Source organism: Magnolia sinica, chromosome 4 (genome assembly GCF_029962835.1).
Source record: "Magnolia sinica isolate HGM2019 chromosome 4, MsV1, whole genome shotgun sequence".
In the NCBI taxonomy this organism is placed as follows: Eukaryota; Viridiplantae; Streptophyta; class Magnoliopsida; order Magnoliales; family Magnoliaceae; genus Magnolia; species Magnolia sinica.
The window spans coordinates 95898348-95970436 of NC_080576.1; the positions used below are offsets into that span (position 1 = coordinate 95898348).

The window sequence follows — 72089 nt, forward strand, 5'->3', positions numbered from 1 at the left end:
CATTCCATAAAATGATACGAAGGAATGGGTGGACGGCACATATGAAACACATACATCACGGTGGGGCCCACGGAGCACCGACCACTAGCCATTGGCTAGTGGCAGGGGGGATAGCCAATCCCTTTTAATGGCCCAGTAGACAGAGTCCTGCCACGTGTAGGGTCAGGGGATGGCGCTGCTATAATACGGTTGTGTCGGCTCTATTTCTCCACGTCGAGGGACACTGTAAGTTTGAAAGTCTACTCACCTCACACGTGCAAACGATTCACACGTTTCAAAATCAGAGCCCATGTCTAAAACACCGGCCCTCTGTGATATCACGTGGGCCTATAAAAAAACATGAGCAATCATCCATTCACACGTTTCAAAAACAGAGAACTTGACAGACGGCTCAAATTCTGTATACATGTGAGGGCACTTTCAAGTGATGCACAGGGTGAGTGATCTGGACCGTTCAGTATGGCACATGGATAGCCCGCATTATCCACCAAATGGACGATTAGATCAGATGGCCTGCAGCAAAAAGTACATTGATTGGACAGCGAGATTTTGTTGCGCCCATCAAACTGTGGGGCCCACCGACAGAAGAGTTAGCGTCATCACGCACGTGGCAACATGGGTGGCAGAGGTGGGTCCGCTTGCACACATCACATGATTCCCTCGTCGTTTGGTTGATGTGATGACGATCAAAAAGCTAGTTCTCCAAGTTATTGATCACCTGCGTGTGGGGGTGATCCAGTCCGCTCATCAGGTGGGGCCCACCGTGTAGGTATGACGTCATCATCACAGACTTTTATAAGATATTTGGGGTTGGTCCCGTACGTGATCAAAGTCAACTCATCAGGTTGGTCACACTTCCTAACCGTCCATTTTTGCATTCATAACGTGTGGCCGTCTGCTTGAGTGGGCCAGCCTGATTCCTGGTTAGTATCATAGGAGCAGATTAGCTGTTACCCTTATCATGTGGGGCCTACGTTGATGGATTTTTTTCATGTCCATACCTCCCATCCGTTTTTTCAGCTCATTTAAGGCTGTTAGCTAAAAAATTAATTACATCAAAAATCTCAGGTGGACCACACCATTAGAAAAAGTGGTGAATGAATATTAAAAGCTAATCTTTGTTTTTTCCCTTCATCCAATTCCATTTGACCCAATCAACGGGTTGGATGACAAATACACATTATGGATCTGTTTATGGTAAGCCTTAGGAGTTTTTAATGGTGAGCGTTCAAAAATCATTGTTTATTGTTGTGTGGTCCACCTGAGACTTGTATGAGTTATGCCACGTTGGCATAGCGCTCACTGTCTGACATGAATCGGACGTGGATTAAATGAGTACGAGATAATAGCTCAGTGGATGCGTCTCTCATGGGCCCACCTCAATATATGTGGTGTATATTTCACTGTCCATCCATTTTGACAGCTAATCTTAGCTAACAACGGTGCAAAAAACAGAACTGATATAAATCAGAAGTAGACGACACCATGGAAACATTGATCATTAAAAACTTCATGGGTCCACCGTAATCTTTATTTTACATCCAAACCTATTGATAAGGTCCCACAGACCTAGATGATAGGTGGACGGCGTGGATAAAACACATACATTACAATAGGCCCCATATGATTCTGCAACCAAGGAGGTTGGTTGTGGCAGGGTAACCGCAATCCGCATCCACGCGAATCGCCCTTGCATAAACAGTTGCAAGAAACAAAATAAACGCTAAATGGTGAAGAGATGCATCGCAGCTCAAGTGCCAATGTAACAAAATTGTGAGAGATCTGAACCAGTAATGGGATGGGGCTCGAAGTTAACATTCTCTATACCAGAATTTAGGATAGCATCTTTATCAAATGTTCCAAACGTGTATATTGAATATAAGCACGTGAGAGGATACTCACCTCTCATTCTTTCATCGCGCGAATTACCGGAGTATTCCCTAGAAACGCTAAAACGGAATAATGAAAACGCAACCGAAAATGAAGAGGCTTACTAGACCAGAGCCGACTATCACAATGTTAAGAGATGATCGCAGCCCAAGTGCCAATGTGGCTTGGTATGCAGGTTATTCACCTGCGTTACCGGATTGTTAAAAACATGATATTCTTAAATTACATATTTTTAATATCTATAAAATAAGGAAAGAAATCGAAGATATTAATAATAGGTTAAAGTTAGTGTTATCACATTGTCCTTAAAGTGTTATTCAACCTTTTTTAAAATAATTGAGATTCTGGTAGATCGCAGAGAAATATCTTATAAGATACAACAAGCCTGTGTGTAGTTCTGCATTCAACAAGTATGAAGAAACTACTGATAGAACTTTGTTTACAAAGTTTGCTCGCTAGCAGATTAAAAATCTTTAAGAAAAATCTCAAATCAAAGAGAAATTCAGAAAAGAAGTTGTTGGCTTAAACCATTACATTAGTTTGTTTCTTGAGTACTTGTTTGTTAAGGTTAATATTCAACCTTGTTGGCGTAATCAAAGAACTCTTGAGATTTACTGGTTCATATGAGAGAGCGGTTAGATTGGTTTGTGATTGTAAAATGAACAATTCAAGCTCTGTTTATATAGGCTAAGGTAGCTGAAAGTTTTGGTCCAAGGTCATAACTTCAAATGACCGTTTTTTACTGTTGGTGAGAAACTAGCTGTTATTTGGTAGTTTCTGACTGTTTTGCATATGAGAAAACCAGCTGCATGCTAGCCGTTTAGAAACATTGGCTAACCGTTTATGACTGTTGGGCTAGCCACTTCCAACAGTTTCTGCATTCTCCGATTTATTACCATATGAGCAATTACACCAGTCTTTTTAAACGGCTAGTTTTAACCCCTATATAAGGCAGACAAGTCTCTCTCAGACCTCTTGCAGACAGCAGTCCAGCCACTTGATCCATATCTTTTAGCCACTGTCACACCGTGACTCGTACATGTCTCGCGCCGGTTCTTGTAAGGTCAATAGGGAGTGACCAATCTAGAACACGATGCGCATGTGTGAAGTGCACCACTAGCTCATCTACAGTCACACTGCCTCACATGCCCATGCCCACACCCTCACACCGAGCCCGAGACTAAGACCGTTCCCATGCGCGCGCGCGCGTGTGTTCTAGTGTGAAGCACTAAAACACGCAAGTTTTGGTACTCCACAGATTCACCAAGCAAATAGTAAGGTATTTAACACCCTACTTATTAAGAAAAAATTTTCTTCACTCCTTTCCAATATGGGATTATTCCCAAAACATAAAAAATTGAGTTTTTACAAACCTCTTTTATATATAATTATATATAATTTTTTTATTAAAAATATTTTTTAATCAAAACATTTTTCATAACAATGCCCTACTTGATATCTAGACTTTCCATTATAAGTGTCATTGTATGCTCTAACTAATGTGTCTTCACTATCACAATATAGTGAAACAACTAGTATAGTCTTAACACAGAAAGGGATTTCTAAGAACCACACTTATAGCCAAGGTCTCAAGCGCTCATCCATCCGATGTGATACTAAGTCAAGGCTCTGACCAACTATTAGCGATATTTTCGAATAGTGGTGATATTTTCGAACAACCCACAAGTTGAACCCCGACCAAACAATGAACCCTCGCTTGGACAACAGCCCGGTTAACCAGGGCATTAGAATTCCCCCACCTTCAAGGCAGAGCCGCCCTTGGCTCTGATACCATTTATAACAACCCAGCCCTCACTGTCAGCGATATTTTTGAACAACCCATAAGTTGAACCCTCGCCCGAACATTCAACCCTCGCTCGGACAATAGCCCGATTAACCAGGGCATTAGAATCCCCCAACTTTAGGGCAGAGCCGCCCTCAGCTCTGATACCAAATTAACGACCCAACCCTCACTGCACCCATATTGTCTACTTTGGACCTAACCAACTATTAGCGATATTTTCGAACAATCCACAAGTTAAACCCTTACTCGGACACTGAACCATCGCTCGGACAACAGCTCAGTTAACCAGGGATTCCATTACCAAACCATGCCCGAGAGACAATGGCAAACAACAGGATTTACTAATCCCATAATCTCAAAGCAGGAGAATTGTGAAGATTAGGAAGGATTCCATCACCCTACCATACCCAAGGGATGATGGTGAACAAAAGGACTTGTTAATTTCATAATCTCAAATCAGGAAAAGAAGATACTCAAAGCTATTTCAAATATACTGTAATTTGAGTCACAAGAAACCATTAAAAACTGAAAGTATTCCTTAAATATGAAATTAGAATCCATGAAGTTCAACATAAACATGAATCAAAGCAATAAAAACATCATATTATGCTACAAGCTTCACCTCTTAGCCCTAGCTAAGAGGTTTAGCCAACCATAGACATGATTGGACCAAAGTCTCTTAAGAAAAACTTGAAAACAACTAAGGAAGAAGAAGAAGAACTCTTAGCGAGAGCTTCTCCACCCTTTTGGTCCATTCCTTAAACCCTAGAAGATGCTTAGGAACATCTTAGGGAGTCTAATTTATAGTTGTAGAATTTCAACTTTCGCACCTAGTTGGAAAACTCTATAAACCGCCTCAAATTTGCTAAAATAAACTTCACTCTGCATAGTTTCTCAAAATAGACTTCATTCTGCGCAATTTAACAAAATAACCTAGAGTTTCAGAATATGCTTTTTCAGGATGATTTCAAGATTCCTTTTCTTCACATCAAATCTTTGATTCTTTTCATTCCTCACTTGGTTTTCTTAAATCATTAGTATGGAAAATCTTCAATCTTAGTCTCCTAAGATCCATCCCTTACCTTGGTTATTCTTGAGCATCAAATTCATGCTTTTAGCTCCCTTTTCAATCCAAACTTTTAAATTTACCTTGCAACACAAACATGAGTAAAATAGAATATTAAGCATTATCATGTTCATAAAATCAAGATATAAATGAGGATAATATACAATATTCGACCCTCAACATAATCCCCAACCCGCATTTTGCTAATCCTGGGCAAAACATGTGAAAAATATTTCGAGAACCATAGGATAATTTTTATAAGCTTAAGTGGTTTTAAAAAAACCAATCCAGATAATATAATTCTGAAATATATCAATATTGTGCATTACCTTCTCATAAACTCTAGCACTCGGTAAGTTTCATAATCAAGTTCAAAGCACTATATCCTCCAATTAAAACAATTACAAAAATTAAGTTCCATGGGTGTATAATAAAGTCTAGACTTATCACAATTAAAGGTTCAATTCGTCACTTTCATGATAATATTGATAATTAAAAGAGCATTCAAGACAACCAAAACGTAAACCGAAACTTGCCTTACAGTTCATATTTTAGTTCCCTCTTTTATTCCTCCAGCTTTTGATTTTTTTCATCGATGGCTTTCACGCTATGTCAACCTTTTTAAAGATCTTTAATAGGTAGCCCTTTTCGACGACGACTATTTTTTTAGTTAGGTATTTTCTTTTTCTTTTCAATTCTTCCAATTGAATATGATGGACAAATTCTCCATGTTGGTTCCTTCCATGCTTAATAATCATCAAGTTAACAATTCAATATCAAACTGGCACTTTAATGTGTAAGCTAGCTGTGACATATGAAATCATGACTCAATCAATGTTTAAAACTTCTAATCGAGGATCGATGACTTAACTTAATTTTGAGATCTCCCAAGTGATTAAAATCCAAGAGACATAAGGCATCAACATTAAGCATTTTGTAATTCTAATTTTTCAAAAAAAAATTCAATTTTCTGCAATTTTTGCTCAAATACTAAGAAAACACTGATTAGCTTGTCTAATCCACATCCCCAACCTAAAATCTACATTGTCCTCAATGTAAAAGAAATAAGCATTTAATGTAAAAGAGGCACTGAAAAGAAAAGGGAAGTGATAGAAAGATAATATCTGAAGAAGAAATTTTTGAGACTTTGCCAATGATCTCAGTGTAAAGATGGGTTAGCACAAAAGACTCAACAGACAATAAGCATACTATCCAAAATAGTGGAAAGCAAATTATCCTAAAACAGTGAAAAATAAACTATCATAATCCTAAATTCTTTGAAAGTAGAAAAACCTAACTAGGAAAACAGAGGAAATCTACTCAGTCATGCCGCGAGGTTCCTCTTCCGGCCAATATCTTAATAAATTTCTCAGTAGGTTTCTTAACAAGATCATCCAAAATCCCTTTTTACAATAGGCTTGGATGTCCTATAGCATGAATTTTCAGAGAAATTTTTGAACCTCAGCATAAAGTTTCCTTTTAATCTCCTGAGGTGTCCAAAGTACATATAATTCACCTGAGATAGATAAAGTTTAAGAATTAGCGTAACATGGTGAATCAGAGACTACAAGTAGATAAAATTCAGAGAAATTCTCAATAGGTGATGTAGTCTTAACATATTCCGAAGTTTCAGACTTCGGTTCAACTTTCAGCTCCTCCTCCCTTAATGGTAAACATTCACAATCTGTGGAATAAGGGGCTTCAGAATAAAGGTTCTCTCGATCAGTAACAACCACCAAGGTATTATTTTACAAGGCATCCATTATTTCTTTTATCATGAGATCATTTGAATTTGCAAAATATACCAAGAGATATTTCAGAGAGGTGAGATAATCAGTTGAGAGTGGCTTATTTCACATTGAGGTCTGTGATGATATACCCAATGATTCCTTTGTCTTCTCTTAGAATAGAGGAAAACATGATCTCTTAATCTTCACCTTGGTGAGAATCAATTGTCACCAGATACTTCTCGCCCTTCCTTGCATAGACAGATTGTGAATCAGTAGGCCCATTGATGTGAAGACTCTGTTCATTATTACTACTCAGTAGAGGCATTATATTGTCAAGTGTTGACGGCTCAAAAAGTGACCTTAACTGAATGGTTTCAAATTTCAGAGTCATCTTGGGCAACTTGTCCATCTCCTTAATCATATTATAATCTAAATCAGGGGAGTGGTTTACACACGCCTCAAAAAAGTCATGCGGTTCACTTGGAAGGGACTCTTCCTCTACATGTAAATCAAACGTGTCAGATGTATGGAGTAGATCATTATGGTCGACAATTTCCTGTATCTCGTGATCACTTTCCTGAATCATGATTGAAATCGATTCCAGTGAATCTTGGGCTGTAAACTATTGATTCTCACCCCATTACTTATCATCTTTCAATTCAGTACAATTCACAACTGGAATGAGATCACTTTCCTCACACTGTTTTCCTAGGTTGAGTTGAGGCTTGAATAAACTAGCATCTTCCTCCTCATTGAAGTCAAGTATGTCATATGACTAGAGCGTGTCAGTATCATTATATTTGAAGGACATTCATGTCTCTTGATCATTCCTTTGGACAATCATCGAGATCGACTCTTCGAGAAATTGAGTCGTATGCTTGCTAACACAATCCAACTCTTCATTCTCAATTTCAGTATTCACCATAAGCGAGTTAGGATCACTTTCCTCACATTGTGTTTCTTAATTGGATTGAGATTGTGATAACCTAGCCTCTTCAACTTTTTCAAGGTGCAATTCAATAGTTTTCAATGATTTCATCATGCTTACGATAAGTTGGTTGAACTGTTCTTAATAGTCCGTGAAATTCAAACGTGAATCCTCTTGGATCGTTTCTGGTTGGATTTCAAAGGTATGAGATCCAAGAGAATGGTCACTATAATCAATTGTTGGTTCATCTCTCCGATGTTGATGTCCCCACTGATCATAGTCATACGGGTCATAGGTGGGAGAGTTTAATAGTTGTTGGTACATATTATCACCCATAATATAATCTCTCATTGTTTTCTTCTTGTCTGATGGGTGATAATAGTTTTCACTCCCAAAATTATGATAACCCCAACAATCACGTACTGTTTTCTTAATCTGCAGGGTGTAATTATTCTCCTGCCTATGGTTGCATAAAGACTTCTTAACCGGTGGAGCATTGTATTCTGGTTGGTTCTTGATGATGGTTTCAAAGAAAATTTGAGACATAGGTTATTTCCTAACATAATCATCTGATAACCCTTCACAATTTCTCACATTCTCTAAAACTATCTCAATACACTGACGTTCCCACTCTTGCATATACATGGTGAAACCCTAATACAGAACCTAATCCTAAAATAGAATAAAAGAAAATTCATACAGCATTATGGAAAGTAAATAGAGGAGAAATTAAGAGTACCAGTTTGGAGAGTTTTATATTAGGATCCTATAGAATAGAAAACAATGTTAGTATTTAAAAATAAATCAAAAAAAATCCTAACCTAAAAACAAATTAGTTTCCTAAAAAAAAAAAAAAGTTTCTATAAACAAACTAGGAAAGTTTCTAAATTTAAAAATATAAAGAAAAGTTAGTTTCTAAAAAATAATAATAATAAGAAAGTTTCTAAATCTGAAAATAGAAAGAAAAAGAATTAGAAAGAAGTTACCAACTTAGAAGTTTCTTATTTTGGTATTCTATATAAAAAAAAAAGGGAAAGTGAATTAGTTTCTAAAAAAGAACTAAGAAAGTAACTTACTTTCTAAAATTTTTAAAAAAAAATGGAAAGTTTCTAAAAATAGAAAGTAAGTTAGTTTCTAAAAATAGAAAAGGAAAGGAAATTAGTTTCTAAAAACGGATTAGGAAAGTTTCTAAAAAATAAAAAATTAGTTTCTAAAAACAAATTATGAAAGTTTTTACCCTAGAATTAGAAAGTAAATTAATTTCTTTAAAAAAAAAAAAAAAAAAGGAAAGTTTCTAAACCTATAAATAAAAAAGATAAGTTAGTTTCTAAAATAATTCTGAAAAAACTCTAACCTAAAAATAGAAAGTAGAAAAATCTTAATCTTAACCTAATTCTAAAACTGATAAATCCAGAAAACGCAACCGTCATTCCCCATCAACGACGCCAAAAACTTGTTCACAACCTCAAGTGTAGGGTCACGATGTAGTAATAATCTCGGTAACACCGAGGTTAAATTCACAGGGACTGATCTTGTGCATTTCTGAAATTAACTAGAAGTAGAACTATAAAAAGATGTAAAACTAATTCTAAAGTGATTGAAAGAGTAATTGTGAATTAAGTAATTAAAACTAAGAATTTAAAGGTGAAAACTAAGGTGTAAGGATCCACTTATAGTGATCAGGGAGCCCTCTTGCTTGATTCAAGTAACACAACTATAATTGGAGTCATATTCTATCCAATTGGAAAATATATCAATAAAACCAAATCTGAACTTCCATTGACCTAATTCTCATTGAAGGAGAACTATGATAATTGGTAAGGATTCCATCACCAAACCATGCCCGGGAGACAATGGCAAACAACAAGATTTACCAATCCCATAATCTCAAAGCAGGAGAATTGTGAGGATTGGGAAGGATTCCATTACCCTACCATGCCCAAGGGACGATGGTGAACAACAGGACTTACTAATTTTATAATCTCAAATCAGGAAAAGAAGATACTCAAAGCTATCGCAGATCTACTGTAATTTGAGTCACAATAAATCATTAAAAACTAAAAGTATTCCTTAAATATTAAATTAGAATCCATGGAGTTCAATGTAAACATGAATCAAAGCAATAGAAACATCATATCATGCTACAAGCTTCACCTTTTAGCCCTAACTAAGAGTTTTAGCCAACCATAAACGTGATTGGACCAAAGTCTTTTAAGAAAAATATGAAAACAACTAAGGAAGAATAAGAAGAACTCTTGGCGACAGTTTCTCCACCCTTTTGTTCCACTTCTTAAACACTAGAATATGTTTAGGAACATCCTTGTGGAACTCCAACTTTCGCACCTAGTTGGAAAACTCTAGAAATCGTCTCAAATTTATGCAGTTTGTAAAAATAGACTTCACTCTGCGCAGTTTTCTAAAATAGACTTCACTCTGCACAATTTCACAAAATGACCTAGAGTTTTAGAATATACTTTTTCAAGACGATTTCAAGATTCATTTTCTTCACTTCAAATCTTTGATTCTCTTCATTCCTCACTTGGTTTTCTTGGATCTTTGGTATATGAATTCTTCAATCTTGGTCTCATAAGATCCATCGCTTGCCTTGGTGATTCTTGAGCATCAAATCCATACTTTTAGCACCATTTTTCAATAATGCTCATAAATTCACCTTGCAACACAAACATTAGTAAAATAGAACATTAAGCATTATCATGTTCATAAAACCAAGATATAAATGGGGAATAATATGTAATATTTGACACTTAACATTACACATTTGGACTTCTTAACCATTGATCACATCCTCATAAGTTTTAAAGGTTGACCTGTCATAGCAGACATTACTGTGGCAGTCGTATCGTACCACCAACTGGGGACTTTGCCTTGGATCATATTAACATCAGTGATCATGGCAACTATATCATCATCCACTACATTTTCTTTCTTTGATTTGCGAAATCAGCAAACTCGAGCATAATGCATGATTTTTCCACAAACATAGCAATGATCTTTAAACTTTTCGTTCTTCTTCTGTATTTTCTTGAATTTTCCTTTATTGGGTTTCAGGGAATCATCTTTTTCGGGATTCTTGTTTTGGGTGCTTTCTACTATATGTAGTTTGGACGAGGAATTCCCATTCTCGGCTTTCTTATTGCGCTTGTGTGATTCTTCCTCAATTCGTAAATATTTTTGGATCAGTTTCAACGTGTAGTCATCGGTCTTATGCAATAACTTCTTCCTATAGTCTTTCCATATTAGGGGCAATTTTGTGATAATATACCCGACTTTGAATGATTCAAAAGGATCAATTTTAATGGCCTTACTTTTATTTACAATTAGTTGCAATTCTTGAATTTAGGACAGCAGTTGTTTATTAATTACCATATTAAAGTTGAAGTACTTGGATATTAGGAACTTGTTGGTACCTTCTTCTTCGATCTTGTATTTAAACTTCACGGCAGTCCATTTTTATTTTTTTTTTACATATGATATTTGCATGTATAGATCATACAGCCGGTCAGAAAGCGTGTTAGTATGTGTCTACAACATAGTAGTTTATCTTCAGCTCGTTTGTTACGTGCAGCAATCTATTCAGGTGTGTCCTCGTCGGTTGTCTCAGGTAGCAACTGAAGATTCGGATCGAATATGTAGTAAATCTCCAATGTCATCAGGGGAAACTTTATCTTGTCTTACAACCTTGTAAAGTTAATTCCATCGAACTAATCAAGACAAATCAGATCATGTTTCATCTATTTAATGGAGAATACGCCTTCAGTTTCTATAAGAATAACGTTTTAAGATTGTTAAAAACCCGATATTTTCAAATTATAGATTTATAATTTCTATAAAATAAGGAAAGAAACCGAAAATGTTAAGGACAGGTTGAAGCACGTGTGATCACGTTGTCCTTAAAGTGTTATTTGTCTCTTCTCAAAATAATTGAGACTACTGACAGATTGCAGGTAAATAGCTACTAGGATACGTCGAGCCTGTGTGGTTTTACATTTAGCAAACACAAAGAAACCACTAATGAAACTGTGTAAACAGTTTGGTAGCATATTAAAAAACTTAAAGAAAATCTCAAATCAAGGAGAAATTCAAAAAAGAATTGTTGGCTTAGACCACTTTACTGGTCTATTTGTTGAGGACTTGTTAGTTAAGGTTCCTATTATACCTTGCCGGCTTGATTAGAGAACTCTTGAGCTTTATTGGTTCATATGGAGAGTGATTTGAGTGGTTTGTGATGGTAAAATAAACCATCTAAGCTTTGTTGTTTATATAATTTATGGTAGCTGGACGTTTTGGTCCAGAGTTGAAATAGGTGAGCTCTCAGTCTTAGAGAAGGGGTGAATAGGACTATGCCAATATAAAAATTAATAAACTGAAAGATTAAATAAATCAGAACTAATTAGAGATCTCAATTGTAATAGTATTGAGAAATTAATTCAAACCTTGTTTAAAGGACAACCTTACACCAAAAACAGATGTTTTAAGTAGGACAACCTGATTTCTTGAATGCAGTAAGTATTAAGATCGCAAACTAAAACAAGAGGCAAATGAAGAAAGCTATGTATTACAAGCATTCACCACATGTACATGAAAAATTATAATCATTCAATACATATACATCACATACATCATTCACCACAAAATACTAGGAGTTATAATGGTTCGGTGTGTACACCAACTGTTCTTAAACAGCCACACTTACTCCACTCCCAATAATCACAACCCACTTGATATTGGCGTTCACTAATAATTAAGGTTTTCTCAGGTCCACCTTAAAACCTATACTATTGTGTTTTCAAATGGGCTATCACAATCAAAACCCCACGCTAAGATTTTCTAGCTATCTCAGTCAAAACCAATATAGAGATTTTCTGGATATCTCAAGAAACCAAAAATAAATAAAGAATACTTATCTTCTTTTGAAGATGCTCTTTGATGTAGCCCGTAAAATCGCTTCGCTTGATATATAGATGTTCAATGTCCAATAAACATAATCAAGGGTTCTAGGTTCTAAATAGATTTTAAATTAACTCAAACTTTGGGCTATTTGTTTGAATTCCTTAGATCTCACAAAGTAAAGTATAAACTCCCTTCAAAATATAAGATTCATAAAATAGAGATCAAGGAATTACACAAATAAAAAGCTATTAAAAGATCTAAAATTACTGAGCTATAGCTTGAAAATGACAGGGACTTTTCTCTCTTAAAGTGAAGGCTTTTTGTGGTTTTTATAAATGAATTCGGAGTGAGAAAAGACCTCTATTTATAGGCTGAAAATCGGTTCCTTCGACTGGTCTAAGGTCAATCAACCAAATTTTAAATTTTAGGCGTGATCGGATAAAACCGTCCTTCGACTGGTCGAGGGGCCTGCTCGACTGGTCCAACAATGCCTTCAACTAGTCGAGTAAGCATAAATTCAGTTGCTGGAGTTCGAGTCGAGCTCCCTTCGACTGGTCGAGAATGTGTCCACGACTGGTCGAGCACCCTGCTCGACTAGTCGAGGAACTACTAAAAAAATCCAATTTTTGAGTTTGAATCTTAGATTGGTTGAACCAGAGCCTGGACTAGTCGAACTTAGGCTTGGACTAATCGAACCAAAGCCTAAACAAAGTATAAAAACCCGTGAATGATTAGCATATGAAAGGACCTAAGTCTAAGGTCTTTACAGGGTCAATTTTACCTGAAATTATTGGACATTGAAGTATATACCTTGAAATTACTACTTAAATCTTCAGTAGCGTTCAGTGGATCTTCTGCTTGAAGTAGACTTATAGTTGTAGCTTGATCTTGAACTTGAAGCGAAGTATAACTCAACCTTGAAATAACCATCTTCATGTCTTGACATTCCAACTTCATGTGTTGATCTTGAAGGTAAACTTTCTATCTTGATTCACTCAAAGGTACACTTTCCATCACATGAATAAGTCACACTATAAGCTATTTTGTCTCATCGAAATTTGACAAATAAGAGTGCTTTATACAGCACAGCACTTGCAAGAGTCATAACTCTAAATGACCGTTTCTGACTATTGGTGAGAAACTAGCCGTAATTTGGCAGTTTCTGACCATTTTGCATGTGATAAAACCAACTACATACTAGCCATTTAAACTCAGTGGCTAGTCATTTATGACTATTGGGTAGCCACATGCAGGAGTTTCTACATGGTCTGATTTATTACTGCATGAGCAGTTACACCAGTCCCCTTAAACAGCTAGTTTTAGCCCCTATATAAGGCAGACAGGTCTCTCTCATACCTATTACCTAAAGCACTCCAGCCACCTGACTCGTATCTCTTAACCACTATCGCACCGATTTGCGTAAGGTCGCGATGGAGCGACTCATGTGTGACACAATACACACGTGCGCCACTAATGCCTCTCTAGTAACAGTACTTCATATGCCCACGCCTTCGCACCGATGCTAAGATCGTGCCCGAGACCGTGCAAGTCTCGATACTCAACGGATTCACCAAGCAAATAGTAATATACTCAGTATCTACTTACTAAGATAAAATTTTCTTCTCTCCCTTTTTGACAAGAGACTATATCCGAAACGCAAAAAATTGAATTTTTACAAACTCTTTTATATATTTATATATAGTTTTTTTATTGAAAATATTTTTTAATCAAAATATTTCCATAACAGTGGTGACCCTGTCCGCTCATCAGGTGGGGCCCACCGTGTAGGTAAGCCGTCATCGTCACAGACTTTTACCAATATTGGGGTTGGTCCCGTGATCAAAGTCAACTCATCAGGTTGGCCACACCTGCGGGCGGCCATTTTGTTTCCTAACCGTTCATTTTTGCATGCATCACGTGTGGCCAACTGATTGAGTAGACGAGCCTGATTTCGGGCTATAATCATGGGAGCCGATTAGCTGTTGTCTATGTGTAACAGCTCTGCGGGTGTTAACCTTTCCTTGTGGACCACCTTGATTTATTTGTTTCGCATCCACACCTCCCGTCCATTTTTTCAGCTTATTTAAGGAAGTCATCCCATCTGTTTCTTCAGCTCATTTAAGTAAGTTATTCCCAAAATTAAGCATATCTAAATCTTAGGTGGATCACACAATTAGAAAAAGTGATAAATGACCATTAAAAGCTTTTTATGGGACAGATCAAAATAATGTGTATTTTCCATTCACTCAACTCTATTTGACCTAATCAATAGATTGGATGACAAATAAACATTACGGATCTGCTTACGGTTATCTTAGGAAAGTTTTTAACGGTGAGTGTTCAATCATCACTGTTTCCTGTGGTGTGGTTCACCTTACATTTGTATGTGATTAATTTTTGAAATATAGCCTTAAAATGAGTTAGAAAAACGAATGAACGGAGTAGATATACAACATATCATCAAGGTGTGACAAACGGTAAGGGTAACACCCACTAAGCTGTTACCCGGTAACATCTAATCCTGGATTCGATGAATATGCATAATATCTCAGTAGATGTGTCTCTGAACGTGGGGCCCACTTCAATGTATGTACTATGCATCTATTCCGTCCATCCATTTTGACAGCTAATTTTAGCTAACGGTACAAAAAACAGAGGTGATAAAATTATAAATTGGACCACACAATAGGAAACAGTGATCATTGAACTCCTCCGAACATTAAAAACTTCCTAAGGTACACCGTAATGTTTATTTTAAAACCAAATCTGTTTATAAGATCATACATCATGAAGGGTGGACGGCGGGGATAAAACACATACATCGCGGTGGACCCCACATAGTTCTGCAAACACGCAAGTCGGTTGTGGCAGGGTCACCGCACAATCCGCGTCCACGTGAATCGTCCTTGCATAATCAGTTGCACGAGAACAAAATATACGCCAAAGCCTTTTATGGTGAAGAGATACATCGCAGCCCAAGTGCCAACGTGGCAAACTCGTGAGAGATCTGAACCATTAATGTGATGGGCCTCGAAGTTAAAATTCTCTATACCAAAATCTAGGCTAGCACTCTATTCAAATGTTCCACACGTGTATATTGAATATAGGCACGTGAGAGGATATCCACCTCTCACTTTCTCGTCGCGCGACTCGCCGCAGTAATCCCCAAGTGATACGTAACATACGTTTATGGAGAGAATTGTTAGAATACAGGTGATACGTCCGGGCATTAGCCATTGTACCGAACTAGCTTTCAATGACCCAAACCGTTTTATTATGGGCCCCACATTTGATGGCCATCCCTCGATTGTTAAAGTAGACCGTCCGTATGCAACTAAAAAGAGCTAAATCATCAAATGGTTATAATCTTTCAATACAAGTACCCTTTTGTTAATTTTTATATCCCATTTTCAACTTACATGTTGAGGCCCATCATATGAACGGTTTGGATCATTGAAATATGACACAATATCCAAAGGTTAAAAGTTCTCACGTATCCTACTACACTACAAGACAACGTCCCGACCAAGGAAGAATCAGCAGCTACATGATACTCAGCTTGCGAACGGCGCTTAATACGCCGGCACTCATAAAATGCACGTGATATATATTAACTCACCGTCTCCGGGTCACAATCCCAAGATTTGATTGGTTGAATGATTCTAACCTCTCGTGGACACTTGTTTGTGGAAATAGGACGATTGGATATTTTCCATTTCTAACCGTCCAGTAAATGTTCTCCAACAAGCAGGGTCTGATGTTCGTTGATCCAGAACATGAGTCTGTTGTATCCCACGATGGATGGACAATATCCCAAAAGAAAAACAAACTAAAATGTCCTAGCCGTCAGATTTTGGACACTTTCTAACTGATGGTGAAATATTGTTGTATTTCTCTTTGTAACGGTCCACTTACAAAACACAAATCAAAATTTTAGAATATTTATATTGATATTTTTATTTGGTAATGGTCCATATACAGTGGACCCAAATAGATAAATGGTATGGATTACTCATACATTCTTCCAGTTGTAAGAACTGAAGACCCAAGTAACAAAATAGGCGAGCCGCATATCATACGATTCCCGAGTCTGATAATCAGATAGGGGGCCGTGCTGCTGTTGTCGGAACGAATAGGGGTATTTTGGTCATTTACGAGTCCGTTGTGGTGCGGTCACGAGACGCAGATAACCATAGAATTCAACGGTCACGGGTATTTTCTGTGTTCGGCCATCTTCTTCTTCATACAGTGTACACGGCATACCGTGTACACGCAACCACATTTGCTCCGGTGTAACACGTGTGCAATATCCAAACCGTCCATCAGGTGTGTCAGACCATGTCAGATGTTTCGTACTTATAAACGGACGGTAATCGGCTCCAACATCTGTTTTAGGCACTGCTAAATAACAAAGTCTGTGGGGCCCACCATGCTTTAAGTGTGAAGTTTACTCTGTCCATCAGGTTTTATTCTCTGTGATAGAATCCGATGATGAAAATCAGCTAAATCGAAAGCTCAGATGGGCCACACCATGGATCGATGGGGGTATGGATGCTGACCATAGGTTTGTGTATGATGTTGCTATGGTGTGCATCTTTCATCGAACTTTTTTTTTTTGTTTTTTGAAAGCTTGTTAGTACATACACGGTGTTCATACTTCACTGTTAGCATGGTGGAATCGATACCAAGACCTCACCGTTGAAACGAGGTATCTTTTACTCAGGCTGCCGCTTGAACTATGGATCTGGGTGTATCTTTCATCGAACCTGTTAATCACGTGTAATTCTGAGATGCAGCGAAGATAAAACAGTCATGTGATAATTTAAAAAAAAAAAAAAAAAAAAAAAAATCACAGGTGGGCCCCACGGCATCAATTTAATGGTTTTGAGAAAAAAATTGTGGGCGCAGCTGATGGATCCACCGAGTGGTGGATCACTGTCTGTGGGGTCCATTTTGCCGAATATATCTTACATCCACGCCATCCATCTGCTTCTCCCTATCATTTTAGGGCATGGGCCAGAAAATTCAGCTGATCCAAATCTCATGTGGACCGCGGAACAGGAAACAGTGGTGATTAAATGACCACCATTAAAAACTACCTGGGGCCATCAGAATGTTTATTTTCCATCCAACCTATTGGTAAGATTACAAAGATCTAGATGAAGGGGCCACAAAAATATCAGCTTGATCCAAAACTTTTGTGGCTCCCAATAAATGTTTAATAGCAATCACTACTGTTCCTTTGGTGTGATCCAAATCAGATTTGGATATGCTGCATTTTCTGTTTCGTGCTTTAAAATGAGCTGACAAAACAGATGAACGGTGTGGATGTAAGACACATTCGTCAAGATAGGCCCCACGCCCAATTTTGCATCCTTTCATTGGTGTGGCCCACATGACTTTTTAATCCGGCTTTTCTTCTATTCGCCCGGTCTAAATCACTGTTCTCACCGGGCCCCACAGCTTAGTTGTCGTGGACGACTTCAGTACAAAATAAATTTGGTCCACTCTGAAAATGGGCCACGATCTTAGAAACAGGTGGACGGCGTGGAAAACTTCGGCATGGTTTTTTCAGGCAATACAGTCTTTTCAAAAAAATAATAATAAAATTGGACAACCTGATACTTGGTCCTGTCCATCTACGTATTGATACCTTCTCATGCATAGATTGGATCATGCACGTGTACCGTGCTGCCGCGACTGTAGCGAGTATATCACAGTTCCCTTGTGAAGGAAATTGGATTGCGTACGGAGTTACTTAGTACGCTATCATCGTACTGCGTAAACTCAGTTGGGCCCACCTTGAATGTAAGTGAACTATCCACACTGTCCAACCGTTTTCCCATTTAATTTAATGGGTTGAGCCCAAAATTGAAGCATATCCAAAGATCAAGTGGATCATACCACTGAAAACAGTGGGGATAATGATTTCCACCGTTGAAACCTTTCTAGGCCCCACGGTTATGTTTGACCTGTTAATAAGATCATACAGTAATGGATGAAGGGAAAACACAAATATAAGCTTGATCCCAAATTTCCATGGGCCCCATGAGTTTTTCAACGGTAGACGTTCAATTCAGTTATTTCCTTAGGTGTGGTTCATCTGAACATTGGATATGATTCACTTCTCAGCTCAAGACCTAAAATTATATAGTAAAATGGATGGACGGAGGAGAAAAATTACATAAATTATGGTAGAACTCACAGATTTACTCAGTACGCTATGGTCAGCATCCTAGCTCACTACGCAATCCACTTGCAAATCCTACCTGTAGAGCATGTGTTCATTAAAGAGGTAGCGAAAGTAATAATAAAAATAAAAGCAGTTAGCTGCCCATAATGTACGCGAATATTGCTCACTGACCCTGTCCACATGGCTACTGGACGGTGCTTTGTGGGCCCACCATGATGTATATATTTCATCCATGCTTATCATTCATTTTGGATCATTATTTCAAGTTTATAATGACTGTTTCACTTCATTGCGACAGTGAAGCCAATTTAGTGATAGTTTACAGCAATGCATATAATGAAAAGTTTAGACACATAAGTTTAAGATATGATTATATAAGTTAATTGATTCAGGATGTAATCATTGTGATCTCATTTGTAAAATCAAGTAATAATTTGACTAATCCCTTTACTAAATGGATGGGGTTGAAACTCTTTAATCAAAATTATAGAAACCTAACACAAAATTAGAAAATCTTTAAAAATTGGGTTCAATAGTTAATAACAAATTACTAATACATGAAAAGTTTCAGTACTAAATCTAAAAATAACATCATTTAAGACGGTAAGTTCTGGTCATTATAAGAAGAGTGTTAAGTCGTAGAACTCTTAATAAAATCTAGCAAAATAAAATAAGTATTTTAATTAACGGAAATACCAGAAGGATTTCTATATGAACGTATAGGTGGTACCGCTTCTCATGAGAGTTAACGTTTTCTTGGAATCGTTCATGAAACAGGGTAAGCATAAGGTCATTAAAAGTGTTAAGTGAATAAAATAGGATAAGCATATGGTCATTAAAAGTGCTAAGCGAGTAATATAAAGGAGCTCACATAACGCAGTAGTTATTATGTGTATAGTATTTTCAATTATATTATGTACGAATAACTGGTTTAAAGTTGCGGCAACCAAGAATTTCGACAAAACTTTAAAATACTTACACTAAGGAAATATTCAAATCGTAAGATATCTTTTTCTATGCATAATAATTGTTCTTTATCTCTGACAGAATTTTACTATTGTTTTATATATATATATATAAACCAGTTAGGGATTGTTGAAATTTAATTTTTGAAAATAAAAAATTTTCGAAAAATTTTCAGAATTTTCATTTTACCAACAAAACGATTTTGAAAATTTTCAAATAAAAATATGCAATTTATGCTTTTGTCCCATATCGAAAATTTTAAAAAAAAAACTTGTGGTTTATAAATGAAAGTGTGTGTAGTATTCTTACTTGGAGTTTTAGATATTGAAATCCTCAGTTTGCGTGTTCTAGTGCGTAACACTAGAACGCACATGCACACTCGAGCATGGGCGTAAGCGTTGCAGTGTGGCTATAGTAGTGCTAGTTGGCGCACTTTACACTTCACACATGCATATCATGTCGCAAAATGGTCGCTCCCTCGCGACCTTACGCGAACCGTCGCGAGACAGTGCGAGTAGTTTGATATGAGCCTGGGTTTGAGGGGTTTAAAATGAGCCAGGGTTTTATAGGATAAAGAGAATGATTAGATTATTAATTCGAAACAGTCAGCCATTTTTTAAAATGGCTAGCAGCCTTAAAAGCCACAACAGTCCGAAAACGGACGGGCTATGATGATCCAACGGTTAGATCTATAGATCTGACGACTAGAAACAGTTCAAATTAATGATCAACTGTTAGAAACGTTTTTCAAACGTTATGAACCATTGATGGTAACCTAGTAACGGTTCATTCCCTGGTACCTATATAAACTGGACCATTCCAGTCCAAATCTCAATCAACTCCAACAATCTCTCATCATTTATCAAATCCTCCAAAAAACCTTTCCATCAAAGAATACTGCAAATACGTCCACTGTTTGAGTCATTTAGAATATCAGTTGCATTGAATTGTTCCTAAGTAGACCCTTCGTGATTGTTGCACTTAGGATATAGATAGGCGTGTCTTATCCTAGAAGCAACTCGCCTGTAACCCATCAGCAATTGATGAGGGGGCGTATCACACTTTAAATAATGTAATTATTACATGATTCAGCCCAGTGAAACAAAAAATAATTTATTTTATTTTATTTTTATTTTCAATATTCCCAACATATTCTCTAAATTGTGGCCCACCTAAGTGTTAGGTCATCATGTTTTCGAGATATCACGGTGAACATGAGGCATGGTACCTGATGGACGTGGCAGACCTTAGGGTTTAGGGTGTAGTTGGGCTGGTGAAATTCAAACCAAAACTAGCTTGCCAAGGTCAGAACTAAGTGAAGCACACGCAAAAAGAACAAATTCAAAAAAAATGATTTGTCAAACTGAGATTGTCTCTTATCTCATTATTTGTGGGGCCCAGTTCTGAAGTCCACCGTCTGAGATCATCTCTCCTATCTTATTATTCGTGGGGTCCACTTCTCAAGTCCACCGTCTGAGATCATCTCTCCCTTCACTCTTGCTAACCCAATTGACACGCAACACGTGCTAACCTGGCATGTGTCACCATCTGTGGAAACTTTGGATAAACCTCCAGCTTTTTTAATATATCACACATGTCAAGTTGGCACACGGAAGCGGATTGGCAGGTGTACCACAGCTGGTGTATTGACGTCAGCAAGTTCTGTGGGTCCCATCACGAGGTATGTGTTATATCCAAACCGTCCATCCCTGTAATGTATTAGGGTCCCATGCATGATCAGCCGTACGTACTAAGAAGTTGGTGATACCTAACAAATATGATGGGCTTGTAGATATTTTAAGGCATGGGGGTAGGAATACTACAAGAGGAATGCTTGTTACTAGCGCCACCCAATCTTCAACCACCACAAAATTATAGCATGTGAGCCAGCATGGTACACGTGTGCAGTGATCCAGACTGTTCATAGGGTGGTCCCGATAGTGGACGTTTCTTAAAGCATCCATCCACCAGTTCGTTGATTGGGGGCCACACGTATAAAGAAATGTGCTAGAGAATGATGGCCAACGATCCAAATTTAATGCGCATGTGTTACTCACCTAATGAACGGACCAGCCTGACTCCTTCGCATAGGACAAGTACACCGCAGGACCACCGTAAGAATGTAATGGGGCCCACTTGTCATGTTGTCACGTGTGGCGCGTCTGTGTTTGGTTCCTGAAGATGAGGAGTGATGAGGAGTATTTATTTATCTTTACTCGTTAAAAGAAATATCTATCTCTATCTGCGGGTCCAATTTTTGGACAGTACGGTCCTCACGGCGGGCCTATTTTGATTTATGTATAGTATATCCATGCCATCCATTTATTTTTTTAGATCATTTTAGAACACTAGACCAAAAATGAAGCAGATCCAAATCTCAGTTGGACCACACAACGGGTAACAGTGGTGATTGACCATTAAAAACTTATCGTGGGCTACAAAAGTTTTGGATCAGGTTGATATTTGTTTTCTTCCCTTCATCCAAGTCTGTGTGACCCTATCCACTGGTTGGATGGCAAATAAACATTACGGTGGGCCTTAGGAAGTTTTCAATGGTTGATATTCAATCACCACTGTTTCCTTAGCACGGTCCACCTAAGATTTAGATCTGATTTATTTTTTTTGTCCCATGTCCTAAAATGATCTTTAAAAAATGGATGGACAGCATGGATATACTACACATACATCAAGGTGGGCCCCACGGTCGGGGTCACACCATGTTGGGTGAGGCAGGGCTGCACCTAATCCACTCCCCGTTCACAGCCGTAAACAACATTTAGTTCAGGATAGGCCTGGCAATGAAATGGGTGAGCCTGAATAGGAGTTAGCCCAAGCTCGACCCATTTAATAAACAGGCCAAGAATCTAGCCCTAACAATATTACCCTGTGACCCGACCTAGCCCACTTAGAAGCTTGTTGGCCCAATTACAAAAGCCTGAGTCTAAGCCTGACCCGACCCCACTTAATTATAATAGGTAAGGTTCAACCAACCCACTTGACCTGACCCAGCTTTCATTCACTCTACGGATCCGTACATGAGATTTTCACCTCATACAGCTCCTTGTTCAATTCTTTTGAAGTAATTGGATCCTTTTTTATCTCTGACCAATAATAGTTTGATTATTCCTATTTCATGTAGATGTAGAAGAAATCAACTTTTTTCTTTTTTTGTTAATTATTTTTCTAAGAGGAGGACGATGGATCTACCTGTTTTTAAATAACAAGAATCCTTTCTTCTTTCATAGAATAATTTTTCTGTTTTTTTTTTAATAAATTGCTTTCCTTTGTTGTCTATTATTTTCTTATTATTTCTCTATTTCTAGTTTTTCCAATTATTTATCTAATTTTAAAATTAAGATATAATAGTGCATATTTTATTTTATTTTTTTATATTTGATAAATTTTTAAATTTTATAGTTGCCTTTATCATATTTTGTATATATTTTTCTCATTTTATTTTATAATAAAAACTAAATCATTTTCTGACCGACCTTGCCGACTCACCCAACCGAGAGTCCCAAGCCAATTCATGGTTAGATCCTATGGACTAAGTAATCAACTACTTCCACTCCCACCACAACAATTTGGTATCCAAGCCGACTGTGTTCAATACTCACTAATGGTTGGCCAGATCTTATGAAAGTAACCAATTTATATAACCATAAAAAAATGATTATAAATCACATTAGCAAGATCAAATGTCGTCTATTGGATTGTCTCAAAACTGTAACTTTTGGAGCATCAAGATGCAGAGATCATCCAAATGAAATTGCTCAAGTTACAAGTGCATAAGAAAAATTAAAGTAAAACCAAGCAGAGGGATGCTAAAGTATTGTTCATCATTGGATCCTTGCTCTTGCTTGGGTGGTAGACTCTCAGGAGTTTCAACACCCGGTCAAGGGTTCGAGTATCCATAAGTGGTGAAATCCCACTGCGGCGTGAGTGTGTGGGGGTGTGTGTGTAGGTGTAAAAAAAAAAAAAAAAAGGTATTGCTCATCATAGGATGCCATGAAGAAACAATTCCAAGGGAATGGCTAAGGTAATTATCATCCAACTCTAAGTCTTGTTTGGTTGTTGGGAATTTCATTCTCTAGTTTTTATGTTTCTTAAGAAATGTTAAGAGTTACCTTGGTACTTGATTAAATAGTTTGGTTAATACAGTGTTTTCTGAAAATACTTTAGAAAAATCTATAAGTCGAAATTCTCTGGGTTTCAAGGTATCCCGTATCGGTATCGGTTGGCGTAACGGTGCCCTCCGATACCAATACAGATATGGGGGCGTAACGGCGTAAATTTTTTTGACAAAAAATATGAAAAAATATGGATTAAATCCGGAATATTCTAAGCATTCCAAATATGCATTCATTTATAAATTGGAACATATTTATGGTGGTGTAACAATCCACTCTTTGGTGAGAAGTTGTATCAGACTATCTGATGAATTTATGAACCAGATAACCTGAATTTGACTACAAAATTCATATATTTAATTTTCTAACTATCTACTATCAATGATAGATATATTAGAATGAATTTAAAAATATCTTACATCAGGTATTTGCAATTATTTTTGAGGAATTTCTAGAACATACCTGTGGATGTGACTATGATTCCTATCTATGACCTGTCATCCTCAAGTCAAGAATATTTAAAAAAAAATTAGTAGTGTCTAATATACTCTCCTACAACTTGATTAAGGATTACTTAATTAGTTGTCAATGAAGCTATTTTAAATACAAGTTCGGCAGTGTCAAGTGTGTGCTTGGCTTCTTGCAATAATACCGCTGTGAGCTGTCTGCTGTAAATACTTACCTTAATACAAATATATACTTACAATCACAAGTCACCACTAAAATTAAAATCTGCTTTTTTGTAGTTGCTCGACCTCCACATCATCGTCATCGTCATTATCAGGATGAGGTTGTCTAATAGGTGTAATTGCCGCATATCCATAATATTCAGTGCCAGAAGGAAATAGTAGATCAACGGAACCAGAGGATAACTGATCCCGACTAGGCAACAACTCCGACCCCGAGTAAGGATATCTACCAGTACCCATTGAATAGCCATACTGGTGTCCGTACTCAGGCTGTTTAAAATCTTAATATTAAGAGTGCGTTTGTTGTGATGAGTAACTTGGATTTAGATCTGAATATCTATAGTCATATGAATATTGATTGGGAGGACTACTCCAATATGAATGTGATGGAATAGGTTTAGTATAACCACCATAATCATAATCCAATTGACCATAAGAATATCAATCATAATAACCAGGACCATGAGCCTGCTGATGTTCCGAACCTCCCGGACCCGGTGCACCACTAAATGTACCCTCCTCCTGCTGGCTGTATCGTGACTCGGTACACTCATAAGTCCGACCTCGTGTACTACTTCGTCGATGATCATCAGCATCGCGATCTATAGACGGCTGTATAGGGTGTTGAGCAACACCAGAAGTGACAACACAAGGGGTAGGGGGTCATCATCACTATCATCCGACACGGTCATACTACCACTGCTCATAATCTTTTATTGATCTTGGGTCGTACCCGTACTTGGCATAAATACTGCCCATCTTACTGGGTCCACATCTACACGACTCTCTTGTTACGCTCTACGTATTTCTGGGTCATCAATTTCCAATTCTTCACTATCCTTTTCGATTTGCTTTTCCCTTGTTTCCAATCAAGGTAGAAGCGGGTCATCTTCATCATAAATATTGTTCACGTTTATTGGACAGTAGTTTGTGTCATCGGCAGCTGTAATGCTCTTATGATGTGGTCACATTCTTAGTTTTATATTATAGTGCATGAAGACAAGTCTATCTAATGTCCTAGTTTGTAATCTATTCCTATTCTTTGAATGAATAAGCACAAAACAACTACAATTCCTTTCGCAACTGGAGGAAGATGTTGTCTGGCTCAAAACTTTTACTGTAATTTTTTGGAGTGCCTTCGTACTCTCTCCGAAATTAATCAATCATTCGGTCGGTTACAACTTAGATACTGCATGCTATGCAAGAGCATGTCCAAAGCTACCCAGGCGGTTTCCAAATGTATCTAATTCATTCAGCGCCTTTATTTGCATATCTAAATCAGACTCTAATCTCTTTATCATATTTTGTAACCCGACACAAACTTCATCATCTGCAACAAATGATTGGGCATATATGTACCTACGATTTAGGTAGTAACCTCCTGCATGAAGATTGTAATGGAGTTGTCTTGTCAATCTCCTATCGATCATCTTTCAATAAGACTCACATCTTCTACAATCACGTTGAATTGCCAACTTTGCCTTATCCATAATATCGTATAGGAAGCCCATGGTAAGTGTTTCGTCGGTTTCAACAAGACTAAGCACCCTCATTAGTGGCTCCATCACCTTTAGGATCGACTTGACCATCTTCCAATATTTGTTGTCTCGTATTGTGTTCACAACTTCAATCGGTGTCTCTGATGTCTTCTACCCATATTTTGTGTTAAGCCATTCTCGGGAAGCGAACATCTCACTCAACTCTCCCCTATACTGGAATAAACTCTCTAATGCTATAAAGTTTGTTACGAATCTAGTCGCCGCAGGCCTCAACAACTCCCGTCTTTTAGTGAACTTTCTTATTATTGCGACTACTTGATTATGGTTGTAAATAAACGTCATCACTTCTCTTGCCCTTTCCACCATTTCCTTAACATTCTTCTTCTTCCCAAATTCTTCCAATATAAGATCAATACAATGGGCAGCACATGGTGACCAAAAAAGATGTTTTCTCTTATTCATCAACCTATGTCCTGCAAGCTTATATGATGCTTCATTATTTGTCACAATCTGCACTACATTCTCCTTTCCAATCTCTTGCACAATTTTATCCATTTGTCCAGTAATATAAGTAGAAGAATCTTTTGTTACGTCTGAGGCATCAATTGATTTATGGTATATAGTTCCTAAGTGGCAGTACACCATGAAGTTGATCATGCTACATCTAGTTGGGCCAGTCCAACCTTTACACATGATCGTGCATCCTCTGGTTTGTTATACAGGTTTAAAGGTAGCCACATATGCTTTCACATCCGCATACTCTGCATTTGTCAATTTTTCCCTAATCCCTGTAGCCGTGGAAGCTTTTATTCCTTCATCTACTTCTGCTGCTGCATCAATTACCACCTGCCAATATGGAGAATTGGTCGCGTTAGGAGGTATGTTAGCATGTATAAATAACTTTGATGCTGCTCTACCTAGCTTTTCAACGAAAGTTGTACTCCACATTTGTTTTATCTTTTTTTATTTAGTTGATTCTTTCCTAAACAAGATTGGATCAATAGAGAATCTCCTACGCTCATTTACTTCTTCATCCAAACGCATAGGGGCATCATGTGAAGATGTCAGTCGTCAGCTCTCAAACACATGTCGTAACCCACCAAACCTATCCCACCCCCACTCCCACCTACAGAAGCAGTTGCAACCCCCCTCCTCCTGGTCATGCGGCGGCGTTCTTCCTCTTCACGAGCTAGACGCAAGCACTCTCTCCTAGTTATAGTTAATTTCTGATCTGAATCTTCGTCAAAATTAATAATATCTTCATCACGAACGCTCATATATTTAGGACCAAACACCTCATGTCGAGCTGCATTTAAAATCTCATCTTTCTTCTTTTGTACAGCAGCATGTTTACCCTTCAACTCATCCAAACTAGCTTGCATTAAAATCATTATCTCTTTCGATACTCTAGTACATCCCACAACTTGATCCTTTCGATGTACCAAATGTTATTTAAGATGGGTAATTCCACCAGTCACTAGTCTATCACAATAGTTGCACTTCATTTGGTGCCTAATACCACCAACCCTCTGACAATGTTGTCATCTAATATCCTCACTTACTTGTTGGCCAGATCCAGACATTTCTTTAGGTTTATGTAGATACTAGATAATTAGATATAGATTAGATATGAGTATGAGTGTATGATCTATGTCTATGTGAGACTGTGAGTCCAATCTACTCGATACTCTTACTATTCTAAATTTATAATATTATATACAGTTTCAGAATCTAATCAATAAAGATGATTTTATGTTCTAAACCCTAAGAAGCTCCAAAACCTGTCCAATATAAGAAAATAAAAATATAAAATCACTAATTCGAAAATAGAAAATATATATATATATATATATATATATATATATATATATATATATAATGACAACAATAATCTGTAAAATGCACATTAACATGTTCTACTATGATTAACACATCATATTCTACCATTAAAACAGCAAAACATTCAATAAAAAATGATTTTTATAATTTTCAAAAAAATGGCCGAAAATAGTGCGTAAATAGAAAAAATAAAAAATATAAAAAAAATGACATTAAGAATCTGTAAAATGTACATTAACATATTCTACTATGATTAACATATCATATTTTATTATTAAAACAGCAAAAAATTCAATAAAAAATGATTTTTCGAATTTTCAAAAAAAGGCTGAAAATAGTATGTAAATAGAAAAAATATTAAAAAATAGACAATGACATCAAGAATCTGTAAAATGCATATTGGCATGTTCCACTATAATTAACACATCATATTCTATCATTAAAACAGCAAAATATTCAATCAAAAATGATTTTTCAAATTTTAAAAAAAAAATGACCGAAAATAATGCGTAAATAGAAAAAATTTAAAAATTTAAAAAAAAAAATGACATCAAAATCTGTAAAATGCACATTAACATGTTCTACTATGATTAACACATCATATTCTATCATTAAAACAGTAAAACATTAAATAAAAAATGATTTTTTGAATTTTTAAAAAAATGGCTGAAAATAGTGCGTAAATAGAAAAAATTTAAAAAAAAATAGAAAATAACATCAAGAATCTGTAAAATGCGCATTAACATGTTCTACTATGATTAACACATCATATTCTATCATTAAAATAGCAAAACATTTAATAAAAATGATTTTTTTGAATTTTCAAAAAAAATGGTCGAAAATAGTGCGTAAATAGAAAAAAATAAAAAATAAAAAGAAAATGACATCAAGAATCTGTAAAATGCATATTAAGATGTTCCACTATGATTAACACATTATATTCTATCATTAAAACAGCAAAACATTTAATAAAAAATAATTTTTCAAATTTTCAAAAAAAAGGCCGAAAATAGTGCGTAAATAGAAAAAAATTTTAAAAAAATAGAAAATGACATCAAGAATTTATAAAATGCACATTAACATGTTGTACTATGATTAACACATCATATTTTATCATTAAAACAGCAAAACATTCAATAAAAATGATTTTTTGAATTTTCAAAAAAAGGACCGAAAATAGTGTGTAAATAGAAAAAAATAAAAAATAGAAAATAGAAAATGACATCAAGAATCTATAAAGTGCACATTAACATGTTCTACTATAATTAACATATCATATTCTACCATTAAAATAGTAAAATATTCAATAAAAAGTATAAATACCTATTTTTGAGGAATTTCTGGAAAATGGCCCATGGAGCTTCAAATCAAGAAAATCATTAACATAAGTTGTTTTTTTCTAAAATATGAAGCTAAGATTGGTCAAAAATAGTAATAGACTGATTTAGAAAGTGTTTGGAAGGAAAAAATTTGAAAAAAAAAAAGTGAAAAAATGGACCTTAAAAAACCAAAAAACTAGTTACCGTTTTCTGATCGTTAGACGTTTAATCCCCCGTCACTTTTTGTAGCTTATTTTTCGTCTCAAGCTTTAATATGAGCTTGCCAAATAGATGGATGGTTTGGATATAGCACATACCTCATTATGGGACCCATAGAACTTGCTGACATCCATACAGCAACTATATAGCTGGTGTGAGGTATACCAACCAATCCACATCCTACTTGGACGTGGATTAGCTACTTACAGGTTGAATTTGGCTACCAAAGTGACATCATTAAGATCCATGGGCCCACTATGATGTATGTGCTTTGTCTACACTGTCCATCTATTTGGAGATTTAATTTTAGGCAGATCCAAATTTGGTGACGTATAATGAAGTTTCACCAGTTAAAAGTTGATTTTGTATTGCACAAACAATTTAAAGAGAAAAAAGTATTGTATTAACTTGGAAAGGGGTAATTTTGGAAGCGCAGTAACAGCCGGTACGTATACAATATTGGAGGGGTGCCCGTTACGGCCCCATATCGCATAACGGCATCGGCAGTTACCGATACATAACGGCCAATACGCCCGTATCATAACTGATACGGGACACCTTATGGGTTTCCTGTTCTCCAGCTAAAAGCTAGGGTACTTTTTTTCTTTCTCTTTTTAAAGGAAAATTAGGGAATAGGATTCTTGGGGAATGTAAAAACCAACAAGGATAAACTAAACATGTTTTTTTTTAAAGAATAAGGGAATTTCTAAATCAAGAAATATAACAACCAGCTACAAAAACACAGAGATTTAGAAAGCACAAAGAATTGTTTCTCCGGCTGGGGCGAAAAACTACCGATCAGGTAGTAGTTGAAAAAATCATTGTAGGTCGGTTGGTCTACCTGAAAAATATACTGTGCGAGCTGAAGGATTCTCTAAACAGTCCTGAGCAAAGATTGAATAGCCATTGTAAAACCAATTGAAAGTGCCCATTTATCCCAATCTCACAATTGTATCTCAAAATCACAAGAAAATCCAAACAAACAAAAAGAGAACCAAGGCAGAGTAATAAATCCAAAAATATTATAGAATCAAAGAAAGAAAAATTAAAAAGTAAAAAATACGATTTCCTCTATAGATTTTGTAAAATAAAATTTTAAATTTTAAAAATTTAAAAAAAAAAAAAAAAAATCACTCAAAAAAGCATGGTAAGAAATTCAGTTGCATTGAAGAAAAATTCCACCTCAAAAGAAATCATCGAGCCTTGACTCCTGTTATTTTGGGGTCAGGGGGTCATATCTAGTATGCAAATTTCTCGGAAGAAAAATGAAAGGCTGACAATTCTCTTTTACGACTGTCTGAGTTGCATCTTAAGTAAAAAAGTAATGGCCGGTGTCTTGAAAGTGGTTGTAACAACCACATGACAAGGAAAGACAAGTCTTCGCAAACATGTGTATTTGTGAAATTCAAAGTTAAAATGGACAATGGTACCATCATTAATGAAAACCAGATGCATCAAAAATGTTCTAATTGTTCCTATGCAAGTCAAAATCTGTTAGGCATTGGTCCAGTGGTGCAAAATGGGTATGTTCTTCAATTTGAGAACAACTCATTCACTATATAGTACTAGAAGAATAAAGAGTAAGAAATAGCCAAGGTCAAAATGGAACATAAATACATAATAGAAATTTTCTCATGTCATTCAAATATGCAAGAAATATGGTCTTGGAATCTCAAATTTGATGATTCATGGGTATGGAACAGAAGATTTGGATACTTGAATTTAGAGTGTAAAGTCACTGCATCAGGAAAATTTAGTAAAAAGCCTCATAGAAATATCTAGAAAAAATAAAAGCCTGCTGAGGGATGTAAAATGGGGAAACCATGGTCATTTTCATCTGGTACATCATGGAAAGATCCAAGGCACCATTAGAGTTGGTTCATACTCATATCCGTGAGCCAATGCAGACCTATCTCATGGTGGAAATAGATTTGATTATCATCTTCACCATTGGAGTCTATTTTCTGAAGTAAAAACCTTATGCTTTCATGTTTTTAAGAAATTCAAAAATCCATTTTGAAAAAGAAAGTGGTCATGACATGAAAGCCTCATCAGTGAACAAGGAGGAGAGTATACCTGAAAAAAATTTAAAAAAAAATTTAAAAAAATATTATTAATAATAATTAAAAAAAAAATTTGTGGCCTTCCGCAAAAATAAATAAACTCAAATTGACAAAGGGCCGACTTTAACAAATAGTCCATAACAAAATTGCTTTGGTGGAACATAAAAACAGAATGATTGTAGCAATGGCACAAACTATGATCATAAAGAAGAATGTGGCAAACATCTTTTATGCAGAAGCTGTTTACACAGCAGTCTTTATCTCTAAAGCGCATGCCCAACAAAGTCTGGAAACGACAAGACCCCTATTGAAACTTGGAGAATATGGGTTAAAAGAATTCATGGCCAAACTATGATCAAGGAGAAGAAAACTATCTAACATCAGAAGCTGTTCACACAACAGTATCTCTTAAACAAGTGCATGAAAAGTTTCTACACAACAAGACCACCAAAAACCATCAGCAAGGCATCTCAAAAGTTATTGGTTGCATTCTGCTGTGCGAGAGAAGCAAAAAATTAGACAAAATCTGAAAAAGAAAATTTACTGGAACTAATCCCATTAAAATGACTCCCCCCCCTCTAGCAACTCTTATTCAATCTATGCCCCACCCACGTTAGGGCAAGTAGTGAATGATACCAATCACCATATAAATTCTCTTGATTTTTATTTTTTATTTTTTCCTTTTTCCTTTTCTTTTTCAGAGGCGGTGAGAGGAAGGCAAAAGATAATGCAGGCCAAGGATGCATCCCTTGATAGAGTGGAATGGCAGATCACGATTCAACCTGATTCATTTGTGTAGCCAACCCAATTAGTTGGAGTATAGCTTAGAGGATGACGTTGCTAGCAAATGGGAAAGGTCCACCTGATTTCATGGTTGTACAAAGGCACCTTTTAACAGTTTTAATCCATTTCAAAAGCAGTTGATTGATTTCAATTGTGGAAACTCACCACATTCATAGCTTTTTTAAGTCATGGAGTCGGCAACCATCCAGTTTCAAGGACTTTTCTCTTCGACTCCATAAATTATTCAAAACCGGTGCCACTAACATTAGTAATAGAACCGATTCTTGTCCAACATCACATTCACAATGTGTCACACAATATAAACAGTTTGTATCAATGAACAATGAGCAAACTGGGAACACCAGGACCACCCATGGCATTCCCAAGCATCAAGACCTAAAAATAAAAATAAAAATGTGCATCTTTGCCGCGTATCTGGATTCATGATCGGGCAGTGAAATCAACATAAGGTATCAAATGCAGTGCTTATGTGAATGGATCAGCCTTTAAATGGACTGACAATAGTAGGTAATTGTCAGTCTACTTGCAAGCAAGAAATTGAACATAAAGGGCATGCAGCTGTTCAATCAAGGAGATCATGGGAGCATGGTGCATTTAGTGGGGGACCCAACATGCCAAAAAGTGGGCTATTCAAAAAGAAAACCAAATTACAATGCGGTTTGACAGGTGCATGTCCACAAACCATCGAATTCTTCAAAAGATTAAGAAACAAAGCCCTAAAATGACAATCCATTCATCAATGTTCACCATAAAAAACATTCAACACCATTTTAGGAGAGAAGGTTCTTAAAGAATCCAAATCCAAATCCAAATTTCTTAAAGAAAGCACAACCCTGCACAAAATTGTCTGCAGAGATAGAAAGACTAATATCTACCTAGATAAGCCACCCCTCAAACCAGTTTGACATTGGCTATACAAAAAGCAATGAAAGAGAGAACCATGGGTGAAAATGTAATAGCCAAACACCTAAGCACGTTCACCACGGATACGCCTGGCAAGCTGGATGTCCTTGGGCATGATGGTCACCCTCTTAGCATGAATAGCACAAAGGTTTGTATCCTCAAACAGTCCCACCAAGTATGCCTCTGCAGCCTCCTGCAGAGCAAGAACTGCATGGCTCTGGAACCGCAGATCCGTCTGCACAATGTCATCAAAGAACAAAATAATAATTAAGTTTTTTTGGACTATTTAATCAGCACAACAAAAGGCAACGCAGCAAAACCCCCGCCCAAGTCGTAGGGAGTATCCAGACCATGCATTGCCTACCTTAAAGTCCTGTGCAATTTCACGAACAAGACGCTGAAAAGGAAGCTTGCGAATCAATAGCTCTGTGCTCTTTTGGTACTTGCGGATTTCCCTGTTTCATGAGAAGAAAATTAATATTAATAACGAAATTTGGAAGGATACAACAATGGGGTGAAAATCATGCTAAATCAATAAACAACTATACCTGAGAGCAACAGTTCCAGGGCGGTATCGGTGAGGCTTCTTCACTCCACCAGTAGTGGGGGCCGACTTCCTTGCAGCCTTTGATAGGGGCAGGGCAAAAAATAAAGAGAAAGAGAAGGATAAGAAAAGATTTAGAACAGAAGAGATATTGATGAGGGATGCACATAACTCAAACATACATATTTCATACAATATATATACACACACATACTGGACTGATCACCAACATCCAGCTGCGCATAGGAACCCCAATTTTATGCTTCAGAATTTAAGTTACAGGAACTACCCCTTGCAAGTATCAAACACTTTCAGGTGAAAAAAGCTTGTAAAAAACAAGGGGGATTTTAGGTGATTGGATCACAAAACAAAAGGAACACCAACAATTGGCGTAGAGGGGGGAAAGAAGAATAAAAAACAGTCCAAATTCCCAAGGTGCTCCATTCAGGAATATACATTGAATGCTGAGATTACGCATTGAATTTCTGGTGGTAGATCTATAATTTAAAAAAAGATTTATAAAAAAAAAAAAAAAACACATTTGTGATTGTTCCAAAAGAAATGAAACAAAAGATACAGTAGAGTTCCTACATGAAGTTTGATGATCTTAGAGCCCATTTCTTAAATATATGTTCCACGTCCACAGGCACACCACCAAACCCCCATGCAACACAGGGGCCCACCAGTATAAAAGAGAGACAGCCTTATATGGGCCCACTACCAATTGTACCTAAGCATAAAAGCCACAGTAAAGGGGATAGAGTCCACCATGGCCAGCATAGCAACAATTAAATAGTGGACTAAAACATAATTGGGCACAATTCGGATTGATCATGCACCAAAAAGAAAGTCCCATGTAATTAAGCTACAAAAACATGTATTAGATATAAAAGCATCCCTAAAACCTCATTGCAGAGTCCAAGCCCAGATAAGGAGGATGGTTGGCTGGGAGTCAGGCATGGAACTTTTGCTACATCACCCACTCTACTTAAGAACAAAAATTGCACCTTTCTAAATGTAATCATTACATCATGCCAGTAAATCTATACCATATACAACATTAGGCAAGGAAAATTTTGCCTAACTCCAGATTTTAGAAGAACATTCAAAGGTAATTCATCAAACAATGGAAAGGTATTTCAGTAATTTGAATGTCCCAACAAGTTTAGCAACCAACAGTTTAGATTTTACCTGATCTGTCCCATCAGTGGTGTTGATTTTACAAGGGTTATTAAAGGACACCCAGATCCACACATACCCAAACGGAACTGACCAAATTTTAACAGGTCAGGGTCCCTTTTTAAGGCCCATCAGAAATTGGGTTACATTTTGGGTCTCACGTTTTTGGACCCTGTTAAAATTAGGATCTAATTCAGTTAAGGTCAAGTGTCACACCAAGCACTCGAGGATAAGTAGCATGGGAAGGATGAGGTAGTGATGCGACCAACTGTCACACTAAGGGCTTGTTTGGGAGCTTGGATTTGGAATGCTTTGAAATCCAAATCACAATTACATTGGAATCAATGTGATTCCAAATCCTCATTTGTATTTGGTTGAAATGCATTGGAATCCAAATCTTCCATTTGAAAGCTTGCATTTGGAGAGCATTGGAATTCTTCAATATATTCACAAGACTTAGATTTGATTAACTAAATCAGCTTTCATATCTCAAATTTGTGTATGTGTACACACACACCCACAATATTTGATAAAATGATTGTAACAAGACCATTAACATATATACTTTGGCCCCCCAAAAAAAAAATATATATCAAAAATCATAATTCTATGCCTTGGGTAGGCCACAAATGCAAGGATCACAAACAAGCAACTCACCAATGTTTTCTAACCATCCATTTAAATGTCTAACATTTGAATGGTTCAAATCATTCTCTTGATGTGATTTTAGTGTTGCAATCAATAATTGGATTGTTTTGAAGTATCATTAGCACACCATGTGTCCAGTGGATTAGTAGCCTAGAGACACCTTCATTACATATGCAACTCTCCTGGCCCTTAAATAGGAGGCAAAAAAGGCATTTCCTTTGGATTAAACCCAAATCTTAGCATTTTGCTAAGATTTCAAAACACACTAAAAAGGTAGATTTGAAATTCCTCCAAATCCAACACCATCAAACACAAAAAGCACCCATTTGGATTTTGAATACACCCATTTACCACTAAATCCAAGGTGCCAAACAGGGTGTAAGCAGTCAAGCATTGCATGATAGGGATGAGGTCCATCTTATTTAACTAAGTGTCATACCAAGCAGTGGAGTGCTGCATAAGAAGGCTGAGGTCTATCTCATTTAACTAAGTATTCACACTAAGCACTCGAGTGCTGCATGTGAAGGCTGAGGTTTATCTCATTTGAATTCATGCCGAGCACTCATGGCTGCACCAGAAGGTTAAGGCCTATCACAAATGATTATGTCTCACTAACTACCCAATCAAGTAGTGCAAAGGTATCCCATCAAAAGTCAGCATAAATGACAGGGAAAAAAAAAACCCAGCAAAGGCATTGATCTAGTTGCATCATCATGGGCCTCTAAGCAAGACCAAAAAACAATATTTGTTGGCCAAATATTCAGTGTTCCAAATTGAAGAAAAACAATAGACATGATTGTCTAAGAGGTCATTTGGCAGCATGGATTCTGAGGGATTTGTGGAGATTTCAATTTTATAGGATGTTTGGTAGGACTTGGATTTTTCCCACCTCAAAGCTGATATAAACCCGTCTCAATTCCAAAGGGTTTCAAAATCCACTGGTTCCAAACAATTTTAAAACCCCACTGCCAAACAACCCCTAATACTATTCTTTAGAACATAACCAATCCAGGATTATGTCTTCTTCCCTTGCTTTTTAGGCTACTAATAGTTGGATGGATATGGTTACATCATAGTACTTCTAGTTCTTTTTTTAACATTTATTTGAAACATCAGGCATCCATGCCAGGGGCCATGGATTTATGGACCCAATGACACATCACATTCAGGTTCCTTATTCACTCTTAGCACTACTGTTCTTTATCCCCAAAAGAAAGAATCAAAGAAACCATGTTTACAATGAACTTCTCAAACAAGGGCTCATTTGGATGCCCACAAGTTTTTTGAAGTAGTACACACTGCCCATTTAAATGTACATTGCAAATCTCAAATTAATAGTTTTTTTTATGTTTGAATAACCTATAAGTCAATTACAAGTAAATAGTTATAAATTCACACAAACCAAAGCATGAAGGAATCATTCCAAAACCTTTTAATCACATAAGACGGCTTAACACAAAATGTTATTTTGTTAAGCCCATATAGATAAATATTTGAATTGATTCTTTCTTCTTCTTCTTCTTCTTCCTTTTTATTGATTCATAGGGTTCTCGTTTGACACCATGGATCGGAGGGGATTTGAGGGGGTTTCAAATCCCCTGGTTGTTTGGCATCATAAAGTAACCGGGGGGTTTCAAATCCCCTCTTTGAGGGGGTTTGCAATCCACGGTGAGAGCTTATATTCACCTAAAATCATTTCAATGGTTGCAGGCGTAACATGTGTGTCACTATACTATCATTCTATTGGGCACATGGCCCACTAATGATGATCAGCACTGTCCAAACACTGTCCATTTAAATCAGCACTATCCAAACATTGTCCACGTTAATCAACGATTAAAAATCGTTGGTTAGTCACTCAAACTTGATCTTGTGCTTGTAGCCCATCAGACTTGGAATTTCATCATTTTCAAGCAAAGCATATATTTCAATGGGCTTATCATAACCATTGTGTCAAAAATTACATATCTCACTAATTAGAAATGTTAAAGTTGATTTAATAACTAAATTCAAACCCCTATAAATATACCATGCATAAGTATTGTTGGATTAAAGTTGATTCACACTCCAAGGTGCCCAACACACTAGGAGGATTGCAAATCCAAAGGGTTCCAAATCCACGCTCACAAACAGGCCCTTAAGCTAAACCAATAATCAAGTAGGCTACAAAGTAGATCCTCAAATTCAAAATACCTTTAATGTGGAACAATAATTCAATATAAATAACAAAAACTAAAAATAGTAATAATAAATACAATTAACAAAGTACATCAACAACAAACAACCTCTACTAAGGCATCATCTCCAAACATACCAAACCATCAGTAAATATTTATTTAAGAATCATCCACTCCAACCATACAATAAAATTTAAAAAAAAAAAAAAACAATAAATATTTATTGGAAAATTGTCCCCTCCAACCATACATGGCTCTAGCCAAGGCATGCACTATTAAGGAATGTATTAAGGAGATGCAATCAATCTGCAAGGAATGAGTAAGCCCCATATATCATATCTTCATCAATGGTCACCATGTTCTCCTGCTGATCCCACAATCTCCAAACCATTAGGGCTTGTTTGGGAGCATGAATTTGTAACCCACTAGATTTGGAACCCCCAAGATTAGAAACCCCCTAGATTTGCAATCCTCCCAGTGTGTTTGGCACCCTGGAGTGTGAATCAACTTTAATCCAAAAGTACCTATCTATAGTGTATTTACAGCAATTTGAATTTAATTACTAAATCAACTTTAACATCTCTAATTAGTGAAATATGTAATTTTTGATACAATTGTTATAATAAGCCCATTGAAATATATGCTTTGCTCAAAAATGATGAAATTCCAAGTCTTGGATGGGCCACAAGCACAAGATCATGTCTAAGTGACTAACAAACGATTTTTAATCGTTGATCCACATGGACAATGTTTGGACAGTGCTAATTTACATGGACAATGTTTGGACGGTGCTGATCATCATTAGTGGGCCATGTGCCCTATAGAATGACAGTGTATAGTGACACACATGTTACACCTGCAGCTATTGAAATGATTTTAGGTGTAATCCAAGCTCTCACCGTGGATTGCAAACCCCCTCAAAGAGGGGATTGGAAACCCCCTGGATTTGAAACCCCCTGTTACTTTATGCTGCCAAACAACCAGGGGATTGGAAACCCCCTCCAATTGACAGTGCCAAACGACCCCTTATGGTTTTAAACATTTTTTTCAAAGATAGGGAAACACATTTGTCTATTGATTTGCAAAGACTATCAATTTTTTGTATGACAATCGATGCAAAAGTAACCTCCTCCTTTAGTGGACTTGTAAGTTGGGGTTCTCATATTCAATTGACCACTTACTCCAAAGTATTGAAGCTGAGCTATGTCCCAAAAAATGACGATTTGAATCCATGGGCCTACTTTTATAGCCCATCTAATGATTGGTTTAACCTAAGAATCGGCTCAAATAGTAATTTACATGGGCTTAACAAAATGGCATATTTTTCACAATGCTTTCTTATGTAGTGATAAGATTTTAGAACAATTCTCTACCACAAGTTTTGCTTCATGTGAATTCACAACTTCTTACCTGAAACTAACTTATAAGTTACCCAAAAAAATTAAAATTTTAAAATAAAACTACCTACCTATAAGTGACTTATAACTTGCATCCAAACAGGCAAGTTTCACCTGACTTACCTGAAAGTCAGGTAAAACTTCAAAAACTTAAACAGGCATTCAAACGACCCTTCAACCATGTAACTTTCCCATGAATTTTGTCTGTGAGTTACAGGTTGTAACTCAGGTAAGTCACTTCCCACTAACCCAACTCACAGGCATCCAAACAACCGCTAATAAAAAGAAGACTGATCGACCACAGGCAACAGCAAAACGAATATGTCCATTCACTTCAACGCAGTGGCCAATCTGATGAGCATATCAGCCCCATTGTGTCGGTTGATATTCATGTTGGGGCCCACCGGTTTCATGGTACAGATGTCTTACACAAGCAACACGTTGGCAGATTAGACAGTATAGCACAACATGTGGTGATGTTGGCACTCAGTAACCCAAAAGAAAACCATAAAAAGAGATCACAGAACTTAAAAAAGAAAAGAAAAGAAAACCCATAAATTCTCAAACGAAGAAAAATCAAGGAGAAAACCAGATAAGAGAGAGAGAAGGAGAAGACCTTGGTGGCGAGCTGCTTTCTAGGAGCCTTGCCTCCGGTGGATTTGCGAGCAGTTTGCTTTGTACGAGCCATTCCTCCCTCCCTTAGATATCACTGCTACCATGCATTTAAGAAAAATACATAAATAAGAAGAAGGTGATTGAAAGGAAAGCTAGGGTTTTCTTATTTTCTTTTTTAATTTTTCTTTTACCTCTGTGAGGATGAAGAGCCGATGGACGAGATAATCGAAAGATTAGGGTTTTGAAAAAGGGAAAAAAAATGGACAAAGGGCGCTTGGAAAGGGAAGGATGATGTTTTGTTTTTTCTTTCTTTGTTTTTTAATCTTTTATACGAGAAAGGGCTTCCGTTAGTTAGACGCAGGCGATCCGTGTGCTTTGCTCTGATTGGCTGATGATCGAGTACACGGATCGTGCGTGGTTCTTTCTGCATTTGTGTTTTCTCTGGGTGCTTCGATTGGGATTCAGCAGTGCCCTTTTCAGTGTTCTGTGGGCCCCACCATGATATATGTGTTTTATCCATGCCGTCCATCTATTATTTTCAAATCATTTTAAGTAATGAGCCCAAAAATAAGGCAGATCTAAATCTCAAGTGAACCACACCATAGGAAAATGTGGTGATTGAACGCTACCATTTAAAAACTTATTTGCCATATGTGAGATTCAGTGACCACCGTTTGAAACATTCCAGATCTCCCCTGTTTCCTCTCGCGCGGACCATTCATGTTATAGATCCACCTAATTTTTGTTCTCATATACTGAAATGATCTGGAAAAACGGATCAACGGTGTGGATTTCTCACAAACATCACGGTGGGCCCACCTAGCATCCCAGCATAGGAACGGCTTGGAAAGGCTTTTACAAGAAATCCGCGTCCTTGTGGTCACCACCAAATCCGAGTACCGGGGTATTTGGTTGGCACGTGCCGTGGTGCGTGCGTGATTCACGGCCACGCTGGGATTGTGATCATTTACCTGTTCTAAGCAGCTGTGGAAAAGACAAAAGTCATGTTAGGCCCACCGTATTTTATATGTAAAAGTCCACGCCATCCATCATGTGATAACCATTATTTTGAACCGTTTGTACAAAATATCATATCGATCAAAATCTTTAATGGGACACAGTAATTAGAACAATATAAAATTGGTCTAAAACCTCTAAGCTCACACCGTGTGGCCCGCATGATATTTCAATGAGGTTGATCTTTGTATTTTTGCTTCTTCCTAGTGAATTACACTCAATTAACGGGTTTGATGAAAGAGACGCACCATGATGGCCCTATACATAAACCTATAGTTGGCATCTCACCCCTATGTTTAATATGGTGTGGCCTAAGTTACGGGTATATCTGAATTTTTGTGCTTGGAACTTGACTTGGGGATAAAATCCAATGGATGGAGTAGATTTTACATCTATAATATAGAGGGGCCCACAATCCCAAATGTTGGGACCAGATCCAAAGCTCATGTGAGCAACGCCAGACCGCGGGGATTCAAGGCTCATGGTTCTTTTAATGCACACACACTCACACCAAACATAATGGGTGCTTGAACCAGTGACCTCCATGTTCAAACCCTATTGAAAGCCTACCTTTGAGTGCTTCACTTAAGTTTTAGATCACGTTGATATTTGTGTCTTCCCTTGGTCGAGACCATGAATAGGTCGAGATGGCAAATAAACTTAGAGTGCCCCCAAGAAGTTTTCAATAGCCTGTGTTTAATCTTCACTTTTCCTCATGGGTGCATGGTATAGGGCCACCAGCAAATCCACATGGAGATTGAAGAAGTAATTTTGATCCACTTATCAATTGACTGACAACATGGAAATAATCCGGCCATGGGGATGAAGTATAGCTCCCGTGATAATGTATGTGTTTTATCCATGTTGTCCATCCATTTTGCCTAGCTCATTTTAAGACATTGGTACAAAAAATGAGACAAATTTGAATCTCAAGTGGACCACATCTGAATCTCAAGTGGACCACATCACATAAACATTAGTGATCAGACACCCGCTATTGAAAACTTCTTGAGGGCCACAAAAAAGCCTGAGTGACCTTTATTTTTTTTTATTAGTTAGCATGTTAGTACACACACCCCACCGTTAGCCACATCCTCAGTTGGGAATCGATGCCAAGACTTCATTGTCGAAATGATGTTATTTTCACTCGGTCTACCGCTTTAACTATAGATCCATGTGTAGATTCGGGTGACTTGTTGTTACATGGTAAATAGACATTATCATGGCCTTAGAAAATTTTTAATGTTGGCCATCTATTTGCCATTCTCTTGTTGTCTTGAAATTTAGATTTGCTTATTTTTAATCTCATGCCCCTAAATGAATGGAAAAATAGATTGATGGCATAAATAAAACACATATGTCATGGTGAGGCCTATGACACCAACCTCGGTGCTACATGGGTTCCCACCGAATCGGGACATGGCCACTGGCTCTTTATGCAAACTGTGGCCTGTCTTTACCAAGGCTCCCATTTCACATGTGTCCGATCAGGAGGTTAGTCCAATTTTTTGTACGTCCCGTCTAGCACCAATGCACACATTTGTGTGTGTGTGTGTATACACGAAATGCTAGCATGTGTAGCACAGGTAGCCTCTTCATTTTGTCAACCATATAAATCTCCATGGCACTTCCTAGCCGTTCCATAAATCATCTAGGTTCTACACTTAGTCCCAATAGAGCACCATGGCCCACTTGGGCCTTGCACCCTGTTGTCTTTCATAGCACCCATGGAAACTATTTTTGGTAGCTTCTCTTTTGTGCTCATGCTTTGGAGGTAGACTTGTTAGCACAAGTTACTGATTTTACCATTTTTGTAAAAATAATTAAAGAAACTAAAAATATAAGGACATACTGAAGCACGTGATCATGTTGTTCTTAAAGTATTATTTGTCCATTCTCGAAATAAACGAGAATGATAATAGGTTGCAGGCAAACCACTGCTAAGATATGACGAGCCTGGTGGTAGTTCTATGTTCAGTAAATATAAAGAACCACAAGTGGAACTGTGTATACACAATTTTTATCTATTAGATAAGTAAAAGAAAAATCCTATATTCGAAAAGAATATTAAAAAACTTATATCATTGCTTTAGTCTATTTTTGAGGTCTTCTGACTAAGGTTCGTGTGTACCTTGTTGACTGGTCAGAGTATATTGTTGCTTTTCTTGTTGGGTCGTGAGTGAGAATTATTCGAGCGTTGGTGATGGTCCAATGAACCATCTAGGTGCTATTTATATAGGCAATGGTTGCTAACCGTTATGCGTGTGGGACAAGCAGTTACTACATATTAGCCATTTAAACTCATTAGCTAGCCATTTTATAACTATTGGGCTAGCCACATGTAGCAATTTCTATAGCCGTTTTATGACTACATGCAATAGTTTCTGCATGGTTTGGTTTAATGCTGCATGTGCCCTCTTTTTAAGAGCTAGTTTTCAACTTCTATAAAAGCCACATCGGCCTCATTCAGACCATTCGCCCACTCCAGCCACCTGGCTCATATCCCTTATCGCACAGGATGCGTGCGAAGTGCAAAGAGCGTCACTAGCGCCTCTATAGCCACATTGCCTCATATGCCCACACACTCGCACCAAGCCCATGCACGGATAAAGCACTATAATACACATGTCTCGCTACTCCACTGATCAACCAAACAAATAATAAGGTACTCCACACCTCTCATAGAAACACTATTTTTTCTTCTCTCCTTTCCGATATAAGATTATTCCCAAAAACACTAAAACTGTATGTTTTTCAAACAAAACATTATGTGTGTGTGTGTGTGTGTGTGTGTGTATAATTAAAATAATTTTAATCAATATTTTCCACAATAGATACTAGTACTCATTGCCGTAAAATCCCACCATGGTGTGACAGCATGAGTGTATGTGGGCTGTGAGTGGCCGTGGAAAAAAAACCATTTTAATTCATTTTTTTCCTTTTTTTGTGTATTTGGTGCTGTGGGGAATTTAATACTTAGACAAAAAAATAATGGTTTAAGTCATGGCTTCAGGCCATTTTCTATCTCTCTCTCTCTCTCCAGCCAACAGAATCCCACGTATAACATGATTGGTGCAATACACTGGCTATATGTAACCCACCATGTGGTTGGTGTAACATCCTTTCCATTCATCAAGGAAATCTCATAGTCACTGGTTGTATGAAAGTTAGTCAATCCAAAATTCTAATGGGGCACTCTAGGCTTAAAACATATAAGATCAAGCTTTTTGCCCTGTCTAAGCTTTCATCAGGCAATTTTTTTTCCCATTCTGGTGAGACAGCAGATGAATGGATATGATGGAATATAAACACCATTGCAGGGGCCCATATAATACGTCTAAAAATCTTTCTGATATTGCACAGGCCGCCCAACATTCTTTTCCTTTTTTTTTTTACCATTTTGTGAACTCATGTAACAAAACTCTTAGTAACTCTCTCCCTCTCTCTCTCTCACAATCGTAAAGTAGGTAAATTTCTCTTCCGTTTCTATTGAAAAAAGAGAGCTTATATATAAATGTTTTACAGTTTAATTTAAGCAAGGCCTAATTAATGATAATGCTAAGATTTGAATGGTCATAGTTATACAAAATCTAATCAAACAAACGTACAGTATAATATATGCTAATTACAATGTTGGCCCACCATGATGTATGTGTTTTATCAATGATGTTCATCCATTTTTATTGATCATTTTACGGCATGAGACCAAAAGAAAAATCTAAATCCCCAATGGACTACACCACATGAAATAGTGGTGAATGAACACTCCCCATTAAAAACTTTTCAGGGCCACGAAAGTTTTGGATGAAGTTGAAATTTGTGTTTTCGCTTCATCCAGGTCTGCTCGAGAAGGGAATAGGGTTTGGGGGAAAGAGGCCTTGGGCGTATTTTGAATGGGCCTTCACATGCATGATCAGTTTATGGGCTTAGGAAAGGGCCCTTACAACTTCTCTTTACCCGGCTTCTTTAGTGTGGTTGTAATGGGCCTGCATGGAGCCAGACACAGGCTAGATTTTATTTTGCTTTAAGGCCCAGTAATAAGCATGTTTAAGGTCCCTATGAGGCCTGGTTTTTTTAGCCCGATTCTGTTTCCACTTGGATTTTTCAGTTACGGATAATTGTGTTTTGGGCCTGTTTGATGGCCATCTTGGGCCCAACCTTGGAGCCTAAGGACACATCCATTCTTTGAACCTTTTAGGGCCACTTTGGCTGTTTGGGACTATTGTTCGTTGATGATAGGTTTGGCCATATATATGAGCATCGTTCTTGGCTTTATTCCACCACTTTTGTATAAAGTACATGGTATTGTTAAAGAATTTGGACCACCCATGTTGAGTATGAATATGCAATTATTCATATGAACCATAGTTGTTATGGCTGTAGTTGAACAAGTCTCATGAGCTATTAGTCACTTGAGCCTAATCTATCCATCCTAGCCTAAAAGCAAATGACAACGTTTATGACCAGTTGTTAGACCGATTACAGACAATAACCCATATGGCTTAGTTCACCCATTTATTTGTTTATGAGGCATTGAGAATATCCATTAGGGGCAATTGAACAGAGTGGGATTATAGTTTATAGACTTAATGGTTTCTTTTAGTTATGCGTTCCACTAAAGTGGTCGTGACTAAGAATACCCATTAGGTCTTCGATTCAAGGGTATGGTACAAGCGTTGTGCATTAAGGACATATGAGGTGGCGTTTGTCTCCAAATAGGCTGTGTTTGACCTAAATGAGTTTATTGTCTAACAAGAGCTAAACGTGGTGGGGTGGATGGTGTTGACAGTATGGGAGCATGTGATCTATCTTCCCACAAAGGTGTTGGATCATTTGGGCCTACACTGTTGACATTTAACCAACCTCATGTTGTGAAGACCACCCACATATTGCAATCCCAATTTAAAGGAATGAATTGTAATGACGCATTGGGTTTCACACCAGGATTTGATAATTAGGCTTGTTATCCTAGATAATTTAGTCAACTACACCATTGATTAGATAAAGTTAAATGTTTTTTATTTGATACTTTAAGTTTAAATGAGTATTTCATCTCATGTGAGTTATTGCACCTTTTATGTATTGCAGTTATGAATATTAGATATATTTTTTTTCAAATTAAAGGCCTTCCTACCCTTAATGGCAAAAACTTCTCGAAATGGAAAAAAGCATTAGATATAACTCCTGGTTTTATGGAATTAGATTTAGCCCTTAACAATGATCAACCTCAATAACTAAAATGAATCAAGCCTTGCTTGTGATATTGTCAAATATAATAAGTGGGAACGAGTGAATAAACTAAGTGTAAAGATAATAAGACATTTCATTCCTAAGTCTTTTCGTAAGGATATACCTTTAGAATGAGAACGTTAAAAAACTCATCGAATAAAGTTTAACCAAATCCAATAAGAAAAAGACTATAACATTTCTTTTTGAATTTTTGAAATATAACAACAATGGAATTAGGGAGTAGATCATTATGATGATCAACTTCGCAGCTAAGTTAAGGGCATTCCAGTTGAACATTCCAGAAGACTCAGTTGTCTATTTAGTGTTGAATTCTCTTCCTTCTAACTTTAGCACTTTCAAAGTCAATTATAACACTTAGAAAAAAAAATGGATCTTGACTGAGTTGATATCGCACTATGAGCAAGAGAAAAATAAACTTAGGTGGCAGCGACAATAAAGTGTTCATCTCATGTACTCGTCTTGCGGCAATCAACCAAAGAAAATGAATAAAGGTTCTAGATATAAGGGTATGAGCAAAGGGAATGTGACTAGTGATGATGTAGAGTCGAAGGACCAAACCAAATGATCAGACCCTTCCACTTTTGTGATCACAATAATCACTTAAATAAATAATGCTATGTATATAAAGCTTGGCTTAAGAAGAATAAAAATAAAAGTAAAGGTAAAGATTTTTATTTAATAGTTTCTAAGGTTTTAATTCATATACATTTATCATCGTGGATCAATTCCGGACCGTACACTTCATGCATCTTGTGCAATAGCACCTTAGGTGCTAGAGATCCAATGATGCAGAGCACTACATTATTAATAAATGGCTTCAAGTATGAGAATTGAGACTAATAATTTTGTATTTCTTCTTTTTAAAAAAAATTCAAATGTTGGATTAAGACATTGATACCATGTATGAAATGTGAACGTAAACGAATGAAACCTTCTGCATAGACAAGACAAAAATAGTCATAAATAGGTTTGATTCCTAAAAGTGATGTACATAACGATTTTTAATCCGAACAAGCAATATTACCACTTTGAGGTGAATTGTACTAGTTAAGGCATTCGGAACATTGATATAAGAACCCATGAGAAAAGATTAACTTCGAAATGATAGGAGACATCTGTCCTAAATATTAGAGAATTCAAATATACGTAAATATGAAATCCTCTCTCCAAACCATATATTCCCTTTAATCAGTGATTAATGAGGAAACAATGGAAGTCAATCTAAAGTGCTGTAACAGTTTAAAGGCCTACTATCAACCTTACATACACATTGGTAATCCTTATTATAAGAGAAATTACGGTTATATAGGATCCATAAATTATGGTGAAATAAAAATGGTATTCAAGAGCATAACTAGATCTTGTGAAGTGTATTCAAGGCTTGCTCAAATCGGTAACATAATCTCTTGCAATTTCTACTTTCATAATACGAACTCGTCACTTTGTGCTGCAGTTTTTTCCCAAAAAGATTTTTCCACACAAAATTCAAATTGTGTGTTTGTACTTGATTGTGCGTACTTTACTTGATTCATTTCTGCGCGCTTCAGCGGTTCCGACAATCTAAACTACCCACATCTCACATTCGACCACAGAAATTGCACACACATTTGGAAACTACAGAACCACTTTATATTTCATATCATACCTTTCAAATTTACAAAGAAACACAAACCAAAAACAAAAGGAATATATACAAACTAGCCAGCAGTAGATTCTCACCAAAGGAAAATGCCCACAAACTCAAACACCCACAACTCAGATAGCAGAAACCTTCTTTGCTTTCTTTGCAGCAGGAGACTTGATAGATTTTGGCTGCTTTGTCTTTGCAGTAGCAGATCTCCCTCCCTTCCTACCACCTCTCTTCTTCTTCTTTGCCGCTTTCACAGCAGCTTTCTTCCCAGCTCTCGTCTTGGTCGAAGCCGTAGTTGGTTTAGGTACTGGTTTCAGCTTCTTTCTTGCAGCTGCAATGCTCTTGACAGGCTTCTCCTCTTTCTTACCCAATTCAGAGAGCTTGAAGGAAGCTTTGATCTTGACAAGCTTCCCTTTTGCAGTGAAGTTCTTCAGCTGGAGAGCCAACATCTTCTTGAAATTTGCTGGCAATACAGACTTATGCTTCTCTTCTATGTGCTTGGCAATGGCATAGGTGCTTGATCCGCTTTTGTCTTGCAGAAATAAGATGGCTTCTTTGATCATCTGATGAAGAAAGAACGTAGAAATAAGAATCCTACATTTAGTATCTAATATCCGATTGCAGGTATCACACAATGTTTCAAGGCTGAATCTTTGGAAAGTGATCCAAACCTTTGATATGATGGGCCTCACCCTGGACACCTTTTGAAGGGTGAGATCCATCATACAATGTTCTAGCTGTTTCTAGATTCAAATTCATAACTATGCTTGTTGGGACATCAATTGAAGGGTTAAGATTTTTCCACAGTGGGGCCCACAATATCAATGGTATAGATCACTGGAACATAGGACCCATAAATACAAACTGAAAAGCCCAAACAGTAAATATTTAATAGCACAGAATGGCCACAGGTAGTGATCCTTCTAGTACCTTCCTCAATACTGATCAGTGCTCTGTGGGGCCCACCATGGAGCGTGTCTTTTATCCACACCAACCATCCATTTTGCTATCTCATTTTAGGGCATAAGACAAAAAATGAGGCAGATTTAAATCGCAGGTGGACCACACCACAGGAAATAGATTAAACACCCACCATTAAAAACTTCCTAGGGCCCACTGTAATGTTATTAAAAATAGACTTCACAAAGACCTGAATGAATGAAGGGAAAACACACATATCAGCTTGATCCAAAACCTTTCTTAGCCCCCAAAATGTTTTTAATGATGAGTGTTTAATCTATTTCCAATAATGTAGTCCACCTGAGATTTGGATCTACCTCATTTTCAATCTCATGCCATAACATGATCTAGAAAAATGGATGAACAATATGGATAAAACACATACATCATGGTGGGTGCCACAAAACTTTTCTAGCACCTACCACTACCAAGGTCAATGTAGAAGAGGTCACTACCAAAGTATAATTCGGACAACTTAATTAAATAAGCATCATTTTTCAGTCATGATACATCTAACTTGTACACATAATTTGGACAGTTTAATCGAATTATTTGTATGAAACGTGTATGATTTTTAAGTAATTTTTAAGCACATGCAAATCATCCATCACACACTACACCTGCTTCACACAACTGAGTAAAACACCTACGTTCTAGGGCCCACCATATTGTATATGTAAATCCGCTCCGTTAATCAGTTGGGAAATCTTGCTTGAACCGTACATACAAAATATTAGCATAATACAGAACTACAATGGACAACACAAATGCAAACAATGTACATTTTCCTCCTAAAACCGCTAAGTTCAGACAGTGTGAGCCATCTGAGTTTTGGATCAGGCTAATTCTTCTATCCTAACTTCATCCTAGTGAGTTACACCTAATTAACAGGTTTGGTGTGGTGGGCCCACGCGAAAATCTATGGTCAGCATCCTATCCCCATTGGTCCATGTGGTGTGGCCCAACCAAGTTGCCGATCTGGTTGATTTTTTGTCCCAGTGCGTAGCCTCAAATATAGAACCTTATGGACGGAGTGGATCTTGCATTTACAACTGGTGGGCTCCACAAAGCGCAGTTGTTTTACTAGCTGCACGAAACGTGTGGTATATAATTTCGGTTTGGCATGGGCGTGTATTGAAGCGGATTCAGTTATGTGGGACCTGACCGAGTTCAATCAGGTCGTGACTGTGGGGCCCACCTTGATGTATATGTTGTATATCCACACCGTCCATCCATTTTACCTGCTCGCATGAGTCCAAAAATGAGACAGACCCCAATCTCAGGTGGACCACACCACAAGAAACAGTGGTGATTGACCGTTAAAAACTCCTTGTGGGCCACAAAAGTTTTGGATCAAGCAGATATTTGCATTTTTTCCTTCATCCAGGTGTGTTTATCAACAGGTTGGATGGCAAATAAAAATTCCAGTGGGCCTAGGGAAGTTTTTAATGGTGGGAATTCAATCATCTCTGTTTTTTGTGGTGTGGTCCACTTGAGATTTGATGAGTTAGCAAAGTGGATATACAGCATAGATATACAACACACACATCAAGGTGGGCCCCACGATCACGACCTGACCGAGTTCCCAACCTGACTGAATCCGCACCCTATCAATCAAGATGGATGTAGATATCAATTCAGAAACCAAAACTGTAAACGAATTCAAAAAAAAAAAAACTCTAAACAAGAGCTGTCTCAGCAGATTCATGTGACAAGACAGTACACAGGTGTACCATCCTATCACCCAAAAGATGAAAGAAAGGGGTGCATCTATCGAAATATATGGGTGTAAACATCAATATCATCAAACCAAGTTACCTGAAAGTAAGGAGGATGAGATAGATTTTCTCTGGGCTTTCTATCTTTAGGAGGCTTTTTCTCTCTTGAGACCTTTTCTTTCTTCTCCTCTTCTGGTTTTTCAATCTTGGTTTCTTCAGCAACAGCCTCTGTTGTTGTTGCTGGTGCTGTAGGAGCCTCCGTCGCCATGGCAGAGGCTACTTCACCGTCAACGGTCTCTGCTGCTACTTCTGACATCTTCAAACCAAGACAGGAATGGAGAGAGAGCGAGAGAGAGATGATTTAGTGGCGACAAAGCAGTGCAGATTTATATTGTATTTATAAAAGGGAAGTTGGGTTTTTGTAGTGAAGATTGTGATCGGCTCTGATTGGTTGGAAAATTTCGACACGGATTGAAGGGTTGGTGAGCTCGATCTTGGCCGTCCATGTGGGTGGTTCACGTGGGTCTTTCAGTCACTGGAGTATTGTCCAGTTCTTATCTAGAAATTTCTAAAGTGTTTTCAAGAATTGGTCTTTTGGCTACGTTTTTAGATGATCAGATCCGTCCATTTTATGCAGCTAGCCATGTATGGCTGAGAATTAAAAAATCAAGCAGTTTCGTGGTCCTAAACACCCTATTTTTGGCTTTCCAACGAACGGTCAGTTTCAAAGGATTGAATGGTCCTCGCTTCGCTGGAAACATTTGAGAGCCAAGATCTTCGATTGGCCCGGATTTTCGGATGGTAGACCATCGAGAGTGGGTCCCACCATAAGGACTCATCAGATCGTCTAACCATGAATTCACGTGGCCCCCATCAACGGATACATTGTAGGGGGGTGCTAGTGGCCCCAAGCGTGTGGATCTCTTGTGTGTGGGTGGGGTTGGAAACAAAGGGTGTGTGTTTGTTGTGTTTTTTCTCTAATTTTTTGGGGCCATTTGAGTCTATCATCTGATGAGTTTCTCGCTCTGATGATCGTCCGAAGATGAAGGTCCCAAAATACAGATCCTGATGGAATTTCAACGGTCTAGATTGGTTGACATTTGACTGAGATTCAGGACTCTTAAGCGAAGGATGCTACCCTTGGTATCTGAGCTAGTTTTAGTCATTCTCTATCCGTACACGTGGCACGTGCTCGAGATCCCGACGGTTCACTTGCTCGGCCCTGCTGTAGTGGGCCATTTGCAAAAAAATCACACCTGTAGGAAGATCCTAACCACCCATCGCTTGTTGAATTGGTTGGATATTCCTATAACTGTTCAATTGTAAGCCTTAGTCAGTGTCTGAGATTATTTGACTGATAAGTGGGGCCCAGTAAATGAGTGGCCTGGATCTCACACTTGTGACGCGTGGATCAAAATGGAGTGTTTGATCTTCCAATTTTGAGGAATGCTGAGTGCATTTGCTGGCAGGAGGACACCTGGAAGGGTGATTTATATCTGGACCGTCCATCTAGTTAACCCTACTGTAGATGGAAAATGCTTTAGCATACACATGGGTTCGACGGTCATATTTCTATTTGATGGGTGGCTCCCAAAACATCAGGAGAAATATAAATGATTAACGGTCAAATATTCAGTAGGGGATTTAGAAGAGAAGTGATGGATGAGAGTTTCTGATGGCTGTGATTTTTGAGACATACGTTATCCATGATAAGGCCCAGTAGATAGATGGACCGATTGACCCATCACCTGCCACGTGTGTATCAATTTCTTTTCCCATTCGTATCTTTTTAATACACCGTACCTTTTCGGGTTCAAACAGTCTACAGGTAGAGGCGTGGAGCTGGGCATAGGTACGAGGCTGATCCGATCGAGTCCAACTTATATTGGACCGAAATTTACATAACCTGACCCAAACTTGATCAAATCTGGGACCAAGTCCAGGTCATCTGACTCGAATTGATCTTAATCACTACTAGCTTAAACTGGTCCGAGTCGAATCGGATTGAGCAAGGTTCGGATCAGCCCATTTTATTTTATTTTTTGAAAAATTTAAGATTATCATTGAAAAAGATAATAATAAAGAGTCATTAAGTTGATGTAAAATTGAAACCTTGCAATAAGGTTCTAATACTAGAAACAACCAGCACATCTACTTATCAAGTGGGGCGCACCATAGAAAACAATGCCTACTCGATGAGTGGATATGGCTGATTTTTGCACAAGGTGATCCTTGTTGTATTGGATGGGTTGGATTTTAGAAGTTATTCAATTGGTGGACGTGTCTAACCAATCGATTTTGAAACTTCTTTTAAAATATTAGTAAAAGCAAAAATTAAAAGCCTTAATGTAAATTTAACATGTCACTTAAAGTTTTAGGTAACACAATGTATGGTTAACATGCACATTCTGACATAAAATAAAAAATAATAATAATAATAAACCATGTCCAAAATCAAAAGTAAATAAATTTAACATGCACGTAGTAACATATAGATTAAGTAAAAGTTTCATACATTCAATATCCTCTATATGATGAATATCTTTATGGCATGTAACTAAATGAACTTTGTCTGTAATAGTAATAACCCCCTCTTCCACCTCCACCTTCATCACTAAATTCATCACTCGATTCTCTTTTTACTGATTCAACTGCAGGAGAACTCTTAGGCGACTCTGAGCTGGATGTGTCAAAAAAATGGTCGTTCACCTCTGTCGAATCGGATGGTGAAGATGTCTTCCCATCCTCCTCATTCACAGATCCAAGAAGTTTTTCCAGACGCTTTTTATGATCCGATTTGTACGGGATTCCCAACCGCCTATAAAATGCTTCAAGAGTTTTAAGAAACTTTGATGGTTTACTCGTGCCTGCTTCAACATCATATTATCTCGGAGGTGGATGTTGTTGTCTGATACTTCTTAATCTAATTGTCATTTGTAAGTTTTCTTTAACGATTTCTTTATAATCACGTTCTTCTTGTTCCCTTAAAATTCTCTCTTGTTCTTCTTCACTACTAATTATGGAAGACCTGGAACCAGAGCTAGAGGTAGTTCCTCTATTTAACCCTTCTTCATTTATAATAGGCCTACTTCTATATATTTTTTGGTTAATTATATTGGTTGTAAATGTAGGGTGAAGGGTTTAAGAAGTTTTTGTATTTGAGTCGAGAATGACTTTAAATAAATCTCGGACTTCCTAAGAAGCTTTGCTACATGGTGCGGCGTTTCCTTCCCTACAAGCCAAATGTAATTTGAGTCGATTTGTTTTATTGACAAATTGTTTTCTACACAACTTACATTTCAACTTTATCTTTCCATTCTGGGAGTAGACTTGGACTCCATAATCCCAAATAACCGCCGATGCCTTATCTTCTGATGACATATCTAGTGTATATCTAGTTAGGTTAGGACACAAAAAAAAAAGTTAAAGTCATGAATGAACGCAATTACCCAACAATATAATAAAAGATTTAAACAACATTAACTAATTGAAATAGTACAAATGAAAAAAGTGAAATATCAATCCACTCATAACCATAATATTACAATATAACTGTTAAAACAAATTTACAAATATCATTATATAACAGAAATAGAAGGCATCAAAATCATATTATAGATGCAGGTGTTGTCTCATCTATCTTCTTATTCTTCTCTTCATCAAACTCATCACCAACAGAGTTTTCTTTCCCTCATATTGGACACAGTCAATCCTGAGTACAAATGAGTGCTTCAACCGATTCAGGTGTAAGTGAGCTTCTATATTTGCTTACGACCTTACTTCCCGTACTAAAAGCAGATTCTGAAGTCATAGTTGAAATTGGAATTGATAATATGTCTCGTGTCATTAATGAGAGCACAGGGTAATGTAAATTACCAGATCTTGTCCTCCATTAGCCCAAACATCAAAATCAACGCCTTTAGATTTTACAATTAGAAGTTCCTCCTTGAGATAGTCTTCAAGTTCTGATCTATGCGTCTGTATTTGAGTCCCTTTCCGCTGTGCATAGTAAGACATGAAATCATCTACCGTTTCTTCTTGCAGTTCATCAACTGCAGAACTAGAAGCCACATGAGGACATTGTTCTTTTGCAGCGCACACATAGAAATTGTACAATTCATTGACTGCAACAAAAATCTTTTCGGCCTAAGCAACACTTATCGCACCATATAACTTACTACATATGAAATCAACCATAATCATCTTGTATCGGTGATCAAGAACGACTGCAACAGCCATTACCAGACTATACTCAGACCAATACTTATCAAACTTTACCTGTATACACTTGGTCATTAAGTGTAAAAAGTCTAGTCTACTACTACTTTTGCGCAAGACATCTTTTACCTTCTAAAATTCAGGTAGAAATATATTTGTTATTGGATACTTGTTGCCTAAAATTTTTTCATACTGTTGTAAAAAACTAAAAGGAACTTACAAATTGATTCAACTCTTGACCAATCATCTTCAAAAGGCAACTAAACATACGCACTATCATGCTTCGTATAGTGAGAGAATACAGGTCTCAAATTTATCGTTGAATCCAACATTTCAAAAGTTGAATTCCAACGTGTTGTGATGTCCAACTTCATCGTTCTCTGAGTTGACAAATTCGACCGCTTCATGATCTTATTCCATGTATGTAATCGTGAAGATGACTCTCGTATGTACTTCACACTCTCTCTTATGTTCTCGATCGTGGGATCGATTGTTTTAAGGCCATCTTGTATAATCAAGTTTAGGATGTGGGCACAACACCTAATATGAAATATCTTTCCACCAAAATACAAGTCACCGGTGGCCCTAAACTGGTTGTGCAAATTTGTTATCATGCTATCATTTACAGAGGCATTGTCTAAAGTTATTATGAAAATATTCTTCTCAATTCCCCACTCCATAAGATATTTGTATATACAGTCTAAAATCATCAAACAACTATGAGAAGGCGCAAGATAACGAAAGCTTATTTTTCTCTTGCAAAGCCTCCATTCGGCATCAACGTAGTAAGCAATTAGTGACATATACCCCTTTCGTTGATTGGATGTCGTCCATAAATCTGATGTTAAGATAATTTGAGAAATTGTTTACAACTCTCTTTTCAACACTACATTCTCTCTTTTATACATCTTCATATACACCCTTTTTATTGTTGTACGGGAGACCTTCTCGTATCTGGGGTTAAGGCATCTAGCTAGTTCAACAAAAGTAAGACTTTTTACCATATGCAATGGTCTTTCATTTGTAATAATTAACTTAGTCATCAACTCATTCACCAGCTCTTTGTCATACTTGTAGATGGACATCGACGGACCCACTGCAGATTGCGTAAATGAAAGTGTTTGTTACCTTGCTGCACTTTTTACTTTTTATAACACTTTGAAATATGTTTCTTCAAAGTTGTGGTTGAACCATCCGATTGCTTAGTATACTGAGTCTTGCAGTACTTGCATTGTATCTTCACAATACTGTTCTTTAGGGTTACTTCTTTAAAATCATCCCACACTACCGATTTCTTTTTTATTTTTCCCATAACAAGTGACTGTGTGGTATTAGTATCAATGGTGAGCACATCTTCATGTTCAAGACCTAATCCTTCATCTTCAAGGATCATCGGTGATGTAATTGTCCAACCGTCTAAGGTATTGGAAAGACCCTCACTTTCCATCTTATAGTTGAAATATACTAAATCATATTAGCATTAGCAATCTAATACTAACAAAATTATACTAAACCTTAAATTAGTTATCCGTCTAATGTTAGATAGATTATAATATTTTTATATTCTCATTTAAACGTTCAAACCGAAAATTCAGCAGCATCTCCCCATGCCTCTCCAGATAAGTTGATCTTACGTTACATTCTGATGGAAAATATCTAAAGTAATGTAAAGATATTTAACATTGAAAATAAAATGGAAGAAATATATCCATAGAGAAATGAGGAGATGGACCGTGGATCAGGCATGAACATTTAAATAAATTATATGAAAGCATACCATTACTATCTATTGAACCTTGAACTATCTAAAATGGGACAATTTGAGCGATTTATATGCCACCAAAAACACACTATATTTATGTATGACCACATAAAAATTTTCAAATGGGTAATTAATTATTTAACTCACACTTACAATTAAATCCTAAATTAGTTACACATCCAAAGTTGGATAGATTGTAATACTTTCATATTTCCATTTAAATGACCACGCCGAAAATCCGACAGCATCTCTTCATGCCTCTCCAAATAAGTTGATCTTACATTACATTCCGATGCCAAATATCTAAAGTAATGTGAAGATATTTGGTATTTGATACAAAACGGAAGAAATATATCCAAAGAGAAATGAGGAGATGGACCGCAGATCAGGCATGAACATTTAAATAGATTATATAAAAGCATACTATCCATTTAACCTTGAACTGTCCAAAATGGGACAATTTGAGCAATTTGTATGCCACTAAAAACACACTATATCTATGTATGACCATATACAAATCCTCAAATGGGTAACTAATTATCTAACTCAAAAATTATAATCACAAGTCACAAGTACAATAATAATTTAAGCAAAGAAAACAATGTATATATTAAGCTAAGTATACTAATACAATGCACAATAATAATCTAAGCCACACCACTAAGGAATGATCATGGTCATGATTGATACCATTAGTAACTTCCCATCACCTACCCATCTATTATTTATATTCCATTCAAACCATATATCACTAGGCCAGTCAACATCTTGAGGAGTCATCCACCAACTCAGCCAGATTCAAAACTTAAGTGAGCTAAGGTGCATGAATTTAGTGGTGATTTTACAATGCTCACATTGCGTGGCCCACCTGCATCTTGGGTCAAGCTTTCCTTTCTCATATACAATGAAAATAAGGTAACTTATTTGATGGATGGATTGAATATCATACAAAGATCATGATAGGCCTCATTACAAATCCTATTTTGTATTTATATCAATAAGAAATAAAGTAGAATAAGTTTGAAATGAAATACATTATTGGGTTTAGGTTAATTGATTCTCATTAACTTAGAATTTAGTTGGTTGGCCCGTAGGTCAGGCCTGTCTCATTAAGTCGTCATCCGATGGGCCACTTAAGTACATGAAAATGGATGGGGGCGAATTTTCCTACTCAAATGGGCCCAAAAACTAGGCAATTCAAAACTCAAATGGGCCATATCAGGGAAAACTATAGGGATGGATCTCTTTTCGTAGAATATATATCCATGCAGTGGGCCCCTGAAATCAGTATAAGTTCTCCTAGCATATGCACATGAGATCCTCATTGTAAGCCCCATATCATAGACCGTACCGTTCCACAGGCTTCCGCGGTCTTCCCGGTCGAATTCCGGCAACCTTCGACCCTTAACCGGTATTTGCGCGCGACCTGGATTCTCGTGCCGTCAACCCGAGTCGACTCAACCCAGTGCTTATACCTTAGCGACCGCGTCGTCGCTGCGGTTCCGATGCCGCGACTCGCGCGCTGATGCGATGCTCTGGTCGGGAGTTGTGGGCCGGCGTTCGGTGCGAGGAAACGCCGCGCGTGCGAATCCCGAGAGAATCTCTACAAGGTGTCACATCAATCAATCAATCCCATCATGTCAAGTACACATCACCTTTCACCCTTTCCCAAGCAACCCCCAAAGTCAAAAAGCTCTTACACAACCCATGCTTTTCTTACACATTTAGCCAAAAGTCAAAAAAGTTCTTACACCCCCATCCCTCTCTCCCATCCATCACTCCATCACCCATCACTCCCTCTCTCTCTCTCCCTTACAAGTCTCTCTCTCATTTCAAGCTCTCCCATAAGCAAAAAAATCCATACGTATGAGTCCTCCCATGGTGAGAAAATTGCATTTGTGAGGCCCACCTTTCCTACCCCTTCATCTCTCATCTCAACCATCCATTTCTCATCTTCCTCCATCAAAGAGAAGCACAAGGAGCTAAGGGAGCCAAGGGAGCAAGAAGATCAAGTGGTGGGTGCCTTGATAGGGTAGATTTTGATATTTTAAAAATGGGCCAAGTGAGGCCAACCGATCAATGGTTTGGATCTCACTTTGGACCCTAAGATGTGGCCGATGGCCCACTTGGATCATCATGATCATGCCATGATGGGGCCATTCTCCATGGACCCCATCATGATGTTTATTTCTCTTGCATGCTTAGGGTCATTTAGACCGTCTCTTTTAGTGGAGAAGGGATCTCCACCGTTGGATTTCGATTTCTTGGACCCACATGTAATGGGACCCACTTGATGTATGATTTAGTGCAAGGAAGGGCCCATAGTGCCGGGGTCCCTCCATCACGCGGATCTCACCCTCTATCTCTCTCTCTCCCTCTCTATTTCTCTTATTTATGCTTGATGATAAGAAGGTTGTGTGGCCCACTTGAATGGACCCCACCACAAGGTATGTGTTCCATCCAAATCACCTACAAGTGGGGCCCACTGTGCATGTATTGTACCACACCATCCATCAGTGGTGGCCCACATGAGGAGGCCCACCTAGCTCTTTTTTTGGAAAACACAAATAGCTTGTTTCCAAGCCAAGGAGGGTGGTCCACTTATGTAGGTCCCACCTTGATGTATGTATTAAATCCATGCCGTCCATTCCTTTTCCATGCTTATTTTAAGCGTTAAACCAAAAGATGGGACCAATCAAACTTTCAGGTGGGCCATGGTACGGCAAACGACGGGTTTACCATTGAATTTTTCCATGTTTCTATACGCCGAAACAGGCCCAATATTGGGCTTGTTTTGCTTGTCAGGAGCTATGGAAGAACACTGGACGGTGTGGATTCACTGGATGTGGACCCCACCTGTAAAATCCACAGGTTTTCTAAATATCAAAAAAAAAATACAACATGCATGCAGCCATTGCTGCTGTGTCAGAGCAGGCAGCGGCAGCAAGGCCAAAGTGGCGTGCCGCCAGATACAAAGACGCGTAGCCGTGGGCCCCACCTTGATGTTTATGTGTCATCCAATCCATTCATATGGTGGACCCTGGGGTCAGTGGACCACCCTTCAAATTTGAGGTCCATCCAAGACTCGGGTGGCCCACATCAAAGGAAACAGTGTGAATTGGACTCCACCCTTGAAACCTTTTCTGGGCCCACAGAAGTTTGGGATCAAGGTGAAATTTGTTTTCACCCTTCATCTGGGCCCACGTGGCCTTGTCAACGGGTTGGATGACATAGCAACATTATGGTGGGCCCCACATGGAGCCCACATAGATGTATGTGTTCCATTTCCACCGTCCGCCTGGACGGTGGAGCCCGCTGTGATGATTGTGTGGGCCCACTGTGATGATTGCGTGGAGTCCACTGTGATGCGTGCGTGTGTGTGTGTATGTATATATATATATATATAATGTTATATTTCATATAATATTATATGTATTATGTATATATATATATTATATACTATATATTTATATATTTTTGCTAATGTTGAGGCCCGTGATTGAGGCCCACCTTGATATATAGGTAAGGCCCACCTCAGTTTGCTTGTGGCCCATGATTGAGGCCCACTTTGATGTCTATGTAAGGTCCATGCGTCGAGGCCCATTTAATGTATTAGGGGCCCATGGGTCGAGGCCCATTAAGATGTAATGGGGCTAATGGGTTGAGGCCCATTTGATGCATGTATGGGGCCCAACTGGCGAGGCCCATTTGATACATATAAGGCCCGTAAGATTAGGCCCATTTAATGCATTCTAAGGCCCACGGGTTATGGCCCATTGCAATGCACATAAGGCCCATTGGTGTGGCCCATTGTTGTGGCTCACTTGATGAACATGAGGCCTATATGATACGGCCCATTTGATGTATTAAAGGCCCAATGAGTTATACCTAAGGTTCATTGCAATGTGCAGTCCCAATATGATTTATGTAATGATGTTTACGTCAGGGCTATGCCTTGGGAGCAATGGTGGTTTGACGTCCACATTGCAAATATAGTGTGGTTAAATGTCCGCATTATGACTTTTCCTAGGGCTCATTGTTAGGCTCGTACGTCTAATGTGTAGGCCGTCTAGGCCCATCTTTGTTATGATTATCATCCATCCCATATAACATGTTTAATTCCATGATTCATAATCATATGCATCATACGTATGCTTGATATGAGAAATGCCTGATCATAGCATATGCCTTCGGGCAGATGGTTTAGGGGCTCCCGTACAAGGGGTGTTGCCCTACATGAGCGCACGATACGCGCAGGATTGCTGCATGACTGGATAGTGTGATTCATGCATTCGCATTGTGTGATATGGTTACTGTATGCCCTAGCGACATCAGGGCCGTAGCCTCCACAGACGTATCGTGGTTGGCAGGATTGGATACCGGAAATACTGTTCTACATGAGGTGCGATAGATATCCCTGGGTGAAAGTCCCTAAACCCTTATGGTACCTGGAGGTTGCTCCAACGTCTAGACCGAGTGGATGCATGAGCGCTGAGTGCCGATTACCAGACGGTTGCGCTTTCCACTGTATCGTGGTCGGTTGGAAGGGGGTGTGGCCTTACTGGCCCGAGAGTAGGGGGCAATGCTAGGTTGAGTCTGACCAGCTCGAAGAATGGGTCCGCTATTGACGAGCCGAGCCCGATATTGGCAGGCGGATAGTGAGGTCTTTTCCACTCACCTTATTGCGCGCGATGGGGCGGCAATCTGGCTTGGAGTGTACTAGACCCCGGTGCTATTCCAGATTTTGAGCTATATCGATATGTGGACTTAGATGAGGATTTGTATGCTTGAGTTGCATTTTGCATTGCATGGCCTTGGTATGGCCGACATCATTCATGCTTTGCATCGCATGGCCTTGGTACGGCTAATGGGATTCTTGGCATTCATCGGCATGTTCCGCATTACTCTGATACTGCATAACTACATTACCACCTTGAGCATACACTTTCACCACCCTCTAAGCTTTCTATAAGCTTATGCACGACCGTTGCGTGCAGGTGACGTTGGATCGCAGCAGCGCTGAGGCTTGGGCGCGTAGCTGATCTTTCTTGGAGCTTTTGATCTATCATCATTGTATTTCCCTTATGCTCATTGTACTTGTAAAGTTTTTGATTATAGTGGAAATGTGATGGAGTTTTTGGTTGTTGTTTGTGGGTTATGCCTTTGGTTATGCTTATTACGAATCAAACTGATGTTGAAAATCCTCCTTGTAGCATTCCAGGATCGGAACCTGGCGAATGGGCGCTGGGAGCCGAGAATGGGGTTCTACGGAGGCTGTCGGCGCCGGATTCGGCGATCGGGAATTTTGTGAGCCGGGTTTCCGAGTTTGGGGCGTGACACTCATCATTCATTTTCGTGCAGATGATGATTGATAAAGACCATCTAGTCATTAGGCGAACTCTTGCATGGGCCATAGCCAGAAAAAATCATTCTGACCACCCCATTAGTATATTTTTCTTTTATTTATTTTTTACAATGTTCCTTGTGCTGTAGCCTGCATGAATTTGGACTGGCCAGATTTTTTAGGCATGAACATGAGAGGGCTGGGCTCACCCATCATTAAGCCGTACCTATTGCATTGTAGGTTAAATCTTAACTTACAAAGAGATGTGTGAGGCCCACCTAATGTGCACTATATCTCAAAAAAAAAAAAAGGGATGGAGGAAGTACCTTGAGTAGTATATATAGCTACAACACTATCCGATATATACCCCGATTACATAAAGAACAACTATCAGACTGATTACAAAAAGAACAAGTATCAAACAGAAAGAACAAGTATCAGACAATCACAAGCATCCCTATCCTTACTGTTCCCTGTGGTGTGGTCCACCTAAGTATCAGATCGGCCCGATTTTTGGATTCACAAACTCGACTACCCGAGCTGTTTGAAATGATGGACGGTGTAGTTGATTTCTTGTAACCCAAAGCTTGATTGGGCAGCGGCCATGGCTGGCCGACGAGCCACTATCCTTAAAAAAAAAAAAGTCTGAGTGGCTGAGTGGTCCTCCTACCTGATAAACGAGTCTGAATGGCCGGATCAAGATCGAGAGTGGCTGGCGTTCGGGTAGAGACGAGATTGTTTTAGGGGATTTAGGGTTTGACGCATTCGGGTGCGGCCGTGTGGGTAGAGAGGGACGGGTAGGGTAAAAACTTAAAAAGGGTAAAATTATATATATATATAGGTGATGGGTAAAATAATAAATTATTAGTTATTAATACATCCAGTCCGGTCCGAATTGGATTGGATCGGATCGGATCCAATCGGATCGAATTTCGGATCGGTCCGGTTCGAATTGACATTGACACAAACTTGATCCGATTAACGGTCGGATCTACCTGATCTTGCTCGAACCTGACCGATTTAGGCTGTCAGTTCGGTTTGAATCGAGTTGGATATGGTTGGATCGAGTCGGATCTATTGGAACGGGTCTAATATGCCCAGCTCTATCTACAGGGGACGAGAATTGCGTACTGAGTAAACTCTGTGGGGCCCACCGTAATTTGTGTATTATCCATGTGGTTCATACGTTTTTCCAGCTCATTTTAAGGCATGAGTCCAAAATTGAAGTACATCCAAAGCTCAAGTGGACCACACCACAGTAAACAATTGAATGTCAGCTGTTTAAACTTCTAAGGACCACAGAAGTGTTAGATCAAGATGATATCAGTGTTGTTCGTTCATTCATGAAAAGATGAAGAAAATGTTAATCAATGGCAATGATAATTAGGTTAGAATTCACGTATTTAAATCACCTACTGAACATATATCTTCAAATGAAAATTCATGTAAGAGAGATGCATCTAGAAAAATCATTCCCCCTCCCGAATATAGTCCAAGTCGTTGAAAATTCACATCCAAGTGGATTATGAATAGGGATAGGTGACCTTATAAAATCTATGAGGGTTTCATTATTAAATTTGAGGAGTCTAGCCTCATTGAGTGAGAAAATAGGTAAATCAGAGGATTTTTAGCCTCATTTTGTACTTCATATGTAAATTAAAAAATCTTTAACCTTATTTTCTTTCAATAGTTTAGTTTTAAATATGCTTAATTTTAAGTATCATTTTTTATTACTAGACTATCATTGGTCATTAATATTTCAAAAGGTAAATCTTTCTAAATGACCATAATAAGCATGTTTCATGTTTTTATTGATATATGCACCATATTCCTTTATTAGTATGTGCTTATTGAAAATTTCATGATTTATAGAGCTTTCAATTTTTTATGCTTAAATAGTATATCTATGGAATTATTTCTTTGTCAAATACTAACAAAAAGGGGGAGAATAATCAAGTCTCACCAAAATAAGTTGAATTCTATTTTGTAGGTTTTGTTTGTTTATTGTAGGGAATTGATGGAGATAGGGGAAGTAATGCATAATTCCATGGCCCGATGAAGGGTCATGCAAAATTTGGAGATGATCGGATATGGGGTTTGGTCGTACGGGTTTGATTTGTGATCAACGGTCACCGTTCCTCGATCAGGTCCCAGAGTTTGTGGACGGGCGTAGAAAAATACATTAGACCTTCACCGTAAATGTAGAAGAGATTTGACGGCTAGAAAGCCTGGTATCTCAGTTTTTTATTTCAAGTGCCAGATTCCAATCCCGGCATTGGTGGGGTGCTTTGGGCAAATGCCAGATCCCAGTTCTAAATGTCCATTAGGTCCGTGGTCCGCGAGGGTCCAAAAGCCCAGTGAGCTCTATAGTTCTCTAAATTTTTAGATTTTTCTGACCTTCCCGTGCCGCAGTATAGCCCACACGGGCTGTTGTTAAGTGTAAACGGCCCTCCGGCTTGGCGGCGTGTACTTGGTCTTGCCATGACCCATCTGGTCCACTCAATTTGGCTAATCTTGGATTAATGTATTTGTGGAACCTCACCACAAGTAGTATAATCGAACAGTCCTGTGGCAAATCCTACGTGGACGCCCCAGAACACTATTCTGGCTGGACGGGATGTTACAATCTACCCTCCTTATAAATAAATTTCATCCTCAAAATTTGTACCTATTCATATTGTTGAAGCAAGCTTGGGTAATGCTTGCGGACTTCTGCTTCCGTCTCCTAAGTGGCCTCCTCTTCATCGTGATAGGTCCATAATACCTTGAGCAATGGGATGACCTTGTTTCGTAGGACCTGCTCCTTCCTATCTAGTAGTCGAGTAGGCCGGAGAATATATGTGGCATTTTCCTTGAGTTCTACATATTCCTACTTGATGATATGCGAAGGATCGGGGACGTACTTCTTCAACATTTATACGTGGAAGACGTTATACACTCTGGCTAGAGGCGTGGGTAGGGCCAAGCGATAAGCAACCGCATCAACTTAATCCAAAATCTAGAATGGCCCGATGAACTGCGGCGCGAGCTTTCCCTTCTTGCCGAAGCGTAAAACGCCCTTCATTGGAGAGATATTGAGAAATACGTGGTCCCTCCGCCTTGTGTCAGCACAGCTTTTCTGCCTGCTTTGAGCCGTCGAGAGGCGGAGCCGGATAATCTCAATCTTCTTGGTCGTGATCCGCACCAAATTTGGTCCTAGCAAACTCTTCTCACCAATTTCCTCCCAACAATGCGGGGCTCGACACGGACGCTCATACAAAGCCTCGTAAGGCGCCATATCGATGCTAGCCTGGAAGCTATTGTTGTAGGTGAACTCGGCATATGGGAGACAATCGTCCCAACTCTCCTGAAAGTCCAAGATGCAAGCCCGCAACATGTCTTCCAAGATTTGGTTCACCCGCTCGGTCTGCCCATCTGTCTGAGGGTGGAAGGCGGTGCTAAATTTCAGCTTCACCCCCATAGCCTCCTAGATGCGGGTCCAGAAGAACGAAGTGAATCGAGTATCCCGGTCCGACACAATCTCCAACGGGATGCCATGGAGTCGAACTATTTCTTTGATGTATAACCTCGCCAAATCATCAGCGGAGTTCGAAGTCTTGATAGGCAAGAAATGAGCCGATTTGGTGAGCCTATCCACAGTCACCCATATCGAGTCATGCCCCTTCTTTGTCTTGGGCAAGCCGGTAATGAAGTCCATAGATATGAAGTCCCACTTCCACTCTGCAATAGGCATGGGTTGCAACAGACTCGGGGGTCGGCGGTGCTCAGCCTTGACTTGTTAACACGTGAGGTATTGGGACACATACTCTGCTATTTCCTTCTTCATGTTATCCCAACAATAATTTCAATTCAGATCCTGGTACATTTTGGTACTACCCGGATGCATCGCTACCTTGGAGTTGTGAGCGGCATTTAGAACTCCTCGTATCTCCTGAAGATTTGGAACACAAAGGCGGCCTCGGTACCGCAATCCTCCATCGGTACCGATCCTCCACTCGGTCTTCCCATCATTCCTTGCTTTTTCCCTCATCTTCTTCAAATGCTCATTGCCCCCTTGAGCTTCAATGATTTTACCGTTAATCAGCGATTGGGCCTGAATGTGGGCTACGACCTCGTACGGTTCCTCCACGGTGAGCTTCATGTCGAAGTCTCGAACGAATTCCACTATATCCCACTCTCTCACCATGAGCGGGGCTGCAAATTCAATTGTCTTCTTGCGACTCAAGGCTTCCGCCACCAAATTGGCCTTGCCAGGGTGATATGAGAAATCAAACTTGAAGTCCTTCAACGTTTCCATCCAGCGGCGCTGTCTTATGTTCAGATATATTTGAGGCTCTTATGATCAGAGAAGAGCTCAAATTCTTCGCCATAGAGGTAGTGTCTCCGTATCTTCAAAGTAAATACTACTGCCGCGAGTTCGAGGTCATGAGTGGGGTAGTTCTCCTCATTCTTCCTTAGCGGTCAAGAAGCATAAGCAATTGCCTGGTCTTTTTGCATGAGTACACAACCTAAGCCCATGCGAGAGACGTCGGTGTATATGGTGTACTTGACCCCTTGCTCAGGTAGCACAAGCACAGGTGCCGACGTCAGTTTATCTTTCAACTCTTGGAAGGCTACCTCCGCCTTTTCATTCCAGGCAAATTTGAGGTCCTTCCGAGTTAGCCGGGATAACGGTCGGGCTATCTTCGAGAAGTCTCTAATGAATCTGCGGTAATAGCCTGCAAAACTAAGAAAACTTCGCACTTCCGTAACTGACTTCGGTTGCTTCCAATCTTGTACCGCCGCCACTTTGGTGAGATCCACAGATATCCTTTCCTTGGACACTACATGTCCCAGAAATTTGACCTCCTCCTTCCAGAAGGTGCATTTCCTAAATTGCGCAAACAGTCAATTTTTCTCTAGGGTCTTGAAGACTGCCCTTAAATGTTCACCTTGCTCTTCACGGCTCCTTGAATAAATTAATATGTCGTCGATGAACACGATGACGAATTTGTATAGGAATGGCCTAAATATTCTGTTCATGAGGTTCATGAATACCGCTGTGGCATTGGTGAGCTCGAATGACATAACCAGGAACTTATAATGGCCAAAACAGGTCCTGAAGGCCGTGTTCTGTATATCCTCATCCCTAACTCATAGCTGATGGTACCCTGATTGTAAATTGATCTTTGAGAAATATTGAGCACCCTTCAACTGGTCGAATAAACTCGTCGATTCTGGGCAACGGGTATTTGTTCCGAACCGTCACTTGGTTCAGTCTTCTGTAATCCACACATAATCGTAGAGAGTCGTCCTTCTTTATAAATAGGATCGGGGCTCCCCATGGTGATACACTGGGTCGGATGAAGCCTGACTCTAGCAAATTATCAATTTGAGTCCGCAGTTCTTCCATCTCACATGAGGGCTGCGGTAAGTAAGCAAGGAGATGGGCTTGACATCCGGAACCAGATCGATCGTGAAGTCTATCTCACGTCGAGGCGGAAGTCCAGGTATGGTCTTAAACATGTCCCAAAAATCTTGTACCATGGGTGTATCCGTTATCGAGGGTCCATCATAGCCCTCCTCCAATGAAGCATAACACAAAATTTTTTCTTGGTGACTGACCTGGAATGGGAACGTGAAGGGAACTTCGTCGCCCTCGTATATTTTCACTGTCCTTGTTTCACAATCAATTTACGCCTTCATCGATGTCAACCGGTCCATACCCAGGATGATGTCATAATGGAAAATCTTAGTTGCGATCAGATCAACGAGTACCACCTTGCCCCCCAAGTCTATGAGGCAATCACAACACATCCTCGTCGCTTCAGAAATACTTCCGGCGGCGGCAATGATTCTCACCCCTATGATAGGAGTGAGACGTAGCCCTAAGCGCTTGAAGGTTGCATGTGATACGAGGGAAACAGTAGCTCCAGTGTCTACTAGCAGAAATATGGGAGTACCTTGAACGTGGAGCGTCACCTCGAAGGCCGTATGATTGGGAATAACTGCATCTTGGCCATCGGCCGTTAAGGCATGCACCCGTGCCTACTGTAGGAAGTTCGGCCGCTGCATGGGCTGTTGTGGCGGCCTAACTTGAGGTGGTGGTGGACGGCGAAACTGCTGGCTAGGCCCCATTACCCGTAAGGGCGGAATCTGCAAGGCCTGTTGTGGGGGCCTGGTGTTGCGTTGCGGTGGCGTGAAGCCAAGATCCCTCATTCTAGTAAAACAGTAGGGTTCAGAGTGACCCGCCCTCTTACAGTAGCTACATGTTTGGACAGGTCATGCAGAAGGGGCCGGTGTGGCGGCCAGTCAGGGCGGAGAGTTAGGGCGTGGCCTTTTTCCTGAAAAGGAAGAGGACGGTCCCTCCATCCTGTTTCGTGGCCCTAGTTGTGAACGGTTCCGTGCGACACGCTCCTCATCCTAGTCCGTCCGTATCGACATCTCGACCAGCTTGGCATATGTTCTGATGCTGGCACAACACATCTTGGAGCGGATACCGCTCCTTAGCCCTGCCGAAAATTGGCTCATCTTTTTGTGAATCATTCCGCCTCTTGGACCGGACTTCTAAGCTCGCATTTCCCTTGGGATCGGCCCTCTGCTTGCTACGTCTTTCTCGTGTTGGTCCCGGCTCGGTGGAAGTCGGCCTCTTTTTCTCCATGGGGAAAGAATCACCAGAACCGTGAAGAAGGAGAAAAAAATTGCAAGGAGATGCCGCTTCCCATGGCAAAAGGAAATGGGTCTCGAGTTTGGGGTTGAAGCTTGGGTGTAAATGGAGAAATGTGGGTTGGGTGTTGATTTGGAGTGGGGGTTTGAAAATGATTTGAAAATGGGTTAATGGATTGGAGGATTTGGGCTCGGAAAGGAGTTTGGGAATGGGGTTTTGAAAAGGGTGGAAGTGGGTTGAAGAATGGGTTTGGAGAAGATGGGTTGGAGAGAAGGGAAAGAAGTTGGGTTGAAGATGTGGGGTTTGAGGAGGGATTGGGGTGGTTTAAGGAAAATGGAGTTGAGGGATGGATCCTAAGGAGTGATTTGGGAAATGGGTTGAGGGAATGTTGGGTGTGAGGGGTTTGAGGTTGGGTTGAAAGAAGAAGCTCCCCTTAGAGAAGGTTTGGGTGAAGGGAGAGAGAGATGGAGTTGAGATAGAAGGGTTTGGAGAGGTACCTTGAGGTTTTTCCCTCTTGGATGACTAGTAAGAGAGTGTAATGAGAGAGGATGGAGGTGGGGTGGTAGGGCTTTGAGTGTACATAGCAGTGGGGCCCAACCCATTTTCGAAATTGCAAAGGGCCAACAAAGAGGGGGTTCGGCGGGGAGCACGCCGATTCGGCGGGGCACACGTGGACGGGCAGCGGGGAGCCCACGGCTCGCTGGACCACTGGCGTGGGCCATGAGGGTGTGCGGCGGGGAGCACGTCGATCGGTGGGGGCCACGCGGCTCCCTGGAAGGTTGGCGGGGAGCCCGCGGATTTAAGTCCCGAGGCATTTTTGACGCTCCTGGGCATCGGAATAGCTCCCCAGAAAGTGCTACACATGATTTTGGGGTAAGAGAAAATGATCTCTGCAATGAGCCTAGTATCTTCGCGAGATTCTTCTTGGTTAGGGGCCAAAGTCCCCTTTTTCTCCTTTCTCTCTACTTCCGAAAATTTTTTGTTTTCCCTTACCTAATAACCCCCGCATGGGTTGGAACTAACATGTCGGCCTAATATTAGTTCGTTTGGACTTGGACGAGTACTCTTACTGTCCAGCCATTCAGTTTACGGCTTGTTTCTATCAGTATACAGGGGAGTTCAAGAGTAGAGCAAGGACAGGTGGGTATCCTATAAAGATATATTAGAAAAAGGCTTCGACCCTTGGCCTGCTTGGCTAGCGACATTAAGTTGTACTAATTCGGATTTCCATGCTAATTCCAACTCGAGATTGGAAATGACATGTTTGGAATGAGTGTGGGATGGAATTTCCGAATTTATTTCGTAGGCTTGCTAAACGAGCCTCAATTTGAAAGATGTAGTATGGGATTTCCCATCCCATGATGGTGAATTTCTAGGTTTAATGCGGAAAGATGACCCGGGACTTCCTAGTTAATTGAATCGGTTCGCGCCGACTAGCTCTCAACTTCTTGTCCGGGAATGGGGTGGTTCATAGGGTTTTGTGGCTTCTATTGTGTATCCTCTCAAGTCAGCGGATGCGTTAGTGAGTTCATGACCCATAGCCCAATTGATTCCAAACTATTGCTCTAATACCAACTTGTAACGCCCTAAAAATCGGGGGTCGCGCATACGCTCAACTCCCCAGTTCCCAAGAGTCACTTTTAACTGATTTCCATTAATATGCATTTAATCCGTTTTAGTTGCGCAGCCTAAAATTTCCTGGAACATGAAACATAATCACACAAGTCTACTGAAGTGAACGAGATCAAACATATATCTATATACATGTCCAAAAGAATAAAATGGGCACACATGACGCTACTCAACAAAATCGCAAAAGAATAGTAAGTCCAAAAGAATAGAACTGAGCCCCCTGCTCAGTGATCCAATCCCACCTCTCAAGCTGGCAGAGAACCCTCCATCAAGTGAAAGTAGGACAGCTCGTCCTCCTCCTCGAAGCTCGCCTCACCAGGCTCCTCTGCCCCTGAGTCACCTGCATCTATGAACGAGTCTGGTTGGTGTTTTAAAACACCATCCCAGAGTGGGAGTGAGTGATCAACTCAGTGGGTGTTATTAATCTTAAGTTATCACAGGCATCAATTATAATATGATCTTAATGAAAAGTAATCAATCATGTACATCTAACTAATCTTATTAATGTGCATGCATGCAGGATGATATGATGCATGTTCTTGCCATAACGCTCCCTCGAGCGACTCCATCTAACGATCGCGTATGACAACACTCCCTCAGAGCGACCTCGACTGCTAAGTCGCCACCCTAACTAGTGCGATGCAATGATCGTGTTAGCCAAGTTCTTAGTTAAGTCCATTCATCCAGCCGGTTGGGGAATCTAATACACCCCGCATATCAATGCCTTAAACTAGTGGTGAGGTCAAGACCTCCCAACGCGTGAGGCCGAGACCTCGCGGTCCGTGATCCCGTCGGGTTCCTCATCCCTGACTTCAAGCACATGAGGAGTGCCGAGAGAAAGGGATCGCTCGCGGTCACTACGGGGAGGCGCGGCACCCCAGCGTAGGCCGACAGCTCAGACACAGTGTCGTATTCCACCATGCCCGGCCCAAGAGGCTGTGGACCAGTTGCAATCGATTATTGGTGGGCCGCTTACGGTTGTAGGGTGTTTCAGGTTCTATACATGTGTGAGCAAACAGGTTAACAAACAAGGTTGGTCAGACAATAGGCTAGACCACGCGAGTCAGGCGAGTGTGGGATGAGTGACATCGGGCACAAGGGACCCATATAGTCAAACTACAGCCACCCGAACACACCCGCACAAACCCACGGGTCTTGCCATAGTATAGTCCTACCGATGAGACTATCGTCTCTCATCTTATTCCTGACCAACCCAATAGTATGTTGGTGATCCATGACATACCGACAATCCAAGTTATCAACTAGCATATCACATCATGTTTTCATGCATTTCAATCATACAAATCATATACTCTCAATGAGCAAGCTATCACTATCATGAACAAGTGCATGTGAGTTGTGTGGGCCTATGAGGAAGTTGAGCACTTCCCCCATATTATGAAATCATGTGCACAAGCGAAATGACATCATATATACTATGAGGCACAATACATGAAGAAATCGAACAAGGCATAATCATGTAATCATACATACACAAAAATCATGTGAGAGGCAAGAACGACATCAAGAGAGCCAAACATGCAAATCCATATAATTTCATAAATATATACTTCCTAGGGTTTCTCTAGAATTTCAAATATTGCATCCAAACGATCAAAATCATTAAGCTTATACTAAAATTGGTGCTAGGCCACCTAAGAATAATAGTCCGCACCTTCGGATTCATTAGAGGCTTGGGAATGACCTAGGAGCGTGGATTTTGGGGTCGAATGGCCGGAATCCCTAAAGCATACGTTTGTATGTTAGAATCCCATGTAAGTCTCTCCTCTACACAAGGGTTTCAAGAAAAAGGGATGAAGGATCTTACCTAGACGATCAACGAACGATCCTTGAGGTTGTAGTGTTGGGTTTTCCCTTTGGAAAAAGGATAGGGAGATGCAAGATCGGCTTCCTTAGTCCCCACCTCGATCTAGGGTCCACCTTGCTCTACCTCCCTCTCTCTTTCTTCTCTTTACTCTCCTTCGTTGTTGGAGAATTGAGGAAATTATGAGGGAGCTAGGGATTGATTGTTGGAGGATGATGAAAGTTATGAGGGAGAAGGATTGATTATTGGAGGATGGTGAAAGTTATGAGGGAGAGGGATTAATTGTTGGAGGATGGTGAAAGTTATGAGGGAGTTAGGGATTGATTGTTGGAGGATGATGAAAGTAATGAGGGAGAGGGATTGATTGTTGGAGGATGGTGAAAGTTATGAGGGAGCTAGGGTTTATTCCCTAGACTTGGGCCCTTTGGCCTTAAGTTTCCTCAAATTCCCAAAATAGCCTACTAGGACTCACTATTGGTGTTGGAGTGGCCCTAACACTCCTTTGGCCACCAAATTTGGTGGTTAGGTGTATTATGGCCCGATTAGGGCCCGTGTAAAATTTGGGGACAAACGG

General features: G+C 39.0%; 3 protein-coding genes across 3 annotated transcripts; all 3 read right to left on the bottom strand.

Annotated features, from left to right (window-relative positions):
• Positions 1-32751: 32751 nt before the first annotated feature.
• LOC131243425 (histone H3.3) lies at positions 32752-39852 on the bottom strand. The gene is made up of 5 exons (XM_058242785.1): positions 39705-39852; positions 39515-39607; positions 33502-33578; positions 33318-33408; positions 32752-33188 (listed from the first exon to the last, which is right to left on the bottom strand). The coding sequence occupies exons 2-5, from the start codon at positions 39584-39586 to the stop codon at positions 33018-33020; spliced, it is 411 nt and encodes a 136-aa protein (XP_058098768.1). The 5' UTR covers positions 39587-39607; positions 39705-39852; the 3' UTR covers positions 32752-33017.
• A 7534-nt stretch (positions 39853-47386) lies between these two features.
• LOC131243426 (histone H1) lies at positions 47387-50460 on the bottom strand. Its single transcript, XM_058242786.1, has 2 exons — positions 50189-50460; positions 47387-47973 (listed from the first exon to the last, which is right to left on the bottom strand). Exons 1-2 carry the CDS (start codon positions 50402-50404, stop codon positions 47536-47538), a joined length of 654 nt encoding a protein of 217 aa, XP_058098769.1. The 5' UTR covers positions 50405-50460; the 3' UTR covers positions 47387-47535.
• Positions 50461-65256: 14796 nt separating this feature from the next.
• Positions 65257-65709, bottom strand: LOC131244222 (uncharacterized). The gene has a single exon (XM_058243865.1). It carries the CDS (start codon positions 65707-65709, stop codon positions 65257-65259), a length of 453 nt encoding a protein of 150 aa, XP_058099848.1.
• Between the last annotated feature and the right edge of the window lie 6380 nt (positions 65710-72089).

Bases quoted from the DNA above. Each gene is read 5' to 3' on its own strand.
- LOC131243425 (XM_058242785.1), bottom strand. From the start codon at position 39,586: ATGGCTCGTACAAAGCAAACTGCTCGCAAATCCACCGGAGGCAAGGCT. The intron at 33,579-39,514 runs GTCTTCTCCTTC...CCCCTATCAAAG, and splicing joins GAAAGCAGCTCGCCACCAAG to GCTGCAAGGAAGTCGGCCCC. The intron at 33,409-33,501 runs GTATAGTTGTTT...CTCATGAAACAG, and splicing joins CCTGGAACTGTTGCTCTCAG to GGAAATCCGCAAGTACCAAA.
- LOC131243426 (XM_058242786.1), bottom strand. From the start codon at position 50,404: ATGTCAGAAGTAGCAGCAGAGACCGTTGACGGTGAAGTAGCCTCTGCC. The intron at 47,974-50,188 runs GTAACTTGGTTT...TTTCTTCATCAG, and splicing joins CTCATCCTCCTTACTTTCAG to ATGATCAAAGAAGCCATCTT.
- LOC131244222 (XM_058243865.1), bottom strand. From the start codon at position 65,709: ATGGAAACGTTGAAGGACTTCAAGTTTGATTTCTCATATCACCCTGGC.